A 60,948-nucleotide genomic window follows, 5' to 3' on the forward strand; every position below is an offset into this window, starting at 1 on the left:
GTACTCGGGATTTTATGATGTTATTATACAGAAAATGTTTTGACAGGATCATATAGACTCACTCAGACATCAATAATCAGCGTATGAATCACAACAATGGTGACAATGAAAAACAAATCACAAAAAGGATTTGTTGGTTGTCACCATTGTTGAGATTCATATGTTGATTCTTGATATCTCTATACTACTAAAAAATTAACCAGCTCAAAAAATTTTCGGTACAAAATAAATTTAAATAAATACATTTACATTTTCAGATAGTCATAATACTGATGCCATAATATTTCAAGGGTAATGTAAAAAATTATGACATTAATCATAGACTTTATATAAAGCTAAACTCCATCATTTATTGCTATGTCAAATGTGTATCAAATATACATTTAAAACAGCCAGAGAAAAACAAAAGTTAAAAATCAAGGGTCATGAGCCCAACTAAAGCAGACACTGATCTCAATCATGGTGACATCAAATTTATTTTAAAGTTTTTTACACTTTATTTAAACTTTTTTTGTTTCTGTTAAATTACAGATTATATTTGTAATTTTACATACATTTTTATGTAATTTAAGAAAACAGAAAAAAATACTGTATGAAAAATACAATACATTTTCTGTATAAAAAATGTGAATTACTGTAATTTGTCATTAATCTCACAATACCTAAAATAACAGCTGAATTTTTAAATTACAGATATTATTTGTAATTTTACAGTGTTTTGAGTACAATTTAAAATTAAAGAAAATGATCGTCAAATCACAGTTATTTTCTGTAAAATTAGGATTTTTTTTACAGTGTACAGTTGAAAGGGCAATGATTGGTATGTTCTCTAACCCCGAGGGCATGTTTACATGTTATTTGGTTTGTCTATAAATGTTTCTGGTACCTGGCAACAGTGAAGCTGTTTGAGAGAAGCTGCACTTTTGACGGATCGAAGCAGAGCTCTCGTGACTCTCCACCACAGAAGATTTTTAGACTTGGACAACCAGAAATGTCTGGAAACTGAGAATTAAGACAGTGAACAAGGTAAGTTAATTTTAATAGTTGGCCTAAAATTGCAAAAAATAAATTAGATTTATTTCTTAATATAATGTATTATGTGTATTTCTTTACTTCTAAAATGTTTCATTTTTAAATTTGGTATGTTTTATGTATATGAATAATGTGGATCCATCAAAGCCCTATCAAGATTTTTAGACTCAGAAATGTCTGAAAACCGAGACTTGCGCGATTGTAAACATGAAGGTAAGACCATTTTAATAGTTGGCCTATGTTACTAACTTTGCATAATCTCTACATTTTAGTTTTATTTGTTAAATTATGTATTTTGTGTATTTATTTGCTTCTATAATGTTTAATATTCCTGACTAGTATGTTTCATATGTATAAATCATTCCCAGGAATGAATATTCCTAAGTAGTCTTTGACATTACGATCTGTGTATGGTATACACTGTAAAACATTGCTGTACAAAAAATGGCCAGTTTTAACTCTTTGCCTGCCACCATCTTTTTAAGGTTTTCATGCATGAAGAAATTCACTGAATATTTTGTTGTATGAATATCTGATCATGCAATATATCAAAAGAAGGAAGAGACCCTCTGCTCTAAGAAAAATTATTGTTCTAAAAATAACAGCCAAATGTTTACCATTATTAGAAAAAACGTCTTCGGTTACTATTTTAACCTTGTTTCACTGAGAGGCGGGAATGAGACATTGCGTAGTGTTGGGGTGTCAATCTTTTTGGGAAATCACTTCTCAGAGATCAGATATCAGAATTTCAAAAACAAAGCCGAACACCTCCTCTGCAGAAAGAGGCGCTCCAGAGCAGTGTCAGCTTCTCACATATATACCTACATCCCTTCCAAAGATGGTAATACATTCTATAGATGTTTTGAGAAATAGTTTGTACCATGTGACATTACTGAAAAAGTATTCTCTGCTGCATCACATTCCGGAGTCCCGGCTTCCAAAGTCAATCCAAAGACACACAAACAGAAAGGAAATAATAGTGTACAAATCTATAGCTAAATTACTTATTTTCTTCATAATAAAATCTTCAACATTCCCTACTCTGGGGCTTTTTTAAGCCCCACTTTCACTTTCACTTTTTTCAGAGTGTAGTTTCAAAATCCATCCCCCTCAGTTACAGTATTCTACCTAGTGACTAATTTAAGTCACCCATTCTCATTTCAAATGACTAGTTTATACCAGCACACTCCGGAGAAGCATTCAAGCTAAACATCTCTCTCCATACATTTTTCTTTCTTTCAGTTGTTTTTTCCTTTTTCTTTCAATAGAGAGTAAAAGACTCGAATCCTCCCAATTTCAAATTAAACATTGTTATAACTGTGTGGATAAAATTGGTTCGGCATTGCCTGTTATTGTCACAGTTATGTAGAGTATGCAAAACATAAAAATCCATTATACTATTAAAAGTTACTCTTGCAATGTAGAGATCCTCTTCGACCCAAACTCTTTGCACATCAAAGACTTCGTTTACATACAGTAAATTTTCGGGTTATGGTCGGGTTAAGGTCACTAATAATAATAATAATAATAATACATTTTATTTGACAAGCGCTTTCCTGAGTACTCAAAGACACTTTACATATAAAGACTATTCGGGTTTCTGAAACATTAGGAATAACCCGTTTACATGTGTGAGCAGAGAAAGTTTCTCCTGTATGCATGGAATTGCAATATCCCTATGTAAACGGCGACGCACGGTTAGCGACTGGACGTACAGACAACCCTAAGACGCAATATGCACTGTAAAAAAAAAAAATCGTAAAAAAACGGTCAATGACTGGCAGCTGCGGCTGCCAAACAAAAACCGTAAAAATAAAGTAAAATATCGTAATTTAAATGAAATGCAAAAAACTTTTACAGAAATTTTCCTTAAATTTTTTACAGAAAAACACTGTTATTTTACAACTATTTCCTGAATTATTACGATCAAACACCTTCATTGTAAAAAAAATCCCATAAAAAAAACAGTCAAATTACTGTCAGCAACGGCTGCCATACAAAAACCATAAAATTAATGTCAAATATCTTAATTTAAATAAGTGCAAAATACTTTTACAGAAATCTTCATTAATCTTTTTTAACAGAAACACACATTTAAAACACAGTTATTTCACATTTATTTTCTGATTTATTTACTGAAAAACATGCAGTTAATTACATGCATGATTTGCTTTGACTATATACGTCACTACATCAGCAACTACACAGTTACTGTCAGTTAAATAAAGAAACATGCAGCATTTCATCAGTGTTTATTTGCTCATCCTGGACTGAAGCTCAGGCTCAACTCTTCAACACAATGGTGACACACGAAACACACCATACAGAAACACTTTAAACCCCACCAGAACATTAAACACTACCAGATCTCTCAGGATCGCAGCATCTTCACTTATTACAATCCAGACTTTATTTCTTTCATACTAACATTATTAATGAGAATTAACAGAGGTTTAGAAGTTGAAGCTTTATTGAAAAGAATAAAGTTTGATGTCACCATGAAGGAGATCAGTATTTGCTTTAGTTGGGCTCTTGAACTTTTAGTGTTGAACTTTAATGTTTCTCTGGCTGCATTAACTGTGTGTCTCTGATGCATATTTATTATCGTAAGAGTCTAAGAGAAACTCAGGTCAGATAATGTTGGTTGCTTAGTAGTGAGTATAGTCATCATGTAGAGTCTGGCTCCATTGATACCATCTGAAGTACAATATCTGATTATGTCATTAAATATTAGTTATTCATTTTGCATGACAAGGCTTCTATAAAACATTCTCCAGTGCTGTGATACTCAGATTTTATGAAGTCATTATACAGAAAATATTTGACAGGATCATATAGACTCACTCAGATATCAAGAATCAGCGTATGAATCACAACAATGGTGACAATGAAAAAAAAAACCTTTTTGGTTGTCACCATTGTTGAGATTCATATGTTGATTCTTGATGTCTCTATACAACTAAAATAAACCACAAAGCTTTTGTTGTGTAGTATATATATATATATTTTTAAATGCAGGTTGTTATAATACTGATACCACAATATTCAAGGGTCATGTAATAAATTATGACATTAATTAAAAACTTTGTATAAACCTAAATTCCACATACTTACTCTGTAATCTAAGCTATCATATACAGAGATTTGACTGTCATATCAGTGAATCAGATCATCATATGATAACTAGAACATCATCAATTAATGATCAAGATCATCTGATATTTTATCCAGCATTTATGACAAACGTGTATCAAATACACAGTTAAAGCAGCCAGAGAAAAGCATAAGTTAAATCTCAAGGGTCATGACCCCAACTAAAGCAGAAACTGATCCCGAATCATGGTGACATCAAACTTATTTTAAAGTTTTTTACACTTTATTTAAATTAGCATATTTTACTTTAATTTTATGGTTTTTGTTTGGCAGCCGTAGCTGCCAGTCATTTGACCCTTTTTTTACGATTTTTTTACAATGAAGGTATTTGATCATAATAATGCAGGAAATACCTGTAAAATAACAGTGTTTTTTCGGTTTATTTAAATTAGCATATTTTACTTTAATTTTATGGTTTTTATTTGGCAGCCGTAGCTGCCAGTCATTTGACCATTTTTTTACGATTTTGTTTTACAATGAAGGTATATGATCATGATTATTCAGGAAATACCTGTAAAATAACAGTGTTTTTCAGTTTATTTAATTTAGGATGTTTTACAGTTTTTTGTGGAGCTGACAGTCATTTGACCATTTTATCATTTAACTGTTTTGTTTCTGTTAAATTACAGATTATATTTGTAATTTTACATACATTTTTATGTAATTTAAGAAAACTGAAAATATACTGTATGAAAAATACAATCAATTTTCTGTATAAAAAATGTGAATTACTGTAATTTGTCATTAATGTCACAATACCTAAAATAACAGCTGGATTTTTATTTTACAGATATTATTTGTAATTTTACAGTGTTTTGAGTATAATTTAAAATTAAAGAAAATGATCGTCAAAAAATCAGTTATTTTCTGTAAAATTAGAATTTTTTTTTACAGTGTGCGTCATTTCTGATTCTTCTTCCTGTATCCACAGACAACAACAGCAGCAGCGGCAAGCGGATAATGAATAGTTCGGGGCAGATAGCGATCGCCTTTATTTGCGCTTTGATGCTGGTAACGTGATGACCTCGCTCCAAAAGTACGTTGTGCTGCGTCTCGCCATGTTTACTTCCGGTATACTGCACGCGGATTTTTGTATGCGCCGAGAAGTTTCTCTACTCAAAAGACCAAGATTCCTTGCGAGTAGAACATGCGCAGAACACAAATCACTATCGGGATATGCCTATACGCGTTTACATGACCAAAAATTCGCGCTAGAAAAGGGGTACCCCAGGTATAATATCCCGGTTTTTAAAATCCGGGTTATGAGCATATTCGGGTTTCTGACGGTGTTTACATGGCCGTTCGCGACCGGGTTACTGCTAATATCCCGGTTTTGAACGGGGGAATATATGATTTGGTTGCCCTCTAAAATTAGTTTTCATTATCTTCTTAATATGGAACAGAATAATAACACCCTTTCAAAATTGCAACTCCAAAAAACATTCCTAATTTAGTAAAACATGCTCATAATTCTCCAAACTTTAAATCATGTTTAAAGTTAAATCAGAATGTAAGCTAAAATATACATAGTATTAATTCATCATTGTTATACAATGATCACATATACCAAACATGCGGAGATCGCATCATTCGTCTGGCAGCAACAGATGAACAAAGTTTACAAAGATGAGCTAGAATACACAGATAAACCCCATCACTATTCATCACTTCAAATAACTACGGCTACAAGAGCCAGAAAGAGACCTACCAGGAAGTCAAGCAGCAATACACCGGCGACGTTTAGTGCAATGTATATAACATGCGTTGGTATACGGCAAATGGCGTGTATTGCCAATGGCTGCAAACCCTCAGAACAACGTGTGCTTATACGCAAACAGCCCAGCACCTGACGAGAGTAGCACTGTTAACCGTTTAAAGTCAGGTAGGCTCGAGCACAATCACAAACAGCCGTTGCACTCACCTAGATATATAACAGCATAAACACATATCAGTATACATAAGCACAGCATCAGCGGCCGTAGCGATGACAACTGTGAATATATGCAGTTAGATCAGAATAGCCAGTTGCACTTAAGGATACAGGGCAGCATATGCACATATCAGTATGTATGGTGTGCGGCGACGTCAGTGTCACTGTCGTTTCTGGGTGGGGGAGGGCCAAATCCTTTTGGCCAAATCAAAACCAAATCCTGCAAAGGTTAGCCATCGGATGCGAGTAAGAAAAGGTAACTAGTCCTCAGGTGCAACTTCAATGATGACAGCGTGAAGAAAGAGATTCTGACGCAATTGTTGCGCCCATGCATTTTATATTGCCGGTGAGGCTGTCAGTATTTGCATACCGTAAAACTTCAAATAATAGCCCAGTATTTTTTTTTTTTTACAAATCGTCGAACTGCACCGGCTTGTATTTGAGACAGGTGTTTAAATGAGACAGGCCTTTATAATTTAGTGTTGAGATGTTGTTCATTGCGTGTTGGCCTAGAGTCTCTAATCTCAAAAAATCTCCAAATGCTCCACTTGAAACTGCGGTCTTCTGACCTTTTACTATCATGTCAATTGATTTTGATTAATCGAGGGAGCAAGACAGCGCTCGTGTTGTTTGAAGACGTGAGAGTGCGCACGCGCGGCCGCGGCTCTTTCTGCTCGTGCGCCCCGTCAAGCGTAGCAGTCATTCTATTTTACATCACTCACCGATCAAAAAAGGCTTTGGCGGGACAACAATTTGCTTTGGCGGCCACCAAAAAGCGGACGATATTACGGGTTTTAGAAGATTAAATACAAACCGAAACTAAAAAACAGACCCGGCCTCTATTTGAGACTGGCCTTTATTTACCCAAACCTGCAGCCACACCAGACGTGTAAAAGAGACAGGCGTCTATTTGGGACTCTGCTATTATTTGAAGTTCTACGGTACTTTGCGAAAATTGGCCAGTTGCTCCAAGCTGGCGTTAACCCATAAGATTTCAACAAAAGTGGAGAAGGGAGGAGTTCCCACAGCATAGCAACGCAATGTAGAGTTACTGCTCTCGAAAGGGAACAGTCAAAGTCCATCAACTAAAGTAACATGTTCAGACTGGAACAGGAAAAAGGCAAACCATAAACTACAAATTAACAGTGAAATACTGACAGCAAATGTGACAGCAGCTTAATGTCAATTTTACAGTTCTCTTATTGTAATATATTTAACACTACACTGTAAAAAAATGACAATGACAATTGTCATTGACATTGGGTCAATGACAATCAGCTACGACTGCCAAACAAAAAAAGGTCAAATTAAAGTAAAATATCCTTATATAAATTATAAGTGCAAAAAACTTTAACAGAAAAACACTGTTTTTTTAAAGATATTTCTGAATTATTACAATCAGTGTTTTTGTATTTGGGTAGTTTGACTCTTTGCTCTTTATGTCAGTTTATGGTTTTTGTAGAAGTGTTTACTGAAACACGTAATTTGTTGCAAAAGAAGCCATGAACAAAGATGATATATCTTTCATCATCATAAAAAAAATTACTAATGTCATCACCAACCAGATAGAAAAATGTATCTACTACTGACTTCAGCCACAGCCTTAGATGAAATCAACTGAAGATAAAAGAAGACATTAAATCTGTGAAGATCTCAGCAGGATTAAACAACTCCACAAACAGCATTATCAGCTTCACTTATTACTAACCAGACTCACTTTATTTCTGTCAGACGTCTACACAAGTTTTATTGAGAATTAACAGAGGTTTAACTCTTTCATTTGAAGCCACCATAACAGTGATTAGTGTTTCCATTAGTTGGCCTCTTAACTCTTTTTCAAAACATTTTATTTATTTTTTGCTGCTGTGAGTTGCAGTAGCAAAGGAACCAAAAGTGAAACAATTCTAACTATTTTAATAAACTATAAATAAGTGCCATCATTCAACGCAGCATGTGGACCAGATCGTCATTCCATATCTAACAGATGTGGGCTGGATCTGGGCCATGTTGGGCATGTTACTTTTTTTTTTTTAATGTTCACATATGTCAAATAACTTAATATTTCTAATACTAATATACTAATATTGCCCCCAATATTTTACACTAATCTTCACTATTTTAATGTTGCTGTGGGACAATGTGAGAGACACCTATTCAATGTATTATTGTAAATATTATCATTACGATAGTGAAAGAATAAAACATAATAGATGATTTAGAACTTTTAATATTTATTGCATAGACCATAACTGGCAAAAAAAAAAAAAACATCTAAAAATAAACTTTTTTTGAAACTGTTTTATTTTTATAACCATGCAAACTAAATAAAATGTTGCAGATGATAGGCTACAGAGATTATTCTAATGCTGAAAATAGTCATTTATTTATAAACAAACTATATACACACTCGGTCTCTCCTGCACATGGCTCTGAAACGAAAGACAATTGGTGCATGTATCCGTTCCGTATTTGTACCCGCGTTGCGGGGCAGAGCTTGAGATGCAAATCTTGCACGCCAATGTGCATTGGCTCAATTTTTCAATAATCGAAGATGACCGGCTCCCTAAGCGTGATCCCAATCAGTATGGTGTGTTCGACTACATCTCCATTCCCTTCTTCGGGGAACGAGGGTTACATACAGTAATGGTAACGCCGTTGTAATAGGGAAAAACAGTCATTTGTTTGATTAATTGTTACTTGTTACTGTGGAAATAAATTATCATTGGTTAAAATCAATTAACAACGAATAATCCATATTGGTCGGTTATGAGTTTAGTCAAATGCTGTTCTTTATGATTACAAAAACTCTGTCATCTGATCGTATTTGTTTTTTCTTTGCAGCAAGTTATGTGTTCTAAAAAAAAACACTGTTACAAAAAAAAACTTATATAAAAAACAAAGAGTAAAACTGCCCAAAGTAAAGGACACACTGACCGCAATAATGGTGACTAAACACTTTCACTAAAACATCAACATCTAAACCTCTGTTAATGCTCAAAAAGAACTGTAGACAAATTACAGGAATAAAGTCAGTCTGGTTTGTAATACAAGAGATTTAATGTCTTTTCAGTTGATTTCATAAACAAACTATATACTATATACAAACAAACTATATACTATATAGAGAGTTTATACAAACTATAAACTATATTGCCAGCAGCCATATCACCCTGTAGCCCAAGACTGGTTGCCCACTGAAGCTAATCAGGGCTGAGCCTGGTTAGTACCTGGATGGGAGACCTCCAGAGAAAACCAGGTCACTGCTGGAAGAGGTGTTAGTGAGGCCAGCAGGGGGCGCTCACCCTGTGCTCTGTGTGGGTCATAACACCCCAGTATAGTGATGGGGACACTATACTATCAAAGAGCACCGTCCTTCGGATGAGACGTTAAACGAGGTCCTGACTTTAATTAAAAATCCATGGCACTTCTCGTAAAGAGTAGGGGTGTAACCCCGGTGTCCTGGACACATTCCCTCCAATCGCCCCTGCCAATCATGGCCTCCTAATAATCCCCATCCACTGAACTGGCTCTATCACTCTCTATCCTCTCCAACTATAGCTGGTGTGGGGTGAGCGCACTGGCGCCATCGTACTGTGGCTGCTGTCGCATCATCCAAGTGGATGCTGCACACCGGTCATGTTATGGAGAGATCCCCTGATATGATTGTGAAACGCTTTGGGTTTACAGTAGAACAGAAGAAAGCGCTACATAAAGGCATCATTCATTCATTCATTCATTTATTCATCTAAATGCCACCATCTGTGGGTGTATATCAGGTGTAGTTCTTGTATTTCTCTCTCTTTCAATTGTTCATATGGGAACCACCAGCAGGGTGTGAAAGAAACACTAAAGCAGTGTTAGAGTTAATTAGACAATTAAGTGATTAATTGAGTCACGATTGTTTGATTATTGAAGACACCTGATAATAATGCGCATAATCATGAGCGGTGTTAATTTAACACCAGGAATTTACTAGTATAGGCGGTGAGCAATTTCAGGTTAAAAATAACAAGCTCTGTTCTCTGTAGTGATGGCCAAATGAAGCGTTTCGAAGCATTATTGCTTTCTGATACAATTGTGTCGAAATGGTTCATTACTCGAAGCTTCATTCAGATAGAAATTGCAGCACCATCTCCTGGTGAAGTAAATGTAATGCAACAAAGCTGACAACCATAAAATGCAAGTAGGCTTATATGTTAACGCCCCGTTTATTACGTGTTTACCGAGGCGATCAAAGCTGAAACAGTGTCAGTGCTGTGAAACTCATTTATGTAGGTGAATTTTACAGATACTGATGAATTTCATGTGTTCGCCTTGATAATAAAACATTAAGCATGATGTGTGTGTGTGGGTGTAATTATTTCTTTAGACAAGGACAGAAGATCAGACCAGCTTAAAAAAAGTTGGAAACCGTCACAGAAATTCTAATGGTTTCTATTAAAATACCAATAGGAACCATTGGCTTTTACCATTTAAACCACTACAGAATTATTTTTTGTAGTGTGTTAGGGACATATCACATATCAGTAGAGACCCACAGAGACCACTACAATTCCCATTACAACCAATAAAATTCCCATGAAAACCATTAAATCCAATAGAATTTCTGTAATGGTTTCTATAGTTTTTTTTTAGCAGGGCAGTATCATGTGTGAAAGCTTTATCTTGTTTAGCTGTGGGAAGCAGAACTCTATAACTTGTTAACTGGTGGGACTGGTATTTTTGTATGTTGAAAAGGATGTGCTTGTGTAACTGGTTGTACTTGTATAATGTAGCAGAGGGTTTTTCAAGTTTCTGTCTTTGATGCATGTTTTTATGTAACAATGTTCATATGTTCTCTAATTAATAATAAAAAATAAAAAAAACATTTGGGTGTGCTTTGGGTACATCATGCAGAAGGCTTAGACAAAGTGTTCATTAAATGGTATGGTTTTTATTCAGAAATATAATTTTCTCCACAATCTTTGGTGAAAGGTGATTTCTTTTTTTTTTTATTTTATAATAACGCCAATCCAAACACCGACTACTACAACCCACGGTGTTGCAATGGTTTGGCTTCACTTTCATAAGAAATACAGCTGCCAGGTTTCAAAACTGTCAACACTGGATTGGGCTGTCAAATCAGTCAGGTGGTTCACTACAGGAGTGAGCCAGTGTGTTTGCTTCAGATGTCATTTTCACGTGACTAGTGACGTATGATACAACTCCGAAGCAGTGGTTCATTGCAAGGACCGTTCGAGTTTGAAGCAAGCTTCAGAGCGTCGGTGTCAGACGTAACATCACTAGTTCTCTGTGTTTTAAGAGACAGTACGAGACAATGGTAACTTTAGCCAGAATAGCACATTCAGAAAGGTGATTTGCAATCACACACATTATAAAATGCAGTACTACATGTTCTAGATATGAGGCTGGATCACAAACTGTTGGTATTGGTATTGATCCATCTTTGAGAAGAAACTTTTGTGCAAATCCTGTGTTTTACTGACCCTTGTTTGCAAAGCAGTCCAGTGTACAATGATTATCACAAACGTAAAAGAATTTAGCTAATTTCTTTGACACATTACAACATTACATAGCTGAGACATTATATAACTGCTCTAGCGAGGGTATAAACAGCTCACTCAGGGTGGGTCCTATCCTGTATGATCAAACGTGTTCTTTAGTAGATATATATTGTTGGATAAAGGTAAAGTTCTGTATTGTTTATACCAGTATTGTTTATTCTAGATCATCATGTTCCAAAACTGACAGCTGTACTATTTGGAAACTCTGCATCAGTCCAGTTTGGTTGTGCTAACCTTCTAATGGGAGAAGAACACCCTCTTCATGCTAATGTCGAGTTCACCAGGATTCTTCTTGTACTGACAAAGATATCAGAGCATCATGTCTCAGTAATCAATTTGACTGACTTTCATGAGGCTGAGTATGATCCAGATACTATAGATCATCTCATTGATCAACTAGTGCATGAAAATGAAATCAGCGCCTTCATCTTTGTTGTGCAACTGGGCCAGTTAACAGATGCTGATAAGATGGTTATGGAATGGCTTCGGAGAGTGTTTGGTGACAGAGTTCTTCAGTTTGTGATGATTCTCTTCACCTATGAGAGAGAAGAAGAGTGTGACACAATAATTGATGATCTGAAGAAAAACCCTGTTCTGGAGGAGCTGCTGGAGAAATGTGGAGGAAGATATCACACCTGCAACAAGATGATGAACAACCAATCAGAGATGAGAGAACTGATAAACAAGCTTAAGCATCTGTTTAATGAGAATCAACAGCAGCGCTACACTGGAGAGATGTTCAACACTGCATCAGTAAAGAGAAAAGAGCTGGAAAGCAGTACATGTCAAAGTAAGAGTTTTAAAGATTCAGTTTTCATATATAGAATATTATAATATACCATATATATTATAATATAATACAATCAAGGTCATTATCCCCCCAACTGACTCTCAAACATTAATGGCAATGGACTTGAGCTCTGTAGTCGTGTGTGATTAGATTGAGCTGTATGTGAATGGCTTGATAGGGTGCAGCAGGGGACATAGTGTAGCGTTCTATCTGCTGAGCCATTAGAAAAGTACTGACAACTGGTGGAGATATGGGGACATTACAGTCAGGGGCTGGTTCTAAGAGGAAACCAGTGCCCCTGCATCAACAAGCCTAGATGGTAAAATGGTGTTCCCTTTCGAGGGAACTCTACACTGCGTCGAGAATCAACTCTTTGGGGACGCTCCCTTAGCGTGCGCCTCTGAAGTATGAATGAAACTATTCCAATCCTGATTGGTGTTGCGTCATGACGTAACATGTGACGGCATAACCGGATGCATAAAAGCGACGCCGGCACACACACACACTAGCTTTTCGCTCTTCAGCAAGCGCTCTATGTTGAAAACTGTCTGTCTTACTTGGTGTTGTTTGTCTCAGAAAGTTTGATTATGGCCAGCGAACAATTTAAAGCTTGTGTGCACCCTTGCCCTCGTTTTATCACGGGTGGGGACACACATGCTTTATGTGTGAATTGTTTGGGAGCGCAGCATGCACGAGCAGCTCTCGAGGGGGCTGCTTGTGTAGACTGTGAAGCACTTCCCATTAGAGTGCTGCGCTCCCGGCTGGCGTGCTTTGATAAGCACGGTCAGGCTCGCGTTCCCCATGGTTCTGGTCCCGCGTCTGTTGAGGCGGCGCGGCGATTGAGATCGTGGGGTTCACAGCGGGATCTTTTAGATGAAATTGAGACTGCTGAGGCACCTTCTCATTTTTCATCTGAGGATCTCGTGGCCCCTGAGAGTTGTGCAGGAGCCCGCATCGCGGCTTCTCCTGCCCATGATCAGGTCCCAATGCTTGAGCTCTCTGCTTCCGAGGAAGTGGATGTGCTCAGTATTGAAGCGGATGACCGTGATCACAACCTCAGCGCCGGGGTTTGCCGTTTTTCCCCGATCTCCACAAAGAGATCTCGAGATCGTGGGATAAACCGCACTCATCCCGTGTCTCCAATCCCAGTGTGGTGGATTGCAGCAATGTAGTGGGGGCATGGGATTTGGGTTATGGGAAGATGCCTAAAGTTGAAGAGGCTCTAGCGGGTTATCATACATCTGCATCTGCATTAATAGGCAGGGCTTACATGGTTCATGTCTGCACTCTTGCAGGCATACCAGGCCGACCTCCTGAAAGATTTAGATGAGGGGGAGGGGCCAACTCCTGAGGATATTGCGGAGTTGAGAAGGGCCACAGATCTGTCTCTCCGGGCCACAAAAGAGACGGCCCGCGCCATTGGCCGCTCTATGGCAGCTATGGTGGCCACGTAGAGACATCTGGGGCTAAATCTATCTGGTATGAAGGAAAAAGATAGATCCTTTCTGCTGGATGCGCCGCTTTCGCCTTCTGGCCTGTTCGGTGACGCTGTTACATCGGTTGTCGACAGGTTTCAGGAGGCGAAGAAACAATCTGCGGCGTTCCAGCAGTACCTCCCCCGTAAGGCAAAATCTAAATCTAGTAGGGTGGGGCCAAGAGATCAGCCCCAGCCATCAGCCAGCTCCTCACACCGAGCAGAGCAAAGAGAGAGCGTTTCCTCTAGAGCCCCTCCTCCTGGAGCTTGGCAACAGAGGAAACACTCTCAGAAATCGAAGTCCTCCAGCCAGAAAGGCGATATGAGGGACGCATTCAGGCTAGGAGGGCTTCGGGAAAGAGGTCCTAACCGAAGTGGTAGGACCTCTGAGGGCTGTCCCCTCCGCTGTAGAGCAACCGAGGTTGTTCTCGCAGCGGAGCCCTCTAGGAAACGATGTAGGTTGCCCGCCGTCAATGACGCTTCGGGCCGCATCTCTTTCCAGCGAAAATATTATAACAAAGAAAGAGCATCAATTGTGGTCACAAAAACCGTATCGACTACATCCTGCCGGTATTCCGCTTCAGGGAGTCGAGAGAAATGCTCGAAAAACACCAGAGGCCAGTCTCGAGAGGCTGGTACCCTTAGTAGATTTTGTAGAGGCATGGTATCATCTTCCCAACATATCTGCATGGGTCCTGCATATAATAAAATCAGGGTACAGACTGCAGTTCGCGCGCTGCCCCCCCAGGTTTTCGGGGGTGGTGCAGACTACAGTGGTTCCAGAGCAGGCTCAGGTGATGGAACAAGAAGTACAGACTCTGCTGCTAAAGGAAGCCATAGAACGTGTTCATCCTTTAGACAGGGAGTCCGGGTTTTACAGCCGGTACTTTATAGTTCCAAAGAGGGATGGGGGGTTAAGGCCAATTTTAGATCTCAGGGTTTTGAACCGGTCTCTGAGGAGGTTCAGGTTCAAAATGCTAACCATTCCTGCAATCGTGAGTCAGATCAGATCCGAGTACTGGTTTGTCACGATAGATCTAAAGGACGCTTATTTTCACATCTCCATCCTTCCATGTCACAGGAGATACCTGAGGTTCGCTTTCGGGGGCGAAGCTTACCAATATCGGGTTCTTCCGTTCGGCCTAGCACTCTCTCCCCGCACATTCACCAAATGTATGGATGTAGCCCTTGCTCCACTGAGACTTCAAGGCATCCGTATATTGAATTATCTCGACGACTGGCTCATTCTGGCCCAGTCTCGGGAGGTGGCAGTTCGGCATCGAGATGTCGTCCTTGGCCACATTCAGAAATTGGGGTTAAGACTCAATACAAAGAAGAGTGTGCTAGAACCATCCCAGTGCACGATGTTTTTGGGAGTCGTGTGGAACTCGATTACGATGCAGGCACGAATGTCTCCCGCACGTATCGAGTCGATTCTGACGATGGTATCCAGGTTAAAGCTAGGCCAGGCCATCACTGTAAAGCAATTTCAAAGAATGTTGGGCCTCATGGCAGCGGCATCCAACATCATTCCTTTGGGCCTTCTACACATGAGGGTGGTGGTTAAAAACCAAGGGGTTTTCTCCCAAGGGGAATCCATTTCGTATAATCAGAGTAACGCGCAGATGCATTCATTCTCTACAAATATGGAAGAAACCTTGGTTCCTATCCCAAGGGCCAGTGTTGGGAGTGTCAGGTCGCCGGAAAACCGTTTCGACAGACGCCTCCCTCACTGGCTGGGGCGCGGTCATGGACGGCCGCTTTGCCAGGGGTCTGTGGCAGGACCATCATCATTCGTGGCATATAAACTGCCTAGAGATTATGGCTGTGTTCAGGGCTTTGAGGAGCTTCCTCCCAGACATCAAAGGTTGCCATGTCTTAGTACGATCAGACAATACGTCTGTGGTAGCCTATCTGAACCGACAAGGGGGACTCAGATCGCGCCCTCTGTGCAGACTGGCGCATCAGATTATTCTTTGGTCCCAGGGGAAAATACTGTCTATCAGAGCAATGTATATCCCGGGGGTTCAGAATCAGGGAGCAGACATCCTGTCGAGGCAGGGGCTGAGGCCCGGGGAATGGAGACTTCACCCAGAGGTGGTGAAGCTAATATGGGAGAGGTTTGGACCGATGGAAGTGGATCTGTTTGCGTCTCGAGAGACGTCCCACTGTCCACTTTGGTTCTCCCTCTCGCATCCAGCTCCACTGGGGTTGGATGCCATGGTACAGGCCTGGCCGAGGCTTCGCCTGTACGCATTTCCCCCGATCGCTCTGCTTCCGGCAGTCCTGGAGAGGGTCCGTCAAGAGGGCATCAGTCTACTTCTGGTTGCCCCATTGTGGCCGACCCGAGTATGGTTTTCAGACATAACATCACTTCTGATAGCTCCGCCATGGCAGATTCCTCTGAGGAGGGATCTGTTGTCTCAGGCGGAGGGCACAGTCTTCCACCCTCACCCAGAGCTGTGGAAGCTGTGGGTCTGGCCTCTGAGGGGGTTCAGTACCTAGATGCTGGTCTATCAGCTGGAGTGGTTGAAACCATACTTAGCTCTAGGGCTCCGTCTACGAGGAGATTATATGGCCTCAAGTGGAATGTATTTTCCACTTGGTGTAGAAAACAGGAGTTAGATCCAGTTAACTGCCCAGTGGCTTCAGTTCTGGAGTTTCTTCAAAATCGTTTCTCTGCGTGTCTCTCCCCTTCCACACTTAAGGTGTACGTGGCTGCCATTGCGGCTTTCCATGCGCCATTGAGTGATGGGCCTCTGGGGAGGCACCAGTTGGTCATTCGTTTTCTCCGTGGTACTCGGAGGATGAGACCGGCAACCAGGTCCAGGGTTCCTGCCTGGGACCTGGCAATAGTTCTTGAAGGGTTATCCCTGGCCCCCTTCGAACCTTTGCAGTCGGCTTCGCCTAAGGACTTAACGCTAAAATTGGTATTTCTCTTGGCTATTACCTCACTTAAGAGGGTGGGAGATCTCCAAGCCCTGGCAGTGACACCAGCTTGCTTGGAGTTTGCCCCAGGCAGAGTGAAAGTTTTTTTGCACCCGAGTCCGGGCTATGTGCCTAAAGTTCCATCTAATGCGGCTCGGTCTACAGTCCTTCAGGCATTCCATCCTCCGCCTCATGTGTCGGCAGAAGAAGAGAAGCTTCATTTGCTCTGCCCCGTCAGAGCTTTGAGCATGTACCTTGAGAGGTCCTCTTCTTGGAGAAGGTCGGACCAATTATTAGTATGTTTTGGGTCACCTAAGAAGGGGCTCCCGGCATCCAAGCAGACTATTAGTAATTGGATTGTTCAGGCTATTACTGAGGCTTACAAGGTGCGCGACTTGCCTTCACCTTTAGCCGTGAGGCCCATTCAACTAGAGGCATAGCTTCCTCTAGGGCCCTTCTTTCGGGAGTACCTCTACAGGAGATCTGTGAGGCAGCCGGTTGGGCTACTCCACATACTTTTATTAGGTTCTACAGTCTCAACCTTCCTTGTACGCCTGGTGCACACGTGCTCAGTCCTTGCTGAGTGCCTAAACAGTTTCACTCCGGGACAGGCCTATTTCGGTGCGTGGCCTAGTGGGCACTCGTTCCCCAAAGAGTCGATTCTCGACGCAGTGTAGAGTTCCCTCGAAAGGGAACGTCTCGGGTTATGACTATAACCCTTGTTCCCTGAGAAGGGAACGAGACACTGCGTCGTCCTGCCACGCCCCTCGAGGCCTTAGAGCGTCTTGCTTCATCGCTAGGCTAGTGTGTGTGTGTGCCGGCGTCGCTTTTATGCATCCGGTTATGCCGTCACATGTTACGTCATGACGCAACACCAATCAGGATTGGAATAGTTTCATTCATACTTCAGAGGCGCACGCTAAGGGAGCGTCCCCAAAGAGTCGATTCTCGACGCAGTGTCTCGTTCCCTTCTCAGGGAACAAGGGTTATAGTCATACCCCGAGACGTTTTCATCACAGCTCATTATCACACAGAAAATATAAAATTACTTTTTATATTGAATACATTAATTAATGGAAACATTCATTTGAGTTCAAATACTAAACTCAGTGGGAGGAAGATGTAAATGTCTTGTTCTGTTCTGGTTTCATTTTCCCTCCCATTGAGTTTTACACCTGTTCCCTGTTCCATGTTTATATTCTGGATGAATTACGAGAGATCATTTTACATAGGGTGCATTCTTCATCTCTGTGTGCCAAGCATGTTTAGGTAAAATGCTAATTACTCCATCAAATGGCCAAATGGCTGGGCAATATGGCCAAAATATGATAATATTTTTATTTTAAAAAATCCATATCACATGATATTGATATTTATAGCAATATTTAGCTAACATTAATTGTTAGAACTTGGAGCCTCTATTGAATTGCCATGCAGACTTTGCCCCCGCCGTGGGGGTGTAAATACGGAAGCAGATGCATATTTGCTTTTCGCTTTACCGCGTATGTTCAGCGCTACTGGTTGACAGTGTTCTACGAGCCTTTCCTTCTTTCTGGGAATAAGCCTTTCATGGTGTTGGTGTAACTGCGCTCTGCAGCGACTTGCGTCTGAAGTCTGTTGACTTCTCAACGATTGCGAGAGACTGAAGAAAATTAATAGCTGTTTTTACAGCTCTGAGCTATGCGCCTTCCTGAGTTTTCTTTCATTCAGCAGCAAGTTGTGAGTTTTTGTGATTGCCAAAGCAGGGTGCACTATTTCCTGCTGGTGGCTGCGGACATTTACCTGTACGCGGTCATTTTTTATCCTCATTTATCTGTCCTCCATGACAATCCCAACCAGATCCACAACGCTGAAATGCATTAAGCAAATAGAGATCAATGAAAGTCCTTATTTGAGCATTAAACCAAACGTTTCCCAACAAGGACATTTTCAAAACACAGCCAGCAATGCTATTGGCATGCGAGGTAACCATAAGCTGTGTCCCAATTCGGGGGCTGCATGTTTCGAAGGACGCACCGACTCATGTTAAAAGGGGAAAGTATAGTCGATTACATCATCGCAGCACAATGAAGGCTTTCCCAATTTGAAGGTCCTTCAATATGGGGCCAGCAAATGCAGAATATATCAGAAGGATCCTTCGCAGCCTTGCCTACCCCACAATTGGTTAATTGCTTGCTAGAGACGATTGCCAGTTAACACTTTTAAATGTAAGTATTGGATATCACTTTAATCAAGTAATCTAATGTATCTAATGATAAAAAATGAATAATGATGATAATAATAATAATAATAATAATAATAATAAATGCAATATTTAGATATATTTTGCATGTTAAAATACTTTCTAGTTTGGTGTTTGAGGACATGAGTTAATTTATTTTATTCTTCCCTCTTTCTGAGAACATCTCAGCGACACGCCAGCCCAACAAAGAAGAAACAACAAAAGAAGAAAAAGTCAGAGAAAAGAATGAAGAGGCCAAAGGCTGTATACCCATACACAAAATAAATATATTTGAAATATATTTTCAGAATATATTTTGGAATAAATGCAAATATTTGAAATTGGCACAATAAATATATTTCACACTTAACATCATACAGTATATCATATATTCTGAAATATAACAAAAATATATGATGTTAAGTGTGAAATATATTTATTGGGCCAATTTCAAATATTTGCATATATTCCAAAATATATTCTGAAAATATATTTCAAATATATTTATTTTGTGTATGGAGACAGGTCCGAAAGGAATGCCCAGAACTTATGACATTCAAGACTTAGGATTGGATAAAGACTAATGAATTATGAGGGGATTTCCAAAGATGACGAGCTCAAGAATTCAGATGGTCTATAAAAGGCTGAAAGGAGAAGATGAAGGAGACGCTGATTCTTAGAAATGGCCTATCCGGTGTTTGATGCCATTGAAGCCTCTGACAGACAACGCTTGTAAACGATGTACTTTTGATCTTGTTTTTTCGTGCCTTTTATATATAAGTACTTTATATGTAATCTAGTTAAACTCTAAATAATAAAACTATATTTAATTGAAACAAAGATACGTGCCTACCAAAAGTCTTTGATTTCTACAAAAGTGAGCTGAACAGACCACAGAGAGTCTTCTGACGCATGGATTGTGAGTATAAAAATTCAGATTCTTTTGATTTAGGACAGACTCGACTTATTTGACCTAACCTGAGAAATATTTGTCTTCAAATACGCACCATAATTTTTAAAATGTTTTTTACAAGTTATAACTTGCAATACCAAAATAAACAATGCACAAATTATTTTCTGTTTAATTTACAAATATAACACTTAAAAATAATGTATACAATTGTTTAATTTACAAATTTTAACTCACATTACCAAAAGTTTATTTCTCTACCAATCTGTCAAGAAGAGAAAACAATCTGTTCATATTCTCCCTGCTATCCTGTGACCTCTCTGTATCTCTCTCTGAAACTTCATGTCCTTTCTCCCTAAATATCTCGATCAGCTCATCCTCTTGGTCTCGTTTCTCTTGCCTGCTGGTTCCTCGTTCTATCCTTTGCGGCCTGGGCAAAAGAAGGATGGTAGGCAGGGTTGCCGGGTCTGTGCAACAAAAGAAGCCCAAAAAGCCCATCGGCTTAGCTTCATAGTACGTTGAAAAGAGTATGTCAGAAGTCCCCGGATGGTCTACTATTTCCAGTGGATTTTGGAAGTGTGGATCCGTTCTCACTATAACAGCTAATATTACCCACAACCCATTGCACTTTGGAGGAGGAACTACAAACACAAGTAAAAAGTTTTAAAAAACTACAAAACATGGAGGATATGGACGACTGACAGTGAGAGGTTTTTAGATAAAGGGGTTTGAATGATTAAAGGGGTCATATAATGCCATTTTTGTACAAGCTAATATGATTCTTTTGGGTCTAAATTAAAAGTTTGTAATATACTTTAATAAAAAAATATCATTAGTATTGTAAGAAAACACTAATTTTACCTGGTCAAAAACCATAGCTTTTTGACACATTGGAATACTTGATCACTCGAGCGTCACTTCATAGCGTCATCAGCAGCGCTCAAAGGATCTGCCCTTAAGTTGTTGAAGTTTGTTTATTTAAGAAATTCATAATAAATAATAATAAAGCATGATACCCTGTTGAAATATTTGAAATATGCGAGATCTGTGGTTAAACTTCTAAGGTAAAGTATACATTAAAATTATTGCGACCCATGTGAAAGGGGAGGAGAATTTATATGTGCGTCACGTTTAGTCGATAAAACTCTACCAAAAAGGAAACACCTGTGCATCCTCGCTTATAAAGCCTCTGGAAGCCTCCTCACTCCTTGATCCTCGTGGTGGATTTGAGAATTGAGATGTCCTTCAAGATGGCTGAGTTCGATCGGTTTCCGGGTCATAAGATGGAGGACGGAGGATAGAGGAGAAGAGGGGGGATATTGAGCAGGGGGGCAGCCTTTCATAAAATATTGAAGCTTCCCCGGGCGCCACCATTGATTAGCAGACCACCACCTGCTGTTTGCATTCCATTGACTCCCATTCATTTTGGCATCACTTTGACAGCGAATAACTTGACATCTGAGGCGTTTAAATACTCCATTTGTCCATTTTATTTCTAAAGAAACACGAAAATGTATAAAAGGCTCCATTACCTTGTATTTTACGGTATGGCCCCTTAGATGCAGTTTTTGTAAAAATAGGCTAACGATTGCGTCATAACCATGCGACTCTCTGTCACACAGTAGAGAAATTACCGTATAGACAGGAGGAGAAGCTCGCGGGCAATCGGGGGACGTGGAGGCAAAATGACAACACTATACTCGCTTCTTCTTCTTCTTCTCTTGATTAATGGTGGATTGCAAAGTACTTTTAGTTGCATACAGCCACCTACTGTAAAGGAGGGTGTAAAATCATGACATCATGACGTGTTTACATATTCTACCCCTCAACCTTGTGTCTTTAAGAAATTTAAATAGTTCCGTTCCGGTGATTTTTATCTCCTCTCCTTCTGTTCTCATTATTCCCTTTAGATTCCACTCCCGCCATTATGATACTTCCACACAAAACTAAACGAAACTTAGCGTATTTTCTAGGGGCCGCATCAACACTATATAGATACAATTTTTTGCCAAAATTCAGAAATCTTTGGAAGGTATTACTGAACATTTATTTAACCATAGCAAAAGTAAATTTCTTATTTGAATTTTTCATCTCTATTTTAAATTAGACAAATCTGATATTATTTTAATCTCCAATATGTTATTTAATAGTTGATATGGCTATTAACGCTTCGCTAACTAGCAGAAGACACTAGAAGGGTTTAAATCCCAGTTGTGCAGGTGGGGCATGTTGTCACAATGCGTTACAATGAGCCCCCATTAGAAATATGATATTCTGTTCTACACTTTAATGAATTCTATTGAGAAAACATTAAAAAAAGGTTGTCAGTGTTCAGAATTTTATAATTATTATTATGGTTTGAACTATGTTATATAGCTGTATTTTCCGGTGTGTTCGTTCTCAAACTGAAAAAAAATATTTTATTTTTAATTATTAGAAAATGTCATTATTTTATATGAAAAAGTTAATAATTGTATTTTATTGAGATTTTTTTTTAGTTTGTCTTGAATATTTTTTTGATTAGATCAGATATAGTCATATGCAGTAGTCATGTTACAATGTACACCACCTATGGGGCATGTTGTCACATTTCGCTTCCTGAACCCCATCTTGAAACACCCGTCTTTTCACCTTATATAATATCCACTATTCCTTTTCCCCATTAAAAACAAAGGCTCATTCAGTCATGTGTGATCCACTCTCAGTCTTGTCTTTGTAATTTCCCCCCGTCTGGTCCTTTCCCTATAAATTGTAATACTGAAAGATTTTGTATTTTATGATATCCTCTTCCTTTCGTGACTTCTACCATTTCTGCCATATTCCAATACATTTCTTCCTAACTACTGCTTTCCCTTCTCCTTTCCCAAGTGGAATTGGAACTGTTAGTTCCTATGGTAATGGTTCACTTGCTTTTGTTCCCTTTCCCTCCCTCATATTCTGGCACCCAACAAAACTGAACATCTATGCCACCCCGATGTAACCTTAGCAAACTGTTATGAAGTTTATTTTCCAGGGGCCATACTTTCTTCCTCTACTTGTCAAGTAACTTTATCTAAACCCAGCATCATTAGACCCCTAATGGTGAGGAATGAAATTGCAGCCTGTAAGAGAAATAGTAATAGTTTGGAAGATTGTTACAGCAACTTTGTAATGTGTGGTGAAATTTACAAATAAAGTGTGGGTGAAAAAATACATTTTCATCTACATCTGTTCCCTTTCTGCTCCCTTTAAGATGATGAACCCATAATCAATAAAGAAAGAATGGAGGACACCGTAACATCAGAGACTAGAGAAAAACATGGGGTGAGTGCATGAAGTGATGGTGGAAAATGATGGTATAAAACTGTACATATCTCCTGTATTACCACTCTCTGATATATATATATATATATATATATATATATATATATATATATATATATATATATATATATATATATATATATATCAGAGATTGGTAATTGATGCGCTGTTGATATATCGTTGTCGACAGCGCATTAATTTTAAATATATATATGGTGCAATTAAAGGGATAGTTCATCCAAAATTGAAAATTTGCTGTTAACTCAGACTTTCAGCTGAAATCAGGATCCTTGCTGATTTATATAATACAAATCAAAGGCTACCATCAGTTTGAGAGTCTAAAAACACATACAGGCAAAACTAAATTAATACCTATGACTCCTGACGATATATTCAGGTCTTAAAGGTCCCATATTGTCAAAACTGAAACTTCCTGGCTTTTTTCATGATAATAGTACCCTGGATGCCAGCCGAACTTAGCCCACAACATTTTTAGGTCGGGAAGTTCGGTCTGGACTTGATCCGTTGTGGAGCAACTAGAGCAATCCGTTGTGCTCGAACCAGAGTTGTTCGGACCAATCAAATTGTCAAGGCGGGCTTTATACGATGATACCATCCACGTCACCAACGAGCGCTTGGGTTGAATTTGTTTACAACAAAGATGACTGCCCCTGGAGAATTGAGATTTCACACTTAATAACAGAGAGAACTGTTAACACAAATAAGTCAGAGAGAATAAACGCATATTTGGCCTGCTGTCCGAGGAGAGGGCTCCAGGCTCGGTATTCGGCCCGAACCCAAAGTACTCCCCCCTTAGTAAAGGCTGTGGAAGAACAAGCCAAGAGTGAGTGGAGGGATGCTGAAAACTTTAAAGGAATGTTAGGTGAGTTGACAGAGTGAATATAAGCTTCCTCTTATGCTAATAGGGTAGACATGTTAATTGTTTGATGACAAGTTGATTGGATTGATTATTTGAACGTGCTCCTCCCGAACTCTTAAGCTGCTTTGAAACAATCTACATTGTTAAAAGCACTATATAAATGAAGATGACTTGACTTGACTTGACTCTGTTTATGAAACATCATGTATAGATTCTGCCATTGCGTCTGTTATAGAAGATATCGACCGCACATTAATTTTAAAAGAGGAACAGAGAACCGCGATCAAGGCATTTACCGATCAGAAAGATGAATGAAGAACATACGTCAAATACTCTGTTTCTCTGATTGGTTGTAGGTCTATCCAATTGAGTGCAGAGGCATTTTCTTTCCTGGTTCGGTTGAAACACGCCCCTTAATCACAGCCCAATGGAGCAGTATCAGACTCATATTCTGACTAGAAACGACGTCAGGCTATGATAACAGAGGTCTAGGAGCTATGTAACTACCATATAAGTTTCAAAACAGTCAATCCATAGACAAATGCACACAGCATGCAAAAAGTAGCTGTGACTTTTCACAAGCCATTGTGACTTCCGTAAAAATGTAACGTAAGAAATACTCCGTCAATGCCTTCAGTCACCACCCCAAGCACTGTTCACTGTCCCTGCCTCCTTTTGCCCAAAACCCAGACAACATGTCATCTATGCCACTGAACTCTGTTCAGTCGATGGAGGTCAGAAAACTACATCATTGCACAGGCTTCCAAACAACATTAATATAAGAGACCAGCCATTTATTCTGAAATACTACAGAAATTTAGTTTGACGGTATGTTCTGGACATTTCACAAGTGACTGTTTCTTCAATCAAGCACAGTTCACTGCTGCTTTTTCAAAGAAGCAACTCATCAAAGATGCTGCAGTCTGTAGAAAAATTTGTTGATTTTGTTTAAAATGGAAGCGGACAATCCACTTTCCATATTAAGAAACCATCCCTCGGTGTATAAAATTTCCTTTCCTTGTAAAGAATATGCCAACTGTACACTTTTGCTGTATCTTCATCAGTAGAACATGTTACATTCTCCCCGCTCCCCTCCCTGTGTCTGACATGTGATCCTCACACATGGATCCATGCTATATATAGTCTAACTCATGCATTTCAAACTCCATAAGATAATACTAATAAAGAATAATAATACAGATACATAATATTAAATAATTATATTACAATAAACTCTACATCTACACTCTACAATTATATTAAAATAAACTCTACATTGTTGGGTCCGACCTCAAATTCTGTTTCTGATCAGATAGCTTCAAATAGGTTGATCACGGGAATGCAGAGAGTATGGTGACGCAGCGTCTCTTTCCCTCTTCAGGGAACTAGGGTTACATATGTAAACAAGAATTTCCCTTTCAGGGAAGCTCGAGCTGCGTCGAAACGCTGTGGGAATGCTAATACCCATGCCACCATAAGAGCAAATGTCCGTCTGTGTGAAATCAATGCGCACATCTAGACGAAAGTACCTGTGCCCCCTGGATTGGAGCCAAGGTCCAGCTAGTGAAGCCTCACAAATGTATGTGCCCTGCCGCATCACAAACATCTTGGAGGGAAACTCCTGACAGTAATGCTTTGGAAGCAGCCATACTCGTAGCGGAGTGGGCCCGTACAGCCAAAGGTGAAGACTGACTGGCTGACTTATAAGCAAGCCTTGACCACCCAGTTGCTCATCCTCTGCTTAGACGCAGGACACCTGTTTGTGGGTACCCCAAAGCAAACAGATGTTCTGTGGAAGTAAGCATCTAAGGCCCTAACTGGGCAGAGCAGATACAGTTTCTCTAGGACTGACGTCTGGAGAAGGATAGAAGGCCTGCAGTACTCTAGGTCTTACAGTATTAGTAGGAACCTTAGGAACGTAAACTGGTCTTAGGATGAAGAAAACTCTTTACCATACCAGGAGCAAATTCCGTGCACAAGGGAGACACCGAAAGTGCTTGAATGTATCCAATTCCTTTGAAGGATGAAATAGCGAGGAGAAGGACAAAAGTCTTTAGAGATATTCTCAGAAACTTCCTCAATGGGCTCGAATGGAACTAGGGAGAGGCCATCTAGTACAACAGCCAAGTCCCATGTCGGCACCATCATGCGGACTGCTGGCCTCAGCCTCAAAGTGCCACAAAGTAAACAAGTTATTAGTGTGTCCCCCCCAAAGATACTCCACTCAAAGGGACGCGGTAAGCAGCTAGTGCCACCACCTACACCTGCAGTGTGAAGGGGGATAACCCTGTGGAGAAGCACTCCTGCAGGAACTCCAGCACTGCACCCATTGGGCAGTTAACCAGGTCTGGCTGGTGCTCTCTACACCAGGAAGTAAAAAGTCTCCACTTCAGGGCATAGAGTTTCCATGTGGGTGGAGCTCTGGAGCGGAGAATGGTCTCAACCACCTTGGTTGAGAGACCAGAACTTAAGAGCTGGGTCCCCTCCGATACCAAGCCCACAGTTTCCATAGTTCTGGGCAGGGTTGAAGGATCAACTCACTCGCCTGAGAGAGTAGGTCCCTCCTGATCGGAATTTTCAGAGGAGAGTCGTTGAGAAGAGACACTAGGTCCGCAAACCATACTCGGGCCGGCCAGAACGGGGATACTACGGAGTAAACTGACCCCATCCTGGTGTACCATCCATAACTCCTGGTAGCAGAGCAATCGGGGGAAATGCGTACAGACGTGACCTCGGCCAAGTCTGCACTAGGGATGCACCGATCCAATACTCAGTATCGGTCTCGGCTCCGATACTGCCTTTCTTGGCCGGATCGGGTATTTGTTAGAAGAGGCCGATCCAAATCCGATATTGTGCGTATACTATTCTGTGTTATTGTTAAGCCCCACGAAATGCACACAAACATTATAAAGCAACATAACATTTTCATGCACTATATTATAACTGTTCAGAAGCCATTCTATAGTATAATGTGAAGTAGAAATTAATATTTAAGTATTTCAATTCAAGTTCACGTAAACTTTTCCCTCAGCTGCGGCTGTCAGTCATTCTCCATTCAAGATCAAACAGCGAATCTTGCTCGGTCACGACAGTCAACACGATGAAACTCTGTCCAAGATGATTCATTATACTTGATCTGTAGATAAAGGTCTATGGTTTTGCCTAAAATTACTTTATCTTGCTGGACTTTATTGCTGTACCTAATCATGTTACTTTCCACCAGGTGTCTGTTCACAACACTGGAGTAGACAGCATTATAATTGTTCTTCACGTGCACAGTAACTGAAACAAAAGGCTGAATAATTTTGAAAATATTGCATAGATAGATACTGTATAATACACTTTGCATCGATATGTCTTTCCTTTGTGCTATGAACTTTTCAATGCGGACTCGACGTGCTGCACACTGTGACTCCATGTTGCTTCAAGCGCATCATTCTGCACTCGAGATGCGCATAAAAACTTTGTGCCGCACTGTAATGGAGCCTTTCATATCATATGCAATGAAAGATTATTTATAGCCTTTATTGTTATGTCCTCTCTATCATATGTTTCTGCCTCATTAAACAGCTGTGCTATACATCTAAAACAATTCTTAATTTTATAGTGTATATATATAGCCTAAAAGTTTTGATATTTTAGATTTTTTTTATCTTGTTTTTCATGAATGTATTTTACAATACAAAGAGCAATGTGTCACATTTTACAAGATTTAGTACTACACTTATTGTCTCTTATTTGTTCCCCACTAAATAATGTGTTTTTTTCACTAAATGTTCAGATTTTATAGAATTATTAAAAAATATAGGAAGAATCTATAAATAAAAATATAGTTAATTTTACTGCTGAATTATCCACTAATCTAGTTTATGATGGTCCTGCCACAGACCTTCGGCTGGGCGACCAGTCATGATCGCCCCACAACCCGTGAAGGAAGTATCCGTCGTTAGCGTGATGTGACGACAAGGAGTGGGAACCAACGTTCTTTCCACATAACTACGGCATGAAGGCATCGCCGCGTGACTTTGATAATGCAGAGTGTGTTTCCCCTCTGGGTCCTGACCCACCACTGCAACAGCCTCATGTACAACAGGCCACAAGGTATAACGGTGGTTGCTGCTGTCATCAGACCTAACCATTTTTGAAACTGCTTTACAGTGGCTGGCCTATAAAAGGAATAACATGATATTGGTACGCTTCGCCTCGAAAAGCGAACCTCAGGAACTTCCTGTGTTGTGGAAGAATGGATCCTTTAGATCTAACGTGACAAATCAGTCCTTGGACCTCATTTGTGACATGACTTGCTTGAGAGTAAGCATCTTGATTTTTTTTGTTGAGCTTCCCTTCAGCGCCAATCTAAAATCCGACGAAAACCCCCCATCCTTTTCTTGGGACCAAGAAGTACTGGTTGTAAAACTCGGACTCCCTGCTGGGCAGAGGAACCCGTTCTATAGCCTCCTTTTGCAGAAGAGCTTTTACTTCTAATTCCATAATCAGAGCCTGCTCGGGGCCAACCACTGTGGGTAGGATCCTGCCTGCAGGACCCAGCAAGACTTTATTTGGTATTATAAATTGTAGATATAAAAACTCGTATTTGGTAGACTTTTCCAATCTGTCAAAATATCTACTAAGGATACCAGTCTCTCGAGACTGGCCTCTGGTGTATTTCAAACAGCAGGCACAGTGCCCACGGAGGGGTGTACCCTCAGAAGCCTGACACCACTGGCGTCAGGGGTTCTTGGCAGACTTAGGCCTCGTTTATGCTGTCAAGTCAAGTCACCTTTATTTATATAGTGCTTTTTACAATACAGATTGTGTCATAGCAGCTTCAAGTCAAGTCATCTGGGTTCCAAGATGGCGGCTGGAGCAGTAGGCGTTGTCACAGCTCTCTTAGTTTACAACTTGCTTTTTAACTTTTTAAGTCCTATTAATTCTAGTTTTTTGTTGATCATTCTAATAACCATTCATTATTTAACGGATATGAGAAAATATTTGTTAATAAAGCTGATTGGTTAATTAAACAAACATACAGTGCCTTGGGAAATTTCGGACATGGGAAGCACATTTTAGCGGTAACCTTTAGTTATCCATATTTATACACACGAGTGAAGAAACATTTAAATTCAGTAACTCGACGTCTTCAAAGTGAAGCTTTAGGCCTAATCATCATGATTTGTTTACTATTATCGGGAGATATTCATCCCTGTCCCTGTCCACACCACGCCAAACCAGTGAATTTATTGGATTTTACGTCGGACTCGGCTGTCTCTCAGGTATGCACTCTGGGTCGCGGGACGTTGCTGTCTGGTTATGTACAACAAAGTAACCTCCCTTGCAGTGATCAAATTCATCATGTTTTACTAGACTCTAACTTAGATTTTCTTTGTTTATCTGAGACATAGCTTCATGAAAATTCTCCGTCTGCAGCATTAGAAGTACCTGGTTTTAAATTGTATAGGAGAGATAGAGTTGGTTCTAAGGGAGGTAGTGTTATGATTTATGTAAAAACTACCATCCAGTGTAATGAAATTGCCTGGGCAAATTGTATGGACTTGGAATGTATTGGTCTGAACCTTATATTATCACCACAAATGGCTTTTGTATTAATTGTAATTTATCGCCCACCATCGTCTAATATTAGTTTTTATGAAAATTTGAAACAATTACTAAAGCAGTGTGATTTCAACAAATAAGTTATTATAATGGGAGACTTTAACATCAATTGGGAAGATAAAACCGCCAGAAAGAATCTCAAACAGATAACTGATCACTTTGATCTGGAGCAAATGATTAATGGGCCTACAAGAATAACTAATTCAACAAGTTGTAACAACATTAAATGCATTAGGTATTACATTAACATTAGCTCAAATGATATATAGGGAATTTTAATAATCATGAATATGATTAACAGTGTTGGGAAGGATACTTTTAAAACGTATTTCGTTACATAATACAGAATACATGCCCCAAAATGTAATTTGTAACGTATTCCGTTACGTTACTCAATCTTAGTAACGTATTCTGATTACTTGGATTACTTCCACATTGAATTGCATTTTATAAGTGTAGGAATGCGGCCATCAGATCCTGCTTACTAAATCCTGCTTCTGTTCCAACTGGCTGAATGTGTTAGGCTCATGTCTCCCTGAAAGTGCAATATGCTATATTATAATTTGCTATAGAAGAACAAAGACTATAAGTGTATGTTGCGGTCACCGGTGCGGTGGTGAGGCGTTCATGTAACATGTAAGGTTGGCACTGCCAATAAAGCAACTAAAAGCTGTCACAAAGAACCGGCAAAAGTAATGATTGAATATGTTAGTGTCGGATGCAAAGATGAAGTTGACGATGCTGACCGCATTGTTCTGTTGAAAGTAATTTAAACAATTCTGTAATTGTTCTGTTTAAAAGTAGACATTTCTGTGAGGTAAGTAGACTAAAGCCTAGGCCTATACCTTATACGCTAAGTTTCAGTTCATTTATGAGACGAGCCCCAGTTCACGCACCGGCGCCTCGGTGCCGTGATATTGCTACTTTTTTTATTTACTTCTTATTTATTAAATACAGGCAATTGGTTGATGAAACATTGATTAAAATTAAGATACAATTAATACAAATCAAAATTCACTTTAAAGAAAGGCTTTGTGCATCTGTTTGATGTCTCTGTGAAAGTTTTAAAGGAGTCTTTTAGTGCCGCTTTTAGAGTGGTCACGTCCGTAACATTGTTTTTTCCTCATAAATGTGAACAAGAAAAATAAAATAAAATGAATATTTTATGTTCTGGGGAGAGCCAACCCTACTTCATCCGGTGGGTATTACTTTTGGTTTGCGTAGTGTAGCCTAATTCACAGAAGTACTAAAAATATATTTGGCCTAAAAGTTAAATATATTTTGTGTCACGCATGTTTATTTCCCTCATATTAAATATAAAACGCATGTGTAGACAGATATTTTTCTAATGTCTGGACTCCTTTATTAAGGGAGTATGGATATATAAACAGACGTTTCAATATATTGGTATTAAATGAATTTTCTGAGAATTTATATTTCAAGTTTTTACTGCAAAAGTCACGTCCATAACGCTGGAATTGCTCACTTTTAAATAATTATTCCTCAACTAGTTTTGTGGTGCAGGTCTACGTATTTTATAATGTTAACTTCTAATAATACTAATAGTAATTTAAAGATGTGTTAGCATTGGATCTGGACGGGAAGGATAACTCTGGGAGTTGGAAGGTGAGTGTCGTGATTCTGCCTTCTCACACGCGACGCAGGTTCATGGATCTGAGTGTCGCGATTTCGGTTTCATATCGCATATCCTTACAGCCCTGTAGCTAGTAGCCTACCTGATACAACTATAAAATAGCAAGGTGACCAGTAAAACTACAGCAGACGACTACCCCTGGCTAATTAAACAAAAATGAAATAAAAATAATAAGATGCTTCTTCAGGTTGGAGGTGGAGTCTTTGGACACTGAAAGGAGGATGGTTGCTTGCAAGCAGAGGTTGCACTGCACAGTTATATTTGTTCTCCCTTCTCTTTCTTTAATGTGAAATGCTGTTTGAATTTCCAAGATAGAAATGCATTCTTGCCCTGGCTCTGTTGTTCCGGCTCCATCTCTACATCTAGCTCCCGCTGCTCCTCTTCGACTCCATTGTGACTGATCACGCAAACCGCGCATTTTTTCGTTTTCATATTGGGGCTTTTGGGAAATGCATGGAGTTGCCTTAATTTATTTAGAGAGTGAATAAACTCATGAAACAGAGAAGTATTGTCATGTAATCCATTGATTTCAACAATGTAACTGTATTCTAAATACCAACTATTTAAATTGTAACTGTAACGGAAAACAGTTACTCATAATTTGTATTCTGAATACGTAATGCCGGTACATGTATTCCGTTACTCCCCAACATTGATGATTAATATATTGCATATTACAGTTAAATTATCAAAGCTGAAAATAGATCGATTGCATATATGAATGATCACCATAATGAGTTAGGGTTCGTCATTAAAATATCAATAGCCTTATTACAGATCCATTATATGAGTTTGTCCAGCATACGGCCGTAAGATTACGTATCAACTTCTCAATAAATTTATCACTTCTTATAATTTCAGGAAGAATAGTTTCTGGCCATGGAAACCATTCTCCTGTCCTTATAAAATTTAGGTTACTGAAAAGTAACTGGGACTGTGAAAATCCTTTGGTGTACGCCCGGCATTACTGGAGTCTCGGCGCGCTCCCGTCGTCTCGATCGTTAAATGTGAGGTGATAATCTGCAGTCGGCGACCCGATTTTTGCCAGTCTTTCTCTAGTCTTTCATATCAAACATGTTAGATATTATCGCAAGTCTTTAGTCTGAGACTAAAAACTGTGAACCCAAGTCTTTAGATTTGAGCTGAAATCTTATAAAGTCTTTTCTAAATCTTTTCAAAGTCTTTAGGTGTACAGAAAGCAGAAGGATCAAACATTTCATTGACTTTGTAATATGAGCAAGCATACAGAAGCAATCAAAAATATATATATATGGTTTAAATAAATGAACTACATCAGACTACAGTTACACTCGGAATATAGATATACAACCGAAACAGACAAAATGAAGAACATTACAACACAAATTAAAATAGGATGAGTGAGGAAGAGAAAATGAGAGAGCACTCAAAAAAAAATTCATTGGATGAACTCAATTAAGTTGTGGGCAGGGTTTCCATCCAATAAATATAGGGAGCCTATTGTCTTCGAGTATTATTGAACGAGCCAATACACATTGGCGTGCGAGATCTCCATCTCACACTCCGCCCCGCAGCGCGGGTATAAATACGGAAGTAGATGCACGCACCATTTGCCTTTCGCCTCAGAGCCGAGCTTCATGTCTGGATCTGAAGAGTGTTGTTGTACAACGAGCGAGTGTGTCGGCGCTATTTTGGGAAGTCTCTCCTGGTGTCTGTGTTTGCAGCGCGAGTGCAGCGGTGATTGCGAGCTTCAAGCTCTCAACTGCTGTTCTCACAGCAACCAAGTTTCTGTTTGTGTTTGTTTGTCTGACGGTTGGTTGAGGGCGAGAAAGTGAGTGCTTCACTGACACAGGGTGCACCATTCCTGTGTTAGTGTTGCCGCGGTCATTCCCCTGTGTGCTCCGGCACTGGTGAGAGTTTTTCACTTCCTAAAAGAGCAACACGGGTGCGTTTGCGTCTTTTTCAAGATGTCATTCCGCCCGTGCGTTTCTGGGTGCGGTCGTTCCCTGTCTCTTTCTGATGGTCACAATTGTTGTATCACGTGTTTGGGCTTACAGCACGCTGAGACAGCTTTTGTGGACAGCTCATGTTTTCACTGTGGCAACATGACTGTCGCAGTGTTGAGGGCGAGACTCGCCTTCGTTCGCGGAGAGCGAGTCCCCATTACCACGCCCCACCCTGCACGGGTGCTGTGTGGGATGGGTGACCGGAGGGTAGTGTTGGATGTCCCGCCCCGTAACCATTCCCTGTGGGCTCCTCACCCCTCCCTTCCACTGCTGCCATTGGAGCCTCCGGTGTTGTCCGCTGGTCCATCTGTAATGGGTCGGCCAGCGGTTTCACTCGGGGCTCCCCTGGAGGACAGGTTGTCGATTGCAGCATCGGAGGGTGAGCTGACTTCTGGAGGTGACGACTCGGCTGCGTTGTCTCCCTCTGGGAGTTCAATGTTGCCCGAGCCGGATCCAGAATTGTCAGCTATGCTGAAACGGGCCGCCGAGGCTGTCGGGCTCGAGTGGAACCCTCCACCGTGTCCTGTTCAGTCTCGGTTTGATGATTGGTATCTCGGGGCGGGCCGTGCTGGTTCTCAATATGTTAAAAATTAACAGGGGTTCCCTTTCAGTCGATAACGTCAGACGTAGTCGACGGTCGACTGAAATGGGATCAAGCCAGGGAGCCTATTGTCTTCGAGTATTATTGAACGAGCCAATACACATTGGCGTGCGAGATCTCCATCTCACACTCCGCCCCGCAGCGCGGGTATAAATACGGAAGTAGATGCACGCACCATTTGCCTTTCACCTCAGAGCCGAGCTTCATGTCTGGATCTGAAGAGTGTTGTTGTACAACGAGCAAGTGTGTCGGCGCTTCTTTGGGAAGTCTCTCCTGGTGTCGGTGTTTGCAGCGCGAGTGCAGCGGTGATTGCGAGCTTCAAGCTCTCAACTGCTGTTCTCACAGCAACCAAGTTTCTGTTTGTGTTTGTTTGTCTGACGGTTGGTTGAGGGCGAGAAAGTGAGTGCTTCACTGACACAGGGTGCACCATTCCTGTGTTAGTGTTGCCGCGGTCATTCCCCTGTGTGCTTCGGCACTGGTGAGAGTTTTTCACTTCCTAAAAGAGCAACACGGGTGCATTTGCGTCTTTTCAAGATTTCATTCCGCCCGTGCGTTTCTGGGTGCGGTCGTTCCCTGTCTCTTTCTGATGGTCACAATTGTTGTATCACGTGTTTGGGCTTACAGCACGCTGAGACAGCTTTTGTGGACAGCTCATGTTTTCACTGTGGGAACATGACTGTCGCAGTGTTGAGGGCGAGACTCGCCTTCGTTCGCGGAGAGCGAGTCCCCATTACCACACCCCACCCTGCACGGGTGCTGTGTGGGATGGGTGACCGGAGGGTAGTGTTGGATGTCCCGCCCCGTAACCATCCCTGTGGGCTCCTCACCCCTCCCTTCCACTGCTGCCATTGGAGCCTCCGGTGTTGTCCGCTGGTCCATCTGTAATGGGTCGGCCAGCGGTTTCACTCGGGGCTCCCCTGGAGGACAGGTTGTCGATTGCAGCATCGGAGGGTGAGCTGACTTCTGGAGGTGACGACTCGGCTGCGTTGTCTCCCTCTGGGAGTTCAATGTTGCCCGAGCCGGATCCAGAATTGTCAGCTATGCTGAAACGGGCCGCCGAGGCTGTCGGGCTCGAGTGGAACCCTCCACCGTGTCCTGTTCAGTCTCGGTTTGATGATTGGTATCTCGGGGCGGGCCGTGCTGGTTCTCAGCCCGCCGCCCCAGTGCCCTTCTTTACCGAAGTGCATGAAGAGCTTACCTGGTCGTGGACGGCACCTTTTACTGCTGAAAACGACTTAAGTAGTTCTTCCTCCCTCACTACCCTTGTCGGAGGAGCGGTGAAGGGTTATGAGGCTATCCCTCCAGTGGAGCGGTCTGTTGCAACTCACTTATGTCAAACGGCCGTTGCATCCTGGATTGGGGATCCTTGTTTCCCCTCGCGGGCCTGTGAGTTTCGGGTCAGGATTGGCGGTCAGAGCTTACAGAGCTTGCGGGCAAGCCGCTTCCTCTTTGCATGCCTTGGCGTTGTTGCAGGTCCACCAGGCCAAGACACTCAGGGACATGCACGAGGGTAGTTTGGACCGGGCGCTCATGAGTGAGCTCCGCACTGCCGTTGACCTCGCCCTCCGGGGTACGAGTGTCGCGGCATGTGCGGTCGGTCTAGCGATGTCCACCTTGGTGGTCCAGGAACGCCATCGTTGGCTCAGCCTGGTTGAGATGGCGGATGCGGACAAGGTTCGGTTCCTGGACTCCCCAATTTCCCAGGTTGGGTTGTTCGGCGACGTGGCGGAGAGCTGTGCCCAACAGTTCTCTGCCACCCAGGTCGGACGGAGGCTCCCCAACACACCCTATCCCGGCGGCCCGCTGTTGCCTCCACCCTGCTGCCGGTGATAGTCCCTCCGCCCGTTCGTCGCCGAGGGCGTCCCCCTGCCGCTGCCTCCGGTTCCGCGGGGTCTCCGCAACAGCCTTCACCCAGGCCCCAGCGTAGAACCAGCAGCAGGCAGGCCGCCCGGTCTGTCTCAGTCACTGCCCAGCCAGGGGGCGAGTGTCAGAAGCATTCCTGAGACAGGCCACCCAGGGATCCACCATTGGCTCTCCGGAGTCCAGTGGTACCCAAATTGTCGAAAGAGCGAATTTCTCCGTCCCTGGGTCCCAAGAGGGCGAGGCTGGCGGTTTGCGACCCTGTGGAACAGCCTTGCTCCCCCCAGCCCCCTCTTGTTTGCCAGCCGGCAACACGATGCGTTCGAGGACCCGGTCATCCGCCTTCTCACCCATCCTCTGTTGCCCCGTGGAGTCAGGTAAGTGCAGCACGGCTCACTCAGACCCCGCTTCGGGCCGCCCAAGGGCGTTCCGAGCCGGGTCCCTGTCCTCCACCTCGCTGCCCCACCCCGGGTATGCCTGTGGTGCCTCTGGTCCGGTTCATCGAGGCCTGGAAAGTGATCTCCAACCCGTCCAGCTGGCTCCTCCGTACCATCAGGCTCGGCTACACGATGCAGTTCCGCCGGAGTCTGCCCAGGTACAGTGGCATTCGCCACACTTCGGCGTCGAGCAAATCTGCTGCTGTCATGCGCGCGGAGATCGCTGTCCTGCTGGCGAAGGACGCGATAGAGCCGGTGTCTGTAGCCGATATGAAGACCGGCTTTTACAGCCCGTACTTCATTATACCCAAGAAAGGTGGTGGGTTATGACCTATCTTGGATCTCCGAGTCCTGAACCAAGCCCTCCACAAGCTCCCGTTAAGAATGCTAATGCAGAAACGCATCTTCCAATGTGTCCGTCCCCAAGATTGGTTTGCAGCGATAGACCTGAAGGACGCGTACTTTCATGTCTCCATCCTGCCGCGACACAGGCCATTCCTGCGTTTCGCGTTTGAGGGTCAGGCGTATCAGTACAAAGTCCTACCCTTCGGGCTGGCCCTGTCACCCCGTGTCTTTACGAAGGTCGCGGAGGCAGCCATGAGAGAGCGTGGCATTTGCATTCTCAACTATCTTGACGACTAGCTGATACTAGCGCAGTCTCGGGAGCAGTTATGCGAACACAGGGATTTGCTGCTCCAGCACATCAGCCAGTTGGGTCTTCAGGTCAACTGGGAGAAGAGCAAACTCGCCCCCGTGCAGAGGATCTCTTTTCTCGGTTTGGAGCTGGACTCGGTCCAACACACGGGCCGCCTCACAGAGAATCTCGCCCCGTCGGTGCTGAACTGCCTGAATCTTATCAAGAGCAGTACAGTGGTTTTTCTGAAACAATTTCAGAGGCTCCTGGGGCATATGGCAGCCGCAGTTACGCAACTCGGCCTGCTTCATATGAGACCACTCGAGCACTGGCTTCGCGACCGAGTCCGTGGTGGGCGTGACAGAGAGGCATGCTCCGTGTGAAAATCACCCCGGCCTGCCTCCAAACCCTCAGCCCGTGGTCGGACCTTTCGTTTCTCCGGGCCGGTGTGTCCCTAGAACAAGTGTCCAGGCATGCTGTGGTTTCCACAGACACCTCCAAGACCGGCTGGGGGGCCACGTACAACGGGCATGCAGTAGCTGGCACCTGGACGGGGTCCCACCTGCATTGGCACATCAACTGCCTCGAGTTGTTAGCAGTGCTCCTTGCTTTGAGACGCCTCAAGACGACGCTGCTCGGCAAGCATGTACTGGTCCGTACGGACAACACGGCGACCGTTGCGTACATCAACCGCCAAGGTGGTCTACGTTCCAGTCGCATGTCGCAACTCGCCCGCCACCTCCTCCTATGGAGTCAGAAGCATCTGAGGTAGCTTCGTGCCGTTCACATCCCTGGCCTGCTCAATCATGCCGCCGACGAGCTCTCACGACAGATTCTGGCCTCCGGGGAATGGCGACTCCATCCCCAGGCGGTCCAGCTGATATGGGACCACTTCGGGGCCGCACAGATAGATCTGTTTGCCTCTCCGGACTCGTCCCATTGCCAGTTGTTTTATTCCCGCACCGAGGGGACCCTCGGCACGGATGCACTGGCTCACAGATGGCCCCGGGGCCTCCGCAAGTATGCGTTTCCCCCAGTGAGCCTGATGGCACAACTACTGTGCAAAATCAGGGAGGAAGAGGAGCAGGTTTTGCTAGTTGCCCCTTATTGGCCCAACCGAACCTGGATCCCCGAACTTTTTCTCCTCTCGACAGCTCCTCCCTGGCCCATTTCTCTGAGAGAGGACCTACTCTCTCAGGGACGGGGCACCATATGGCACCCGCGTCCAGACTGTTGGAGACTCCTTGTGTGGTCCCTGGACGGGACGCGGAGGTTCTAGGTAATCTACCACAGGCAGTCGTAGATACCATCACTTCAGCGAGAGCTCCCTCTACGAGGCTTGCTTACTCCCTGAAGTGGAACCTGTTCGTTGAGTGGTGTGCTTCTCACAGAGAAGACCCCCGAAGGTGTTCGATCATTTCCGTGCTTTCTTTCCTGCAAGAGGCTTTGGAGCGTCGGCTGTCCCCCTCCACCCTCAAAGTGTATGTTGCCGCTATTGCCGCACATCACGATGCAGTAGACGGGAAATCCCTGGGGAAGCATGATCTGATCGTCAGGTTCCTGAGGGGAGCGAGGAGATTGAATCCGCCTCGCCCCCCCTCTATACCCTCTTGGGACTTATCTCTGGTGCTAACCGCACTGCAGAGACCGCCCTTCGAGCCTTTGCAGGTAGCAGAGTTAAAAATTCTGTCCCAAAAGACAGTTCTCCGGCTTGCTTTGGCCTCCATCAAGAGGGTAGGGGACCTGCACGCATTTTCGGTCAGCGAATCGTGCCTGGAATTCGGGCCGCCTAACTCTCACGTTATCCTGAGACCCCGGCCTGGATATGTGCCCAAGGTTCCTACCACCCCCTTTCGGGACCAGGTGGTGAACCTGCAAGCGCTGCCCCCGGAGGAGGCAGACCCAGCCCTAGCTTTTCTCTGCCCCGTTCGTGCTCTGCGCTTATATGTGGACAGAACGCAAAGCTTTAGGACCTCAGAGCAGCTCTTCGTCTGTTATGGAGATCAGCGGAAGGGAAAGGCTGTCTCCAAGCAGAGGTTGGCCCACTGGATAGTGGATGCCATCATCTTGGCGTATGAGTCCCAAGGTGAACCCTGTCCCCCCGGACTGCGAGCTCACTCCACAAGGAGTGTTGCCGCTTCTTGGGCGTTGGCGCAGGGTGCCTCACTCACAGATGTTGTTGTGGTTTTCAATCTTTCTGAAAAATAACTTCGCAGAGATCTTTGATGCCAGAAATAATCAGACTTTATTTTCGAATGCCGTTCCGTTCCATAGAACGACACTCTAACGCTCTGGCCTGCGGCCAACTGGCCCTCTGGCCTTCCAGTGCGCTCCCGAGTATATTTTGGTTCAGAGTTATATACATACATCTTCTTCCAAAGAAGGTAACACACCCTATAGATAGTTTTGGGTAAAGGTCTTTTACCATGTGACTTCTCAGAATAGAATTTTCTGCAGCAAACAACATTCCATTCAAGGTCTTTCACATACACAGAGGAAATCCAAAGTCACAGACAGAAGAAATAATTGTGTCCAAATATATAGCAAAATTACTTGTTTTCTAAATAATAAAATCTTCTACATTCCCTCCTCTGAGGCTTATTAAGCCTCACTTTCACTAGTTTTTTCCAGAGTGTAGTTTCAAAATCCAGCTCCCTCAGTTATACTACCTAGTGACTCAACTGAGTCACCCATTCTCCTTTCCAATTACTGGATTAAGCCACCACACTCCGGAGGAGCACTCGAGCCAAACATCTTCTTCCATACATTTTTATTTCTTTTAGTTGTTCTTTCTTTTTTGTTTAATGGAAAAAGTAAAAGAATCGAGTTCTCCCTAGTCAGACAAACTTAAACATTGTTATAAGTGTGTGTATACATTTGTTCTTGCATTGCATGTTATTGTCACAGTTATGTAGAGTATATCAAACATAAAAGTCTCTTATACTATTGAAAGTTTTCTTGCGGTGTAGATATCCTCTAGGGTCTGGCTCCTCAATCATCTTCTTCGTCCTCAATTCCTCATTTACTGGAATCAACATCCAGGGTTTGTAAATATCAATTTGGTTGCCCTCTTAAATTAGTTTTCATTATCTTTTTTCTGCATTTCCATTCGTTTAACCGTGGTTTTCCAACTAGTGATCTTAATATACAAAGTACACAACAGAATAATAACCCACTTTTAATACTGCATCTCCAAAAACATCTCTAATTGAGAAAATCATAATTTTCCAGACTTTACATTAAGTTTTCCTTAACTTCTGCTCTTAAGGTTTTTTAACATGATCGTAATCGCTAAATTTTCCTCCCTGCGCAATATTATTCAGTAAAAGTGCAACACTGATCACCAAACATAAGTCATTCTACTTTTTTCACATAATTGTTTTTCTCCTAATGCAGACAAAGCATTATAATAAATATCTGCTTATTATAGTAGTCTAATTGATTTATTATGCATTTTTGTTCTACTTGTTCCATATGACTATTAATTCAGAATATGGCTGGGTAAACATAACTCTCTCATTTTTATCACTTCTTATGAGAGAATATCAATTCTTAAATTCGAAGAATCCATCTTTTAGTCAGTCAATTTTAGTGAACAGAACACTTTACACCTATTTAATAAATTGCAATACATTTCGCTTACTGTCTATTTTATTACCAAATTTAAACAATAAATTCCATTTTGACCTTTTTAATCTCGCGTATTGCTTCTCATTCTCATTGTAGCTCCTCAGTTCAAGACTAAACTGAATACATTTTCTTCGTTTCTACTAATTTCTAAATAAACTATCATGAATAAACTAATTATGTCTCATGTAATCACTCTAACTAAGAAAGCTTCAGAGCAATGTTACATTTATCTCATAAAAGTCATTCAATAAACTCATTAGACAATTAGAAAAATAACTCTAGAGAACAACTTTTTGCACTCTTACATATTCCTTATATGTACATTTCTTTTTCTTCATATCTAACAATCTAAAAGTTTGTCTATCAACCTTTTAAACCATTAGCATTATAACTTAATTATTATTAAAACTTCCTTGTGTTCGTATGCAACTTATTTTTAATCTTCAATACTTCTGTTTAGTTGACATATAATCTGACCTTATTTCTGATAGATTTTCAATCTAAGGATTACTTCTCTGTCAGAGATTTAATTTCTGTTCCTGTCCCTCCTCTGCTGATTTCATTGCTTTTACCCATCTATATCATGTCCACATAATCCATCACCAAGTGATTTAATAGTTCTTCTGATATACTGATATATGGCCTATTTTTGTCGCTGTTCTTTTCTTAACTTTGTTTTTGCCACAAATTTCACACAACTTTGCAAAAATGCCTTTTAATTTAAAATGCCTTTAATTTTATCTTCATTTTAATTTTTAATTTCCTTGCCTTACTCCCCCCTTTGCGCACTGGTTTAAAACCATTGCGCATCTGGACTGAGAATATTCAAAAGTATTCATTTGTTCGACAATCTGTCCTTCATGTGAAATGCCAAATATCTATTCTTGACGCCCCTCTGGTGCCATTTAGATTGTTCACAAGGGCCTGTTTGTTATTGGATTTCAATAACTTCCTCTAAGTCTATAAATTTTCTATACTTTCTATCAAGCACTACTTGATATAATTTTAGCTAATCAATTGCATATTGAACAAAATGTATTCTTATCAATTAAAATTAAAATTTAATATTTGTTAATACTTGCTTTAACTTCAACTGTAGCCTTAAATTAATTAAGTATACCCTTGTATTGACAAGTTACATCTGAGTACCCCTTAAAATTTATTTTAAAGTTATTTTTAGTTCTAATTTTTTCCTTCATGAATTGTCTTAATTCCCACTATGCTATATCAATTTCTTAAATTAATTGTTAACATTATTTTAGTTTCTTTTCTTAATTAGTCATTATCATTGTTTTCTATGTTGCGTAATATATTTTTCTCTTCAATCATTTTTGTTATGGTTGGGTTATTATTAAGTTGCTACTGAATCTATTCAAGGGCTGAACATCCAATCATAGGAAAGTTGGTTGATGTTGACTATTGTTTGAGCTTGTACTCATCTCTGTTGAGTCTCTTTTCTTTGCACAGTTCTTCTCATTCCTGTGTTTCTGGTTAAGTTTGTCTTCTTTTTCCATTCATGATTTGATCATTCTGTTAACCTTGTCATCAATCATTAAATCTTTCACCAGGGTGTCTCCAGTGAGTCGTTCGTTGCAATGGACTCTTTCTCTCATTGTCAGCATGTCCTTGATCCCTCACTTCAGTTGTGGGGGGTTGCTGAAGTCAGTTGGTGTATTTTAAGTTGAGAGGCATGGACTCAAATGTCAGTCTGTTGATCACTTCTTCTGAAATTACAAAGCACAGTTACTGGTTCTTTTTGTTAGACTCGTCCCAGAATCCTTCCTGGAATCGAGCTGCTGCTATCTGTAAATTAAAGCTTAATTATTTTTGTTAGTGACAACAACATGTGATTTCAATCATCTGCTCATCTGTCCCATTGTCCTTCTCGCTGTTACCTGTAGAAAGGTCATATGGGCTGAGTGGTGTCCTTTCTGCTTTCATTAACAGCAGGACTATAATCCATATATTCTCATTTGTTTTTCATAAATTTGACTTTTGATCATTATTTGCAACTTTTTGCATTTTTCTCACAATAAATTTCAAATTAGTCAATTCAACTCAGTTATCTCTTTGTCTTGAGTTCCACTATCAGCACATTATTTATTAGGCATCTTGGACAATACTCAACCCACTTTGTTACAATACAAAAGTTACAAGACAATATTTCATACTTTTAACAAAGATCAGCTCCATCATGATATGCTGCAAAGAAAGTCAGATATGTTATGCGCTGCGCAAATGTGGCACTGTTTTTTCAATTTTTATTTTTCTCTTTTCATTCTTTGTTTTTTCATATTGTTACTTCAGTTCCTGACCAGGAAATTTAACCAAATCCATCCATGGTCATTATTTTATTGGGCAGAATTTGCCCTGTGGTCCCACATGTTACATTTTAAATACAGCTGTATTGGCAAAATAATTGATTTGCCTTAGTGTCTCTTCAAACATCATCTCTCACTCATTCACACTCAGTGTCTCTCTCACACACACTGGCCAGCATACACTCTTACAGGTTGTGCTCTAAATGTGGCATCCTATAATTTTAGCCATAAGGTCTGATCAGGTCAACACAGCTATGTCAAACACTACTGAGAAGTGTCAATGATCATAAGGTTTAGTTTAACACCGTTGTTATAATCCTTTTTTTTTTTTTTTTTTACAAATTCTAATAGACTAAGTATTTTAGAATAATAGGCCTGCCAATTGTAATTTTTCAAATACATTTTGTCATTTGTTTTTCTGATTTTTCCTATTCTTTTTTGTTTTTTGCTCATGAGCTGCTTTAAGAAATTGGAGATCTCTGCATAATCTTGGATCCATGGCCAACAACATTTCCATCTCATTATCCCAGTTCTGACAGCATTTTTTGCGATTTCATAATTTTGGACCTTTGGAGTAATTTTTTCTCCAATCTATCTCTAAAAAATTACCAAAACAAAATGGAGTGACCAGTATCATTGTTTTGCAAACAATAATAATAATCTTTGACATTTTGTGTCTATCTTTTTCTTTTCTACAGAATAATTTTTCTCATGCTTTTAAGCCCTATAGTTGTTTCATATAATCCTCACTATACCAAATCCAGCCTCGGTTTGAACTATTTGGTGAGTTGAGCACCCACTTCTCTCTTTCAGTGTATTCTCTTTCTTTTTTATATGGCTGGACTTGAACCTACTGGAAAAGCAGAGAGGGTTAGTTTAGCAGAGAATATAAAGAATTGCTTATGAGACCAGTGAATAATCAGAATGAATAAAGTTAATATAATAACTAAATTTGAAGCAGTCTCTAGAGTGATCATTGAAGTTGCCACACCTGTGTTGCCCGTAAGGGAAGGGTTTCAGTCAGTTCTTCTGTTTTTAGATTATCAGTCTGTTGAAGCTTCATGGCTGTCGCTCTGCATGTGTCGTCAGCCTAGCTGTCACTCAAGGCTTGGTGTGGTAGACTGTATATTGGCTCTGTTGTTTCTCTGCCTCTGCTGAGTTTGGGCTTTTGATAGATTTTGCCACAGCTTTGCATCTCAGGATTTTCCTCTTGTCCTCAGGAAAAAGTCTCCAGTGAAATAGTGAAAGTTTCACCTTTTCCAGCATTAAACAGTCTTTCTCCATGCTGAGTTTTCCAGAGAGTGGTCATCTTCAGAAGGGGAGCTGAAAACCCCTCACCCTCTCTTCTTCTTCTCTCTGCAGTCGTGTCTTTGACCTTTCACCTCTTCCATTCGACACTGAAGTCATCTGAAACTTGAACACTCAGAGAGCTGCATAGATCAAATTAGTCTTTATAAATATTTGTTCCTGAGCTATTAGCTTGTTTTTTTTTTTTTCTAAATTCCACTTTTTAACCATCTTTTTCCTAGTTCTTTTATACTATATAATAATCACTGGTTGACAACAGCAGTTCTCCCATTCTATTTTTAGTAAAGCAAGTTCTTCGTTGCAGGAAAAAGCAAGCTTTTTCTTCATTGCAATATGAGCAATAATCTAACTTTTGATTTTCTGAGTATAATACAATTAAATAAGTTTCCCTATCATAAAATCAGCCTTCAATCGTTCTTCTGTATTTGCATGCTGTGCTCAAAATAATCTAACATGGTGAATAAATTTTTCCTCACCCATTCCCAACAATTCCCATCTACTACAATTCTAAGATTGCTGTAAATTATTTATGACTGTTGAAACTTGGTCACCCAATCTTGTTCACTTTTAGCACACTGCACAAGTTATTTTTTCTTAGCACAAACTTAATTATCTACAATGGAATCATTTTTCTCACTTTGTCTTCAGGGATAATGAGATACAAATTTTAGACGTCTTCAGATATAAGATAGAATATATTAAGCATGTGCATTCTTATTTATTTATCCATTAATATATATCAGTCCATTTATTAATATATATTTTATACTTTAACTTATTTCTACTACAATAATCTGCAAGACTAATATCTTGAAACAATTGTTTTCTTTTACTATTTCCTTAACTTTTAATACTCTTTTATACATTACTTGTCTCTCAAGCTCATTCACACATTCCTTGTCACCTATTTTTAACCACAGTCACAGTCAAGCACACACACAGGACAGGATCCTACATACACACACAGAGCTATATTCTACTCACAGTGTTTCTCACTGTTTTTACAAACAATACTTCACTGAATAACTTTAAACTATCACAGACCTCTGCGATTCAATTTAGCTTACCCGAGCAGTCCATTGTCATTCCTATAACAATGCGGTAACCATAAGCTAAACTTATCTGTGCGCATGCTATCTTATTAACCTTAATAAGAAACACAGATAAAACTGATAACCTTACCAGTATACTCATTATCCTTAATGAGCAGAAAATGATTAACCTTAATCATTAACATTTACCATTATCCTTAACAGTAAATATAAAAAAAAAACTGATTAACCTTAACCAGTACACTTGTTAAACTTAACAAGCAAACATCTCAAATCCTTACATACGTATGACAAAACCTTTAGCGGCACATCAGCAGTACCAATATTCATACAATCTGCATCAGATTATATAAACACTGGCAAACACTAACGGGAGCTCCACCACGCTATAACACAGTACTTGACATCATCAACAACAATAGACACTTATTTCTAGAATCAAAGATCCTCTTTTCAATTTTTTAGTTCTTTAAACTTGGAGAAGCATTTTAAAGGGTCTTACCACTCTGGCTCACTGGTGACAACACATACTTTTTCAAAAGCAAAAATTGCTCACCTCAAAGTACAGTGGCCACTGTTGTCTGTGTCGGTCACCAGAGTCGCCTTTCGTGGTTCCTTCTGCTTCAAAAACCAAGCCCCACGTTGGGCGCCAAATGTTGTGGTTTTCAATCTTTCTGAAAAATAACTTCGCAGAGATCTTTGATGCCAGAAATAATTAGACTTTATTTTCGAATGCCGTTCCGTTCCATAGAACGACACTCTAACGCTCTGGCCTGCGGCCAACTGGCCCTCTGGCCTTCCAGCGCGCTCCCGAGTATATTTTGGTTCAGAGTTATATACATACATCTTCTTCCAAAGAAGGTAACACACCCTATAGATAGTTTTGGGTAAAGGTCTTTTACCATGTGACTTCTCAGAATAGAATTTTCTGCAGCAAACAACATTCCATTCAAGGTCTTTCACATGCACAGAGGAAATCCAAAGTCACAGACAGAAGAAATAATTGTGTCCAAATATATAGCAAAATTACTTGTTTTCTAAATAATAAAATCTTCTACAATGTCTGTAGAGCTGCGGGCTGGGCGACACCTAATACGTTTGCTAGATTCTATAGCCTACGTGTCGAACCAGTTGCTTCCCGTGTGCTCTCTTCTCATAGAAGTCAGTAACGCCGTGAGCCCCGGTTCAGTGTCGGCTTGCTGCGCCATTCCCCTCCTACGGACCGGTTACGTGCGCCATTTTGCTCCAGTTGAATTCCCTTATCCGGAACCTGTTGAGCTCCTCCGCACCCCTCCAACGTCGGACGTGGCGTAACGTCCGGTGTTACGCCTACCACTCGTATGCAGTGTGGAACCCGTGTTAGGCTGGGTCCATATGTTGCGGTCCCAACGGCGACCCCATATGTGTATTCTTCCACGATACGGCTCCCCAAGGTGAGCCCGTGTCTTTCCCTTGGCAGAGTCCTGCCGTCACTGTAAATCGGTGTTGTCTCCCCCCTCTCTAGGCTGGAGCCACCCCAGTAATATTCCATATGTTATACTGCCCGGTCCTCCGCCCAGTTCATATGCGTATTTCTCTCCCCCCCCCCCCCCCCTTTCTTCGGGTTGGTTGGGCTTCCGCAGCGTCCCTTCCTTCCGATGTTGGGCACGCTTTCCCAGTGTTACCAAGTCTAACTGAGTGGGTCTTGTGGAACAGCAGCGACTTCCTGGCCTAAGTTCAGGGAACGGTTCAGGGAACGTTCAGGGAACGGTGGGTTGCATACGCAACCAGGACGTTTAACTCTATGTTTTCCATTTAAAGTTACCATAATAGTGATTAGTTTTTCCATTAGTTGGGCTCTTAACTCTTATTATATCTATTGTCTTTTTAGGTTGCTGTGACAGTGTGTTTGTTAAACACATTTGGAGCAGCAAAGTAAGCTAAAGTGAAATGAGATCCGCAGATGATGGCTACCTGTTGATGGTTTTATAATCATTATGAAACAGAATGATTTACTGAGGTTTTTATAATCTAACCATTATGTTGTCACGTTTTTTTCACAACACATACCTTTTGTTACTGCAGCATGAGATCAAGGAATATTATAACACTAAGTTTGAAGACTTTAACGAACATGAGCATAAAAAAGTCTGTTTTGATGACACACACAGACATCAACAATCAGCGTATGAATCTCAACAATGGTGACAATCAAAAGTACTTTGCTGCAATGCATGCTGGGTACCACCATAGTACAAAACTCCCAGCATGCATTGCAACATGAATACATTATGCAGCTGAACTGTCCTATAATTTTGTTTGATTCTAAATATTTGCTTTTATTTTTTGCTGTTGTATTTGTTGTGAATTAGTAGCTTTTCAGTGATGTTCTGAATTAATCTATCTAAATATTTGTGATTGTCACCATTGTTGAGATTCATACGCTGATTGTTGATGTCTGTGTGTGTCATCAAAAACTGATTTTTTGTGCTCATGTTCGTTTAAGTCTTCAAACTTATTTTTATAATAATGCTTGATCTCATGCTGCAGTAACACAAGGTTTGTTGTGAACAAAACATAATTGTTAGATTAAAATACCTCAGTGAATCAGTCTGCTTCATGATGATTATAAAACCATCAACCCTTAACCATCATCAGCTGATCTCATTTCACTTTAGCTTTCTTTGCTGCTCCAAATGTGTTTAACAAACACACTGTCACAGCAGTCAAATAAGACAACAGATATAATAAGAGTTAAGAGCCCAACTAATGTAATCATTGATCACTGTTATGGTGACTTCAAATGGAAAACATAGAGTTGAACCTCTGTTAATTCTCAATAAAACTTTTGTAGACGTCTGACAGAAATAAAGTCATTCTGGTTAGTAATAAGTATTTGATAAAAATAAGCTAGCCTCTCTCGTTTATATTCTTTTGCATCTATTTATTACAAATGAGTTAGGCTAACTAATTTACATTGTGTTGAATGGATGTACTCAGTTTGAGTTGGGGCTACATATATTTATTGGATGGAAATCCTGCCCACAACTTAATTGAGTTCATCCAATGAATATTTTTTTTGAGTGAAGCTATTACAGTTTTTTTTCGATCGCTAAACGACAGTGAGCACAACTGGAGCTACATGTGCAAAACTCTAACTACAGTCTGCACAGCAGCAGTTCATGTGGACCAAACTCTAGTTCGTTTTTCATTGCTTGAACACAGTTTTCAAAACTCTACACACTTATCCCATGACTTTAACCACAACCTGCACAACATTGTGGATTTACAGCACTTTGTTCAAATGCTAACACACTGCTGTCAAAACCGTGAACCACACATTCAAAACAGAATAGATTTCAGCCTTGTGCCTTTCAAACACTGCTGATTGCAATTTCAGCTGAAAGGTTAAGCAGGTCTTGTTTGTTATTTGTTTGAATTACAGTATGTACTTTTAGTTTCTACATTTTATTTCTCATTACTGTAATTCGGTAAATTACTACAAACTGAAGATTGAAGCAAACTGCTAATTTCATTTTCCTTAAAGAATTATGTTCTAAAAATGTAAATAAATCATGTGAAAGAATGTCACTCTTTTCTTTGAAAAAAATATTACTTTGTATGAAGTCACTGAAATAGGTCAAACTGTAAAGATGAAAAGTTTGTATTTTCTGTATTGGTGTTTGATGCAGTGTGTGTGTTATCTCAGTGAGGGTTGTGTAGTGTTTTTACCCTCAGTGTGTTCTGAGTGACAGTGTGTGTTATTTCAGTGAGGGTTGTGTAGTGTTTGGCTGCACTGAGCCTGTTTTGAGCCGTGTGTTAAGAGTTGTGTAGCTTGGAATGAGTTTTGCAGGTGATGTGAACTGTTTAGCTCAGGTGACTCTTGGTAGTGCAGACTGTAGTTAGAGTTTTGCACATGTAGCTCCAGTTGTGCTCACTGTCGTTTAGCGATCGAAAAAAACTGTAATACATTTTTAGTTAAACCAATTAAATATATTTACACATATGATCTTTAATAGATATATTTAAATAAAGCAGATTAGATTTAAATGTGTCACCTCTAAGAAGGGCTTGAATCATTTTTTTGATAGAGAGGGAGAGAGAGAGAGCAATGAACTAAAAGTCAGGATGAGAGGGATCACCGGAATGATCGCAGCATGGTAAAAATCACAGACATGTAACCTTGAGAGAGACAACAAGAAATCACATCAATCAAAGCAAATCAATAACCAATACTTGCATATAGTTCTCTTTGTATTGCTGAGGAACGCAGAGTCGTGTGCGTGTTTGTCCTTTTTGGAGAGGGGTGTGTTCTCTCGTGTCTTTTCCGGGGCGAGCAGACTCGTGGGAAGTTTTAAAGGTACACCGAACATGAAGTTACCAAGGAAATAATTCAGAGTTCATCTCCCTCGTGGAGGGAGAGGCGAACGTGAAAATAAAGAAAAGACTTAAAGAAAAGAAAAGAGAAACGGAGAAAAGCTCCCTAAAAGGGAGCCATGGATCTTCTCACTGCCGAAGTGTGTTCGTAAAAGTGCTCCCTCAAGCGCAGCGTGCGTGTGTTTCCTTAAGAGCAGCGACAGCGGGATGCTCAAGTCTCTTTAAAGTTGAAGTTGCCAGCTGTTCATTTCACTGAACGTAGGAAAAGTCCGAAGACGAAAATAAAGACATAGAATAAAGAAAAAGAAAATAGAAACGGAGAAAAGCTCCAGAAGGACCCATGGATCTAGAAAAACCTCTCACAGAAAAAAGTTGCTCTTTGAAGAACTCTTGGTCGGTCTCTTATGGAGGGAATAGGTTCACGCCTCTGTTCGCGCGACCAACCACTGACCGTCCAAGAATCTGAAGCGGGAAAAACTTCCTTGGTCCTGTCAGACGGTTCATTTACATAGTTTATGATGGTGTTTAGAATTTGTAATTTCAACCCAGAAAGAGTGTACACACAGAATAATAAATTTTACTGTAATATCCTATGTATGACTGGTTCAGTCAGAGCAGGACGGTTAAACAGATACCAAGAATGAAATATAAAAGTAGAAGAAACATAAAATTACATTTATATGCAGAATTACACACATTTACATGTTCATTCACATGGCTATAAAGCCATAATCCCGGCTACCATGACCTGGGAAAAATCAAATCCATGTTTATACACTTCTTAAGTGGTTATACCTATAGAAAATATAACATTGCAGAGTTTATTCCTCTTTCTTTATCAGAATTCAATTGAGAGTTGTGATTCCCTTTGAATTCCATTTGGGGATTATAAAGTTTATGACCTAGCAAGAGGTAGAGTTACAGAAGGTGATCCAGAAGGGGAATCTTTCTTTAGAAATACACTTACGATTCGAAGTTACACATTAGAAAACAACACTTTTATTATAAAACAAAAACTAATCACACATGCATATCTGAGTGTATATTAAAAGGATATTTCTATCCTAAGTTACACACAATGGTGTGTGTGTGTGTGTGTGTGTGTGTGTGTGTGTGTGTGTGTGTGTGTGTGTGTGTGTGTGTGTGTGTGTGTGTGTGTGTGTGTGTGAGTGTGTGTGTGTGTGTGTGTGTGTGTGTGTGTGTGTGTGTGTGTGTGTGTGTGTGTGTGTGTGTGTGTGTGTGTGTTTTGTGTGTGTGTGTGTGTGTGTGTATGTGTGTTGTGTGTGTGTGTGTGTGTGTGTGTGTGTGTGTGTGTGTGTGTGTGTGTGTGTGTGTGTGTGTGTGTGTGTGTGTGTGTGTGTGTGTGTGTGTGGAGGTCTGATTATCCTCCAAGGTGCAATAAAATGTCAGAAAGCAAACTAAACCCAGACTTGGTGGATCCATGCCAGTAATTTAGATGTTCAAGAGTCAGGAAGTCAAAAGCTTTTGCAAAGAATGTGTTTAGAAGAAATGTGCTTAGTAAAACACAGAGAGTCCGAATTTGTTAATTCAGAACAAACGAACGAATGATTCATAGCCCATCCTTTACAAAGTTCTCAAATTGATTTAATTTTTAGTAACCGAGCAGAGAGAATTTTAAAAACTTTTAATATGTTAACAGGCCTTTCTGATCACAATTTAATTCTAGTGGCCAGAAAATTATCTAGCAAGAGATTCAATTCATTCAGAAGGATATATGACTCTTATGACATTCCAAAACGTAAACTAGATGATTTCAGAAAGGCAGTTCATCAGATTGAATGGGAGGATTTATTAATCGGAAAAGATCAGGACGAAAGCAGTCAAATATTTTCCAAAAAATTAGAGAGCACTATTAATGATTTCAATTGTAAACTTAATCCTAAAAATAAAAAATGTAGTGTCCCTTGGATTAATTCAGATATCTTAAAATTAATGAAAAAACAGGATCTTGCTTTAAAAACAGCAAACAGATCAAAGTTTAGGCATGATAGACAACATTTTGCTATGTTACGGAACAAGGTGGTGAAGTCGTTGAGAAAAGCAAAGGCTGATTTTTTTCTGAGGATAATTAATGAGGCTAGAGGTAATTCAAAAACAATATGGATTAAGTTGAGCTACTTAAAAGGTGTCAAAAGAAAAGATAGGTCATCACTTGAATTGACTCACAATCCAGCTGATGTAGCCGAAGCACTAAATTATTATTTCTTTGACTCTGTAGTCACAATTACACAATGTTTTTCCCCTAAGTATACAGAAATGTATACAGTTAATACAGGTGAACAAGCCCTTACTCTAAGGGCAGTCTCTGAATTAGACGTCATTATGATTTCCATTACACGAGAGTAGATGTTAAAACTTCATGCTGATTTGTACTCGGCTTTCGCCAAGATAAGCACCAACTAAGACGTAGCTTTACAGTAACCTATGCTTCTCCATCCATTTACGCTTCTTTCCATGTGGTAATGTGAATCTCCTTCTGTGTGGTATTACTGGCTGCAGTGTATTTCCGCGTCAGCACTCACAACGGCTGCAACTACAGTGTGGTCTCCCCAGTGGATCAGCCTGACAACCGTCTGGATTGAGCTGAGTAGGGGACATCTCTAGGGTTTTCAAGTGGGCACCTTCCGTCCTCAGTGTTTCGTCGACTAGCCCAAGACACCTCTGGGCTAACACAGGGGGGGCTAACACAGAAACCTAAAATTCTCGGGACAGCAACATTTGTCCAAATTTCAATCTTAACCGTTCTATTAGATCAGAAACGATCTTAAAACAGGGCTTTAAGTGTAAAATACCGAACTAACCCTTTAAGTACTTTCTGCGCAAACTTCAAAAATGCGAACCAGTGAGAACAGTTTACACTTTCTAAGTGATCTTATGAATCAGACAACACCTAAAACACTGGTTTGTAAATAATGCAATACTTCATTTAAAAATGATAATTTGATCATCAATAAAGTATGAAAATACAATTATTAAACACATTATAGATAAGCTTATAAATCAAGAATAAAGCATTTATAGCTGTATTTATAAACTGCTTATTAATGTCTATTAATGCTTTATAAATGATGAATTAACTGTTTACTAATGCTTATCAAATGATTAATATCGTGTAGTTATTAAAGTGTTACCGTTTGTTTATTTTTATATATATTTAATCTAATATTTTAATTTTTTTTATTTTATAAACAGATAGCCTTCAAACAGAGATAAATAATACTTCACTGTTTGTTCAAATACAAGTTTATACGTATGTATCGTTTGTTTAACAACATTAATCAACTTTTCTTTATTTATTTAATAATAAAACTATCACAATAGCATACAGTTTCAACTGCACCAAATATTAGGTTGTTTCATTATTGTAAGAAGTTATTTTAAGTCATTGTGTGATTACATAAAAACTTGTGTATTATATATTGTGAAAATGATGTTAAGTTCCTTGAACTGACCGCTTCATAAGAGGTTTTCATTTTGTGTTGCCTATATATGTTTTTTGACTCTCAAAGTGACGGTAGCTTTTGACTCACCAAGTCCTATATGAATCACCAAGGACCATGGTTTGAGCTCAAAATCTTGAAAAGATTCAAAATCTAGCTGTGTCAGACTCAGGAAATAACCTAAGAGTCCATGAAAGTTTAACTAAGACAAACCAAACAGAATGTGAATATGACACACGGTATTTATATTAAATACATAAATATAGACACATATGTTTAGTATACTTAGGATAAAATAATTGCATTTCAAATACATTTTAGTACATTTATTTTCACTAGGGTAAGCATGGAGCTGGAATCGGATTGAAATCTAAATTTGAATAAATAAGTAAACTTGATAAAACATGATAAAATACATAAATACACAAGACCTTTTGAACACTATTGAATTCCATTGTTGGGCTAATGGGTAAATGTAATGCTGTTCATTTATTCAACAGAGAGAAAACACATCCATTGGAACAGCAGAAGTCAGTGCAGATCAACCAGACACTGACAGAAAAGAAAAAGCGTGCCTTTTTGCTAGACTTCATCTTGAGGACAGCCACCATAATAAACTGAGAGCTGCAGACATTCTTCAGATATCTGCACATTCATTAGAATCCCATGAGACTTGTGCTGAAGAAGAGCTGATTCAAACTTTCACACAAAAACTACTGATGATGGACTACAGAGCAAGATATATTAAAACTAATAGACAGGATGACACACAACAAAGAGATACTAACTCATCTGATGATGAGGATGATATTTTTGATCATAATCTTCACAGCACCTCTTTGTCAAACACAGGAACCAGTCAGTCTGTGCAAATTCACCCGATGGATGTTCAGATGGCCGTATTTCACTGTGCTGATGGTCTCCTGAAGCAGCTGATGGTCACTAAACTGTCCCAGTGTCAGTACGCTCTGCCTCTGCTTGTTCCTGATCCATTCACACAACAGATTGAGTTTCCTCTCTGGACATTCAGACAAATCAACAAGAGCTGGAAGATGAGAAACACCAACAATGAAACCATCAGTCAAACCCAGCCGATCTACAAGGCAGAAACTCCAATGGTGTTTTTCTTCAGGTTTGGCTCCATGTCTTCATCCAAGTCTCAGCTGATGAACAGTCTGATCAATGAGAAACACAACACGTTCTTCCACAGGAACTGCCCAGGCAGCAGCAGAACCAGAGTCCTGATGGATGGAGTGGTGGAGATCGCCTGGTTCTGCCCCTCTGGGAAAGACACAGATAAATTCAATGACTGTGTTGCGTTCTGTAATCTACACAGTGATGCAGGAGACCACGAGAAACAGCTGCAGATCCTCACTGAAATGGCCACAGTCAATGTTGTTCTTCTTCCAAAACTGGACAGGAATGACAGAAATGCAGCAAAGATCCAAAACCTGTACAAGAACAGAAAGCCACTAATTTTTCTATTAACTGAGGATGAATCTTCTGTAACTAAGCCGAAGAAAGGGAAATTCAAGATTGGTTTGAAAGACAGAAATCAGTCAGATGTATCTGAAGAACTCAGAAGAGCGATAAATGATTGTCTCTCAGAATCATCTTCCACTTTCAGACTTGAAGATGTGTCCAATCACTCAGACATCAGAGTAGATGAGGAGGATGATGATGACTGCAGGAGAGGAAGAGAAGCAGCACAGCGGATGGTGAATTTACTGAAGGGGAAAGATCTGACAGAAATCAAGGATTCATTTCTGCCCTGTCAGGGGAAACTGTGGCATCAGTGGAGTCAGAAGAACAAAGAACTACATCGACCTCAAGGAGAAAATATAGAAATAGTAACAAGTGGGAAAAAAACAGAGATGAAGATAATCCGTAAAAAACAGCATGAATGTGACATCGGAAATTTCATGATGCAATTTAATAAAGAAGTGAACTCATATGGTGAACATGGTAAGATGTTTTTTCTCAAATGGCTCAGAATCCTTCTGGATGAACACACATCAGCTGACCTTTCTGTTCTACTCCACAAATATGATGAAACATGGTCAGAGGTCTCAAGTCTCTCAAAACTGAAAGACAATAATAAATCTGAAAAACATAAAGCTAAACAGACATACCTTGAGAAATTATCTGACCATCTTCAAGCTGCAACTTTTGGTTTGGAGCACATCATGAGGGAGATCGGTCAGATCTATGAATCATGTTTATCTGTGAAGAAGCAAAAGAAAGGCCTGGAGGTTCACTTCTCTTCTCTCCCGAGTCTTGCCGCAGAGATGATGATCTCTGGATTTCCACTGGAGCTGATGGATGGAGATGCTGGTCATGTTCCTGTGATCTGGATCTCTGCTGTTATAGATAAACTCATCCAGAAACTGGGAAACCAGACCAGAGTCTTTGTGCTGTCAGTTTTAGGGCTTCAGAGCTCTGGGAAATCCACCATGCTGAACGCCATGTTTGGGCTCCAGTTTGCCGTCAGTGCTGGCAGGTGCACCAGAGGAGCTTTCATGCAGCTGGTCAGAGTCTCAGACGAGATGAAAACACAGATGAACTTTGACTATATTCTGGTCATTGATACCGAGGGTCTTCGTGCTCTAGAATTGGCTGGAAGATCAACAAGAGATCATGACAATGAATTGGCCACATTTGTTGTTGGTCTTGGAAATCTGACATTGATCAACATCTTTGGAGAAAACCCATCTGAGATGCAGGACATTCTTCAGATTGTTGTTCAGGCCTTCATGAGGATGACAAAGGTAAATATGTCTCCCAGCTGTGTGTTTGTGCATCAGAACGTTTCAGACGTCACAGCTGGAGAGAAAAACATGGAGGGAAGGAGACGACTGCAGGAGACACTGGATAAGATGACAAAACTCGCTGCTAAAGAGGAAGACTATGATGCAGAATGTTTCAGTGATGTCATTAGATTTGATGTTCAGAATGATGTGAAGTATTTTGCTCAGCTCTGGGAGGGAAGCCCACCAATGGCACCACCAAACCCAAACTACTGTGAGAATATACAAGAACTAAAGGAAACTATTATGTCTCATGCCTCAAAAACACATGGAATGATGCTGATAAACCTAAAAGATCGTGTTAAAGATCTCTGGGAGGCTTTACTGAATGAACGATTCGTCTTCAGCTTCAGAAATTCTCTGGAGATTTCAGCCTACAGGAAACTGGAGACCGAATACAGCAAGTGGTCCTGGAGTCTGCGCAGTGCCATGATGGAAACTGAGAACAAACTACACAACAAAATAGAAAATGAAACAATTCATGAGGTTAAGGAAAGTGATCTTCAAAGAGAACTGAAGAAGACAAGTGAAGAAGTGAAAAAATCCATGTCAGAATTCTTTGAGAAAGACAAAGATAAGGATATACTGATTCACTGGAAAACATCATTTGAAAACAAAATCAAAGAGCTTCAGGAAAACATTGTGAGAGAAACAAAGAGGAAATTAAACGAGATACTTCAGCAGCGAGACCTGAAGAAAAAGATTGATGCTCAGAGGATAAATCATGAAAACACTCTCTATGAAAAGAGTAAAGAACTTGCCTTGAAACTAAAAGACAAAGCAAAAGATGAAGAAACACTGAAGAAAGAGTTTGATTTGTTTTGGGAAGAGAGTGTGAAGAAGATCATCACAGACAATCCTCCAATCAAAGAGATTGAAGTAATGAGAGACTTGAAAGAGATCATCCGTGACATCTGTGAAAGTGCACCTGTAGACCACTTGAGGGAGAACAAGGATATATTCACTGTGCTGAGTTATTCTGATTATGTAAAGTTAAAGAAATCCAATGGATTTGGAGGATTTGTTGCAAATACCATTAGATCATTTCAAGGGGTGTCTAAAGAAGATGAAGCCCAAATAAGATCATTTGTCACAGATGTTGCTGCGCAAACAGACAAAGAGATTCAGTCATTTAACATTTCAAAGATGGGTTACAACATCAACTACATTCAACAACTCACAGGTTACATCAAGGCAAGAGTGACAGAACATCAGGACGGATCAGTGAGATATGTGTTCAAGAATGAATTCTTCATGGATTTGGTTTATTCCATCTGTAAGAGATCAAAGAAAACGATCACTGATCAACACAGAAAGTTTAGAGATGCCAATGATCCTGTAATATATGTTGAGAAGAAAAGAGAAGAGTACTATTGTATTTTCCAGAAATACTGTCATGGAGCAAAATCAGCTGCCATTTTTGGTGAGATCATCTGTCAGAAACTGAAAGAGCCCATTGAGCAGAGCGTCTACAAGAAGACTGCCAAAGAGCTGAGAGATGAAATGAGAGCAAACTGTGAATCACTGAATGGAAACAGATCAAATCTGGAGAAACACATCCTGAAGACACTGGCTGAAGAAGAGGATTTTAACAAATACATGAACTACATTCATAAACCCAGAGATCACTTCAAGAGGTTCATCAGAGATGAAGTCAATCAGTACATCACTGATAAGTTTAGTGTCAGTGTTTTACCCAAGATGGAGGATAACATTAAACTCCTGCAGGAGAAGATCATGGAAGCAGCTCATGAATCCACTGAACATGTTGAAGAGAACAGTGGAGATGTTGGTTTGTGGTTGAAGAGTTTCACACAAAAGCTCTCAGATGTGCTGATCTTCTCTGAAAAAGACCTCAGTGGAGTCAAACATGATGATGTTGATGATTTCAACCTCCTAGAAGATGTGATAAGACACAAACTTCCTGCTATAATGACTGACATCAGCAGTAGATTCAACACAGAGTCATTTCCAGTAAAGCTGGACAATATATTCAGGCCAGATGAGCTTCTGATTGATCACTTCTGTCAGTGCTGTTGGGTTCAGTGTCCGTTCTGTTATGCCATCTGCACAAACACCATAGAAAACCATGATGTAGATCACAGTGTTCCTTTCCACAGAGTTAAAGCAGTAATGGGTTCGACTTTCAGGGGTACAACAAACTTGTGTGTTTGGATCTGCACATCATCTGTAGCAAGCAACAATCGATATTTTTATCCCAATGACTCAGATGATACAGTCCTATATAGAGATTACAGAACAGTAGGAGACAGATTTGCTAAATGGAGCATCAGTCCTGATCTCTCTGAACTGCCCTACTGGAAGTGGTTTGTGTGCAGATTCCAGAGAGATCTGGAAAAATACTACAGAAAAACATTTGGGAGTTCCTGTGTGATACCATATGAATGGATAAAATACTCAAAACATGAAGCTATTGAGAGTTTACAATACATGTAAGGAAGCAGATAAAGAAACAGACCCTTTTCTCTTCTCAGATTATTAAGAAATGAGTTTGTCTGACATTCCTCAGTGAGAATCTGAGCTCATCTACACCTCAGAAGATCAGAGCTTCATCAAATTCACCAGAACAGAGTTAAAGACAAGATTCAGTTCCTCATACATTATCTGAACTACAAAACAACATACAGACACTTTCCAAAAAATTAGAATATCATGGAAAAGTGTATTTATTTCCATAATTCCATTCAAAACGTTAAACTTCCATAGATTATAGATTATAGATTCAGGGCCCACAACTTAAACGATTTCAAGTATTTAGTTGTTTATGTGTACATAATTTGGGCTTCCAGCTCATAAAACCCACGAAAACAGGATTTAAAAAAATTAGAATATTACATGAAATCACAGAGTAATTACACAGTGATACCATGGTCATTGAACCAGGTTTTAGTTCTTTTGGCAGTGTGGGCAGGTAAAGTTACTTAAGCTTTTAATTGGATTCACTATACCATATTAAACTAGGAATTGGATTTCTTAATTTCTGCAAAGTTTTATATAACATATACACTGTAAACATTAATATGCTATATCTAATCAATAAAATTGTGGCAACCGATTATTATTAATTAGTGGTGCTTGCCAAAGGCAAGGCATCACTAGTGTTCTTCTCCATACTTATTATTAGTGGTGCTTGCGAAAGGCAAGGCATCACTAGTTTTCTTCTCCATACTTATTATTAGTGGTGCTTGCCAAAGGCAAGGCATCACTAGTTTTCTTCTCCATACTTATTAGTGGTGCTTGCCATAGGCAAAGCAACACTAGTGTTATTGTGCATACTTATTATTCTTATTAGTGGTGCTTGCCATAGGCAAAGCAACACTAGTGTTATTGTGCATACTTATTATTCTTATTCTTATTCTTATTCTTCTGGCCACATTTTGACGCGCTACTCCTCCCGCAGTTTTTCTCACAGACCCATGAATTAGGTGTCAAAACGTGCGGCCTGTTCGGGAATGGTGTTCTATGACTTTTATAAGGGGCCGGGGGTACGATGTTCGCCCCAGGGGCGAAAAACCGGCCGAAAAATCCATTTGATACCATTGACCACAATATTCTCTTAAATAGACTAGAAAACTATGTTGGCATTAGTGGAATTGCATTAGCATGGTTTAAATCATATTTATCTGACCGCTATCAGTTTGTAGCAGTAAATGAAGAGATGTCTTATCGATCACAAGTTCAGTATGGCGTACCACAAGGCTCAGTACTAGGACCGCTTCTGTTCACTCTGTACATGCTACCTTTAGGAGATGAAAGCAAATTTTGCATGTCATTCGGAAATCAAGGTGCCAGAGTCTGGAGGAAGACTGGGGAGAAGGAAATGCCAAAATGCCTGAAGTCCAGTGTCAAGTACCCACAGTCAGTGATGGTCTGGGGTGCCATGTCAGCTGCTGGTGTTGGTCCACTGTGTTTTATCAAGGGCAGGGTCAATGCAGCTAGCTATCCAGAGATTTTGGAGCACTTCATGCTTCCATCTGCTGAAAAGCTTTATGGAGATGAAGATTTCATTTTTCAGCACGACCTGGCACCTGCTCACAGTGCCAAAACCACTGGTAAATGGTTTACTGACCATGGTATTACTGTGCTCAATTGGCCTGCCAACTCTCCTGACCTGAACCCCATAGAGAATCTGTGGGATATTGTGAAGAGAAAGTTGAGAGACGCAAGACCCAACACTCTGGATGAGCTTAAGGCCGCTATCGAAGCATCCTGGGCCTCCATAACACCTCAGCAGTGCCACAGGCTGATTGCCTCCATGCCACGCCGCATTGAAGCAGTCATTTCAGCAAAAGGATTCCCGCCCAAGTATTGAGTGCATAACTGAACATAATTATTTTAAGGTTGACTTTTTTTGTATTAAAAACACTTATTTTATTGGTCGGATGAAATATGCTAATTTTTTGAGATAGGAATTTTGGGTTTTCATGAGCTGTATGCCAACATCATCAGTATTAAAACAATAAAAGACCTGAAATATTTCTGTTGGTGTGCAATGAATCTAAAATATATGAAAGTTTAATTTTTATCATTACATTATGGAAAATAATGAACTTTAATCACAATATGCATATTTTTGAGAAGGACCTATATATGAAAAATGTTATAAAATAGGTCATTCATTGAAGGTGCGCCTTATAGTGCGGAAAATACGGTAGTATTTTATTTTAGTATTTTATTACGGCAGTACCAGTCCTGCATGTCAACCGAGAGAATTCAGTCAAAATTATTTTACGATACTGTTCAGTTTATTTTAAAATAATTTTAATTGAACACCGTTGTATTAGCTTTCTCATTAAACACATTGCATTACGTTAAACTGACTTGAAACAGTGGCGTTTGACTTAACTCAATATTTTCATGTTGAAAGAACATGTTTCAGGTAAGTAGACCAAAAATAACATTTGATGCTTGATGAATTTACTTAAGTAAATGGAGTCAACCATTTTACTTAATCCATTGGAGTTGTGAATACATAAATTAGTTTAGCTGTGTTAAAATAGTAATATAGAAAACTAGGACCAGG

At 40.4% G+C, this 60,948-nt stretch overlaps 1 protein-coding gene across 1 annotated transcript; it reads left to right on the top strand.

Annotated features, from left to right (window-relative positions):
- Positions 1–896: 896 nt before the first annotated feature.
- Positions 897–60,403, top strand: LOC143714397 (interferon-induced very large GTPase 1-like). The gene is made up of 5 exons (XM_077205503.1): positions 897–1,026; positions 1,180–1,245; positions 11,843–12,469; positions 23,235–23,305; positions 53,598–60,403. The coding sequence occupies exons 2-5, from the start codon at positions 1,206–1,208 to the stop codon at positions 58,359–58,361; spliced, it is 5,502 nt and encodes a 1,833-aa protein (XP_077061618.1). The 5' UTR covers positions 897–1,026; positions 1,180–1,205; the 3' UTR covers positions 58,362–60,403.
- The last annotated feature ends 545 nt before the right edge of the window (positions 60,404–60,948 follow it).

Source organism: Siphateles boraxobius, unplaced genomic scaffold (assembly GCF_051911475.1).
Source record: "Siphateles boraxobius isolate OS27281-9 unplaced genomic scaffold, OSU_SipBor_1 54, whole genome shotgun sequence".
NCBI classification, from domain to species: Eukaryota; Metazoa; Chordata; class Actinopteri; order Cypriniformes; family Leuciscidae; genus Siphateles; species Siphateles boraxobius.

Coding starts and splice junctions, on each gene's coding strand:
- LOC143714397 (XM_077205503.1), top strand. CDS start 1,206: ATGTCTGAAAACCGAGACTTGCGCGATTGTAAACATGAAG. Junction 12,470..23,234: donor GGAAAGCAGTACATGTCAAA/GTAAGAGTTTTA, acceptor GCTCCCTTTAAG/ATGATGAACCCATAATCAAT. Junction 23,306..53,597: donor AGACTAGAGAAAAACATGGG/GTGAGTGCATGA, acceptor TTTATTCAACAG/AGAGAAAACACATCCATTGG.